Source organism: Manacus vitellinus, unplaced genomic scaffold, assembly GCF_001715985.3.
Source record: "Manacus vitellinus isolate BGI_N305 unplaced genomic scaffold, ASM171598v3 scaffold_54_pilon, whole genome shotgun sequence".
Taxonomy (NCBI): domain Eukaryota; kingdom Metazoa; phylum Chordata; class Aves; order Passeriformes; family Pipridae; genus Manacus; species Manacus vitellinus.
The window spans coordinates 2,267,291-2,329,146 of record NW_021940645.1 but is presented as its reverse complement, the minus strand read 5'-3'; the positions used below and the strand labels follow the sequence as shown (position 1 = coordinate 2,329,146).

General features: G+C 42.7%; 2 protein-coding genes across 2 annotated transcripts in view; one reads left to right on the top strand and one right to left on the bottom strand.

Moving 5' to 3' along the window:
• Window positions 1-175, top strand: part of LRIT2 (leucine rich repeat, Ig-like and transmembrane domains 2) — a 3,755-nt gene extending 3,580 nt beyond the window's left edge. The window contains 1 exon segment of the mRNA XM_029963175.1: window positions 1-175. This exon segment is cut by the window's left edge and continues 139 nt beyond it. Within this exon segment, the coding sequence (XP_029819035.1) occupies window positions 1-90 (90 nt within the window). The 3' untranslated portion in view covers window positions 91-175.
• Window positions 176-4,584: 4,409 nt separating this feature from the next.
• Window positions 4,585-48,117, bottom strand: CDHR1 (cadherin related family member 1). Its single transcript, XM_018081568.2, has 17 exons — window positions 47,954-48,117; window positions 47,083-47,178; window positions 38,681-38,826; window positions 37,762-37,812; window positions 36,330-36,419; window positions 35,785-35,871; window positions 33,972-34,088; window positions 32,236-32,379; window positions 29,739-29,817; window positions 26,801-26,901; window positions 24,983-25,186; window positions 21,765-21,917; window positions 17,657-17,821; window positions 15,441-15,508; window positions 12,659-12,887; window positions 11,513-11,767; window positions 4,585-5,450 (listed from the first exon to the last, which is right to left on the bottom strand). Exons 1-17 carry the CDS (start codon window positions 48,012-48,014, stop codon window positions 4,893-4,895), a joined length of 2,604 nt encoding a protein of 867 aa, XP_017937057.1. The 5' UTR covers window positions 48,015-48,117; the 3' UTR covers window positions 4,585-4,892.
• Between the last annotated feature and the right edge of the window lie 13,739 nt (window positions 48,118-61,856).

The following is a 61,856-nucleotide window of genomic DNA, read 5'->3' as shown; positions in this document are numbered from 1 at the left end:
GAGGACATCCGCGGCACTCGGCGGCCCCCAGCCCGTGAGGAGCCTGGCAAGACCCGGCCGCCCCACAGGAACAGCGCCGACCTCTACTAGCACAGCCCTGCCCGCCCTGCGAGCGCGGCCACTGCAGCACCTTCACAGACCACCTCGAGCCACGGCATGTGCTGGTTTTCTCGAAGGACCATGCGAGGGCGGCTCTGTGCTGCAAGGACTCGGGGCACGGTGGGACACATGACTGTTGTTTGCAGCAGGCCTGGGGAGCCCTGGGAATGGAGGTGCCCGGCGTGTCCGGCTGCAGGTGTGGAGGTGTGCCTCCACAGCCCTGGGCTGCCCCTGCAGCACTGTCATGGAGCAACGCACACTGACACACCAAGAAAACCGGCATTGACAAAAAAACAACCCCCAAACCAGTATCAATGCTTCTGGACAAAGGTCAAAGGTCTCCCCTCACTCACTCACACAGGCACGTCTTTAATTATTTGTTCTTCTTGCTCGCAGCTCTGCCCAGCGCCAGGTGCCAGCTTCTCCTGTGTGCCACCTCCTGGGAATGGACAGGGGAGCTGAGCAGGGCTGTGGCCGTAGCCAGCAGTGAGTGGTGGGGAGGACTGGGTGAACACGATGGAGAAATTTTTTTTTTACTTGGAGAAAAATTTTTTTATTTTGAACAGAGGTGTTGGGTTTGGGGGTGGGTTTTTTTGTTCTGCTTTGTTTTGTGGTCTTTTTTCTTACTCCTCCTTAAGGTTTATGCAGCCCTAGGAGATTCACAGCTTTGGTTGTACCACAAACAGGAAAACTGCAAGTGCTTACCGAACACCCCAGTGTAATACAGCCACAGCACAAGATTTCGTGGTTTTTGAGTTATTTTGGTTTTGAGGTTTTTTTGTACTAGAGAGAAGGGGCAGGCTTTTTACTTGTGTCCAAACATATATTAGAGGACTGTTTTATTTTCAGACTAACTAGTGCGCACACACACACACACACACACACACACACACACATGCATGCACACTCTAACACACACTTGTGCCTATTGCTACACAAGTGTTGTTAATATATTCTTTAAAGTTAGGAACCAGAGCCGGTGAAAAATGAACAATTTGTCTTTCAGAGGCAAACACTGAACTGCTGTTTCCCCTCCCACGCTCCCCATCACTTGCACCCCTTTTCCCAGGATGGTGCTGTGGCTGCAGGGGGTGATGGGGATGCTCAGCCTGAACAGGCTGGTGAGGCAAGTGGACAGAGGCAGAGAACATGGTGGAGCAGGGGTTTGGGAGCTGGAGGTGCAAGCCAGGCACTTTCCCTAAATGCAGACAGGTGCCTGCCCATCCCGCTGCTTTGAAGCCAAAGCTTGCTTCCTTGGTAGAGGCAAAAAAGCCCTAATAAGCACCTAAAAGAAACGGCTTCCTGCTTGCAGAGCAGCTCACCGCTGTGATTCTCAGGAGTCTGAGGACATGTGACCTATTATTTTTCTTGGTTTGACCTCACGCTTTCCAGCACAACCAAAGCATGTGGCCCACAGACCCACAGCCATTGTCACATGTGTTGTTATAGATTGTCTAAAAAATAAAAATCTACAGTAGGCACCCCAGCTGTAAGCAGCGATAGAACCTAATGTGAGCTTCATGCTGTGGTAGTTTGGATTTCTAGTTGTATTTTGTTTTTTGGTGTGTGTTTTCCATGCTGTGTCTCCTCAGGCCCCATGTTTCCTCTCCCAGCACCTCCCTCTGCTGTAACATGCTGCACAGCTTTTGAACAGAGACCTGTTTTGTCACTGCGGACTCTTGGTGTGAATACTTCACAGGACTTCCTAGTCTTGTCAGTCTTTTAGTGTCAAAGCAATAAACACGACAGATTTTCAGAATACACAGATGTCCTCTGCTTCCTCTCTAGCCTTTTACAGTTACAAGTTGCAAAGAAACCCGAATGCCAAGGAGCTCTGGGGTTTGGCTGCAGGGATGGAGGAGACCAGGCAGTTGCAGCACATGTCACAGGGGGTCTGGAGTGGTGAGGAAGGGGCAGAAGCAGCCAGCCAGGCAGGGAAACCTTGACCTGGAAAAGCTATCTGTGTAGACAGTGCATACAGAGTAAGGCATGAGCTGATGCTGGTTGAAGACCAGCGTGGGGCTGTGGATGAAGGGGAGTGAAAAACAAAGCACTGTCTGTAATGACTGGCCTTCCATCACAGTCGACACAGAGAAACACTAGTACACACTAGAGATTGGAGAGAGCTGCTGAATCACAGCAAGGGAACAGCCAAAGACAAAACAACCCATCACCAAATGTAGAAAGTTCGTAACAAATCACATACCCACTGGCATCAGGCTGAATCTGCTGCCTTGTGAGGAGCCTTCCTACCCCCAGGGCCATGCTGCAGTGGGCTGCAGAACACTATGGGATCCTGCCCACCCCCTGTGCCACTTGGCATCCTGCTTCTCATCTGCTCTCCTTCCAGCCTGGTGTTGTCCAAAAACCACATAGCCCTTCTCTTGACTTGCAGCCCACAAAAGGGTCCATTTGCCCATCCTAGAAAGCTGCCTGGCTGCCCGTGCCCTTTTGGTCATGCAACAGGCAATGACAAGGCATTGTTGCAAGCAGAAGCACACTATGCACAGAAGCACCTTTTGCAGTTTTTTTTTTTAAATTTATTAACAAAAACCTTTGAAGTTGAAATACAGAGTAACTTGGAAAGAGTCTTACAACATAGTAATAAAACATCTTTATTGCCTCTTAAATATAATCTCTAAGACTATAAGCCTGTAATTCCTATTAAATCTCACTTAATTGAATGGTCTTTATAGGCTTTCCTCATTAGAGAATGCACACTGAATACTGGCTTTAAAACAACATCAGGAAGACAGTAGTATGGAGAATAAACAACAAACTTTTGGAACCTCAGGAAACATTGCAGACCCTGGCAGAGACACAACCAGCAGAAGGCGTGTGCTTGCACAGGGCAGCAAGAGAGGGGTTAGGGGGCTGCATGTCCCCTCCCTCTGACCAGCTCACAGTCAGGGGATGAGGACAAGGTGACTGCACACAACACCAGAGCCTTGGCCTTAGGCCACACTGCCCCAGGGGTGAGGGATAAGCAAGAAAACAGTGGAGAAAAGGAGAGACATGACAGGAGAGGTTCTGGGTGCAGTGCTGCTCTCATGGCCCCCAGCTGGGACCCTGCTGTACCTCTTGGCTACAGCTGCTGGCTCAGCCCACGGGTAACATGAGCCACGGTCACCCTCTGGCTTCTAGGTGGATTGAAATTAAAAAATACAGGATTTTCCCTGTAAGTGGGTAACTTCTTATTCAACCATCTATCCCCTAAACTGATGAAGTCCTACTGCAAAAAAAGGGAATTTTTCCAGCTAGTGGAGTAAGAGGAGATCTGGAGTGCCAGGTCTGCTGGTTCAACTGAAATGACAGCTGGAGAACTCTCAGGAACCCTTTGAATTAACACAGTGTCCTGTCCTGTAGACTTTGTTCCCCATCTTGATGTTCCCAGTGTCAATCCATGACAGCACAGCTTCTCTGCAGGGCCAGGGCTCAGGCAGAAGGTGCAGGGTGCCCAGCTCAGGCAGAGGGTGCAGGGTGCCCAGCCAGCCCAGTCCATTCTGCCTTCTTCCCAGCCTGATGCCCAGCTGAAAAACATCTCCTCAGAAACAAACATGAGGGAGAAACTGTGGGGTAGATCCAGTGAAAAAAGTGCTCTGCCCTCAGGGGCTTTTTACTGTCACATAACAGAAAAAAGGTGTCAGCTACCTTCCCACCTTCCCCCCCTTCCCATTAACTATTGCATAATTCACTCAAAAATACTGATAGGACAAACCAGAATATTTTATGGAAACCTCATTTTGCACTCACCAGTCCCTGGAACAAGCCAGGAGAGGTGATGAAATATATTCCTTGACGCCTTCTGCTAGCAGTGTACAACACCACATGATCTTTCCAGACACTTCCCTGACCAACATATGTGACTTTGCAGCACTTGTCTATGTTTTTCACTTATCATTTGACTCTCAGTTTTACCTTGTCTTCCCTGTGGATTTATCCGTGTCCTTCTCCTGCTGGGCTCCTCCTTTTTTGGGGCTCAGTGTCAGAAGGAGGTAGTACTGAGAGTGCTGCTACTGAGCTTCTGTGCTCCAATCTTGCCCCAGCTGGTCTAGGGAAGGCTGAAAAGCCCCTCCTGTCTCCTCCTCAGCAGCCAAGTCCGGGGCAGAAGCAAAGTGCAGCATCATGTCAATGCACTCTGGCAAAACCCAGCATAAGCTGCAGGAAAATGAAGATCTTCTCCAAGTCTGCCCGCTTACCTTTTGGGAATGAAGGTACTCAGGCCGTGAGCACATCACTCCGCCAGCTGTTGCAAAGCTTGTTACACCCTGAGGACAGGGCAGTGTCACTGCTGTAGGAGACCTGTGCATTGACTTGGTGCTCATGCTTTCAAAAGGGGGTTTGGGATTTGAAGTGATGGGATTTTGGGCACCTCAAACCCACCTGCCAGACCAGCTCAGAAGCAGCATCTTCCAGGGCCTTGGCTGCAGAGCATCTTGTTTGAAAGACCAGGCTCTGGGTAAAGATCTCCAAACTGGGGGCAACCTGAATCCCTGTTCACTTGGGGAGACTGTGGTTGGTGTACTCAGCACCGTAGTCAGACAGCTGCAGGGAGGGAGCAGCAGTGGGACACGGGCTGAAGGAATTGCAGTTGCGACTGGACACAGACCACAGCACTTCTGTGGGTGGGGTGACTCTGTAGCATGTGGTCCTGGTGGAAGGTGAGGGGTGGCTATCACAGTGAGGAGCTGCTCTCGGTTCACAGGGTGCTGACAGACAGGGGGAGGAGCACAGCACGTAAATACATCCATGCACAGCCACAGTCTGCAGTCTCTGGGGGCTGCTGAGAGCACCTAGATGTGGGGATCCCCGGTAGCTGCGTTCCTCTTCTCAAACCTCATTTTGAGCTCTGACACGAGGGCATTGTGGGTGCTGCTATGACCTTTCTTCTTTGGTGGCTTGACTATATGCTTGGGAGTGAGGGAGCCGGACACGGTTGGCACCCGCCACCCTGGGGTATCGCTCCTGGGAGCCAGGGCAGGGGGTGGCGGGGGCAAGGGGGCTGATGGTGGCACGGGGGTAACTTGGATGTTGTTGTTGCTGTTCTCATTGTTCTCAGGTAGGCTCTTGACATCATCCTCAACGACAAACTTCTCCGCAGCATTGCTGGGCCTCTTGAACTTCAGCCACTCCATCCTGACTGTCCGGGATGGCGGGATCTGTCTCTTTTTTATGATCCTTCTTACCGGCATGATTTTGCTGGATCGCTTGTTGCGCCAGAACATGGCAGTAGAGATCATGATAGTTATCAGCACCATTATGCCCATGACACCAGCTAGCACTCCTAAGGCTTTCATGGGGTTATCTTTAGTTTGCATCAAAAAGGCGGCCATAGGCCCTTTGTGAAGAGTCTGTAAAGGAGTACAAAGAAAACACATGACTTACTCTAGGGGACAGACAATGACCCAGAAATTTCATTTGTCCAAAATATGTAACAAGCAGGGCTGATTGAAGTTGTCTCTAAGAAACATGAGAGTCAAAGAGCCAGTCCAAGGGTGGAGAATTTAGACAGGGCTGGAGACTGGGCAAATTAATACTGTGAGGTAGATGACTGTTGAACACAAAAGCTTACAGAAGTATTGCCACTAAATTAGAACAGATTCCTGCATGTCACCACAGTGCTTGTTTAACTTGCAAGAACAGAGCACAAAAATAATTGGCTCAATTACTGAGCATGGCATTGAAAAGAATATGAGAAAACTTCATTTTATAAAACGGCAGTGTACAAATGAATAGTTAGCAGGTATGTGCTGCATTCTGTTTTCACGTACTCTTTTACAGACATAACAAAACTCTTTGAGGTAGGGGAGATGAGTAGAGCTAAAGAGCTTTGTTTTCAGAAAGAAAAGAAATAAGAAATGACATACACTACATATGGCATATTAAGGACAAATGAATGGCCAGTTCACTTCCCAGGTTAGCACACTGTACGTCTCGGAGGTCCCCGTATAATTTTGCGGATTTTGCCCTGCGGGTGGAGCCTGGATCTTTTCACACTTTTCCAGTACATGATGGTGGAGATCACCATTGTAACAGAAATGGTGGAAAGGACGCCACTCATGCATATTCCAAATATTGTCCATGGACGCTTCTTGAGGCCTAAAATATAGGATTTTACCCTGGACTTGATCTGGAAATATCAAAAATAAGAGAAATGGTCAACCCTCACATGGTTATATATGAAAGAGGCCAGTATCTATTATAAATACAGCTGGGGAACTAGACTGAAATGTGTATAGGATTGAGAGCCCATAAAATAAAGAGAGCTAAGTGTTGAACTAGGCACAGGAGAAGAGGCAGTTGCAAAGATGTCGAACTGAATCCAGAAATACCAAAAGAAGTTAGGAAGCACATATAAACACCTGGCTGATTGGGGAATAAAGGGTAGCAGCATGGCACATAGATTAGGAATGGACCTGACCTAGAAACCAAAAGCAGAGCAGCCCATGACTTTGGTGGAGCTTAGATTCACATCAGCTTTGTGGATCTGCATTTCACGGATTTTTTTGTACTTAAATCCCATCAGATGACAGAAATTCTACCCTGGTTTACTTAACTTCACATGAAAGTCAGATGAATTAAGTGTCAGATAAAACCTTGTTAAGTACATGGCCTCAAATCAGTCCACTTGTTATGAGTGTTGTCAAGATTTATTTTGTAGCGAGGCACTGATGGCTGAAAAGCATAGGACCAACACAAGGAGAAAGATGACATATATTTAAGAAGATGCTGTATCTCACTGATAATTATTCACTAGGTATTTGAAACCCTTGAATAAATGGTATGAGACAGAAGTACGTGTTGCTAGTGTACTACAGTTGCAGGGGTAAAAACTGATGAAACTTGTAGGGGTAGTTTCAGCATTTGGCTTCTTTCAACCCCCTGGTCTCAGCAAGTTTGTCACCTGTTCAGAGCTTCCAGTGATGAAGAGATAATTAATACCAAAACTAAAACTATTAAGAGTTAGCTGGTTCAGCCTCTCTTCTAGTTACTGGACCTGTACTATACAAAGCTTTGTCTAGAATTATCCTTGAATAACAACTCTTTTGTAATGTCTGCATAAAAACATCAGGCATTTTGTAAGCACACAGTGGGAGAATTCCTACTTGTCACGGCTGTGACACTCACAGGAAAAATAGGAGGAATAACCCAGGAATTTCATCATCTTAGCCAGCCTTCAGAGAGGCTTATGGGAAGTGCATTTGTCACCAAAAAAACTGCGTTCTTGTCTGTGCCATCACTGTGGCCCAGTCAGTTAATACCCAGAACAGCTCTGAGAAAGGTCTGAGCACATTCTAATAGTGAAAGTCTGAGAGCATTTGGACAAGTCAGTTGAAGCAGGTTGGCCCTGAGCACTACCCTGGACATTTAAAACACCTTCAGATCCTTTTGTCAATCACCAGCAGTTCCACCGGGCTGGGTCAACAAATAGTGTCACTTTGTAATTGCTGAAGCTGTTGTTTTTTCATGAGAGGCATGCTGTATTTTGAAGAGTGTATACAAAAGAGCACATATAAAACAAAAGCAGATACGTAATGAAATGAAAGCTGCCATATCTCTGTTGGCCAGAAGCTGAAAGAAACATTTTCTTTCTTAACAGGCATCACAAGAGTTAAAATACCACTGCTCACTGCTGTTTTTTTGCTGTGGCAGTTTCTCCAGAACCTTTCCTAATGCATGGGTGGCAGTGAGCAGAGCAAGTGGGCCATGTATCCAAAAGCTGGACCCAACAGGAGTGCGTGGTTGAGCTGTTCAGTCACAAGACCAGCTAAGGCTCACCAGCTATATTTAAAAGTCTAAGCAAGTAGACAAAGCTGTTAAGAGATCAAGCTATTGCAGATTATTGAACATGTGGCACTTAGGGACATGGTTTAGTGGTGGACTTGGTAGAGTTGGGTTAACAGTTGGACTTGATGATCTTAAAGGCCTTTACGAACCTAAACATGTCTATGATTCTATTACTGACAACTCAGGCTGCGTGGACTTGAGCAAGTGGGTCTGTACAATGAACCAGCTGGTTCTGAGGACCCCACATCCACATATTCAGCATTTCTGGGGTTTTGCTCCAGCCTTGTTGCAGGAATGGACTGCCTATTAGCGCCAAGGCACACTAAGTGTGTCCCCAAATACATTTTCATCTGAAAGAAGTCCACTTTGTGTGCTTGGAGCTATGTGAGACACAGGCCATCCCACAGCATGTAGGGATGATGAGGAGATTTGCTTCAGAAGTGACTCCTGATCCGAGGTAGAACACAGGCTGCCCCTACAGTGCTTATCCCAAAGTGCAGTGCTATCACCGTATATGAAAGCTGTGTTTACATCACTTTGTAATACAAACACCAGCATGGGGCAAGACTTCTCAAACCAAAGCAATCTTTTTTCAAGTCCATGGAACCGTGGAAAGAAGAGTCTAACAGCTCTGCAAATGTGGCAAAGGCTGTTTAGTGTCATCAACCATAGTCCCCATGGTTGCAGAGTCAGGATTAGAGGAGGACATCTCCATGTTAACTCACAGAAGATTTTTGTTGAACCTTTCAATTAGGACAATCTAAAACTGAGACTCACCAGCTATATTTAGAAGTCTAAATGAGTGGCCAAAGCTATTAAGAACTACAGATTATGTTGTCTAAATATGGACTTAATCCTCAGTCCATGAACAGGTGTAAATAAACGCCCCCCTATATTTGCAGAACCTCAGTGGAGTCAAGAGGCAGAGGGATGCCCTCATGAGGCCAACCTTCAGGATCAGGAGCGGGAATCAGCTCCAGGTTTCTGAGTAAGACATAAGGATGAAAAGAGAGTGGTTTTTCCAGCAGATGTTTTTTAATCTGTTGAGAAAGAATAGAAAATAACCAGATGCCACTCAATACCAATTTCCATGAAATCAGACTCAGTTAAATTAAAAGGCCCCTGGATTTTTTTATCACTGCATTATTCCAGGAGAAAAAGGTCCTTTTGGTGTGCATTACTGCTGAACTTAGCCACAAGGCATCCATCTCAAAGGGCACGGTCTTGTGCTAATTGCAATGGTAAACGTTAATTAGAAAATATGCCCATTTAATTACTTACTGTGATTAACACTTCAGGAAACCTCTAGAGGGTGCATTCAAAAATACCCTCCTTATCCAAAATCAGTAATATATAAATGTCCACCAAAGAGCAAAATAAGAGCCTTTGTACAGCTAGAGCACAGAGGGATGAAATGTACATTTGTAAGAGCCTCAGAGAAAGAGTGTGTGTGTGTGTGTGTGCAATATCCCTATACTAACAGATTGTTTTCTTCACAAAGTGTTAGCAGTGACTGGGACACACTGTCCCTGGGACACAGGGAATGAGCAAGGGTTTTGTACACTGGCACTGCATCTCACACACATGAAAACTGAAACCTGTTTCTGCAAAAGGATGTGATGCTGTTGGATAAAACCAAACCAAACTAAGCAAAACCAACACAAATAATTGCAAGCAATGGAAGAAGTAATGGAGACATGTACAAAAGCTTAAGGAGGATGTGACATCAGATTAGTAGTCCAGATCCTGCTGAGGAGACCTACTCAAAGAAAGAAGATGCTGTTGCTATCTCAGGCTCTGTGTTGGGACTTGGCATTGAGAAGAACATGGGAAGAAAGGAAAAACTGAAAAGAATCCATGTCTTCCCAGTCCTCCCTGCTTCCCTTTAGACTTTATCAGGAGAGGCACTCCCTCACTTCCTGCCAAAACTGTACCTCTGGAGGAGAGAAGAGGAAGCACAGAGGGGGCTTCATATGAGACACATTCTTTCATCAGGTGCTGCTGTTGCTTCAAGCGCTAGAAGGAAATCCAGGAAGCTCTTTATCCCAAAGTATCAGCTTTGCCGCCCTCTCCCCCAGCAGAGGAGGCGTGGGGCACCCTCTCTGCACTCCACACCCATCAGCTCTGTACCTTAGCCCCACATGTTAATGGAGAGGTTACCAGCTCATCCAGGAGGGCAGGGAAGGCTGAAGGTCAACAGCAGAGACAGTGCCTGGGTCCACCTGGTGCCACGCACTCCTGGAATGTGCACCCTGAGAAGCCTGGAAGCAAGGCAGGGAGGGCAAGTGCTCCCACTGCTGGCTGCGGGCGGCAGTTCTTATTTGTTATATAAACCCCACCACAACTTATGTTTCCGTGAGAAATCAAAGTGTTAAGCAGTTTTTTTCCTTTACATACGTAGGAATGGCTAAATGTCTAGACTTGTCACAGAGACCCAGCATGCACAGCCCCCCAGCTCCACGTGGCAGAGCCTTGCAGTGACATGCTCTGCCCATGCCGAGCTCTGTCACCTGCAACAGGGCTGGCTGGCCCCAACAGGCAGCCCCTGCTAGGGCAGACCCAAGTCCTCTGGCGGTCCTGGTGGGACAGGCACTGACATCAGGGACCAGGAGATACTCCTGTGTTGCTGGTGGCCAAGTTTATCTTGCTGATGGGTTCAAGGGATCTCTGAGGACACCTTTTACCTTGCAGCAGGCTCTGAACTGTGTACAAGAACAATCACATGAATGTGGTTCATAAGGAATAACAGCAGAATAAGAGGAGATGGAGAAAACAGAAGAAGATTGTAACAGAGAAAGGAGCAGTGGGAGCACTGTGACCAAACAAAGAGATGGCCAGCTGCTATCTGTAGGATGAGATTAGCATCTTTGCCCAGTATGTGTGTGGTCCAGAGACTGTCAGGCTAATGATGTGTTTCTCATCTACTTTAAAGCCCATTTCCTCCCTGCTGGTACCTACTTAAAGGCATGGCAAGGCGGTTACAATAACTAAGAATCATGCAAGCATGCGCTGCACACCATAAATCGCTGCTCCTTCTTTGGCTGACACAAAAGTTGGACTAAAAGGAGACTCTCAACCTACACGGTCTATCTTTTAGAGTCTTCTTTTTTCATCTGCTAATAATACTTCAGTTATTAAACTCACATCCGAAATTCTAAGTACTTTAAAGCATTTCTATAAAGTTTTTTTTACTTCTTCCTATGTCATTTATGTTGACTTGCACAACTACTCTGATTTATTTCATTCTGGTCCCAGCTACTTTCCACTCATTTTTGTAAGGAAAATGATTTTTTTCTTCTCCTGAATGAAAAAAACACCCCAAAAATTTAGCAGTTAGGATTTACCTTTACTCTCAGGAGTCTATAGTCCTTAATTTACATCTATCTCTAACAAGAAATTCATCTTCCAATCACGTTATGCTCCTACCTTTGTACCTTTACAATATTTCTGATCAAAATATCTTTTACATTTGTGGCCGTAGAATCCAAATTCACCACAAGGTTCTAGAAACACTCTACAAAACAGAGCTAGCAACAAAGTCTCAGACAGGGAGCAAGCAATGCCTGCCCTTTGGTGCCTCTCAAGGATGGTCTCACCTGAGGATTTTTCTAAAACATTTGCTTACCTCTTCTGTGATATCAATCTTCAGAACTGCCGTGGTACTGAAGGACGGGGAGCCTCGGTCTTTGGCCTGTACCACCAATGACCATATGCAGTCTTTGTTTTTTGTGATGTTGTGGATGATGTCTAGGGAACGAATATAGGATTTCAGCTTGATTTCCCCAGTGCTTTGGTCTATGTCAAACACGTTGGCTGGGTCTGCTTGCATGATGGAATAATCCACGATATTGTTGGGTTCTTCTGCATCTTGATCTATAGCCTGGGAGGGGAAGTGTGAAAAACAAAGGTGTTATTATTTATATCTTTGCCTGAGGACAAAAAGCTCCTGAGCATTCACTTCTGATAATATCTGTGCCATGACTGGGCTGCTTTTATTTTATCTTGGAAGCTATGCTACATTTTCTAGTGCAAAACAGCAGGTCTAGAGTTCTTTTTGTATAAGTGATTTCTATGTGAGATTAAATATAATCAGAGGAAAAACTGAACTATAACCTATCTGTAGAATGCAAATGGTCCACTGTGGGGGAACTTCTTACACAGCGTGGAGGACAAATGTGAAGTGATAGAGAACAATGGAATTAGCTCCATGCCATAAACTATAGCTGCCTTAATTTTTGTGCTGTGTTATTTATTCTACTAACATTATATGTTGTGCAATCAGGCTTCACGATACGCATTCAAATATGTGTAACATAGGATGTTCTGCTCCTTTGCCTGTGAATTGTTATTGCATTTTTTTACCTTCTGTTCCACACTGGATCAATGAATACATTTCTACAAAGCAAAGGGAAATAAGTTGTGTGGTTGAGCACAAAGGGTGTCAGGAAGGTTAAGTATTCAAAACCCTGTACTTTCATTCACTCATCTTATTTGGACTTCTTATGATGACTATATAGTCCTCCACCAGCTGATGGTTCAAATACTGTAAAAGCATTTTATATTTTGCCTATGGAATTTATTTCTCCTTCTCAGCAGCCTGTAAATACTATAATTCACACTTTAATCCATTTGTTACATCCAAATGGATGTGCAAAATAAAGCTGCAGGAAAAGCCAGCTTTCAGACATTCATCATGACCCCTCAGAATAAACAGCAGAGCTGGGGCTTTTCCAGAGAGCTCTGCTCAGTGACACATAGTGCTGTCCCTCACCTCTATCTTCACCGGTGACCCAATGATCATAGTCTTTTCCTGGATGTTTTCATTGAACTCTGGAGAGTGGTCATTGACATCTAGCACGGTGATAAACACTTCAGCCAAGCTGTATTTTCCATCTGTGTCCTCTGCTTTCACATAGAAATTATACTTGGAGTTCACTTCAGCATCTAACACAGCCCAGGGTTGGGTGTAAATTATGCCTGTTGATGGGTGGATTAGGAACCTGGAAAAGAAGCAAGAAAAGACTTTTGGGTTTTTTGGTCACTTAATGCATGCTTAGAGCCCAACTTTGCCTCAGGCTGTAAACACTGAAATGCTGTGCCCAAAGAGTGGTTCTCTTCACCTAACTCCTGTCTGGCTGATGTTTCCAAATCCTTTGCTCTACCTATTTTTTGTCTAGTTCCTTTGGGTTTGAAAATCAGAGAACTATCAGTGTCTTGTGTGTTTCTATCTGTTGTGCATTAGCCATTTTAGCTGCATTTTCTGTTAAAAGTCTTTGTCCTCGGTAAATGCTCGGTGTGATGGCCTTCTCCCAGAGTGATTTCCTTGCATTAAAACATTAAGCCTGTTTTTGCCTTTTTTTTTCCCCAGTTTAACAGTACAATGTATTAGATCACGTCCTGCATAAATTAAGATTTATTATATCACCTGGATAGTTAAGGGAAGTGTGCTGCATATCATAGTTAAGCTCTTCTCAGAATGGGTAAGAAAAATGTCTGCTGTCAAATCTCCCAAACTGCAGGGCAAATTATCTTCTCCAAAAACAATCACTTTTCCATAGACTGGCACTGGGATGGAGTGGGTGTTCAGATTTATCTGTTTCAAGTTCAATTCTACACATTTGTAATTACTGAGACACTGTCAAAAGTGTCAGCCCAAAGCTTGGATTTATAGAGAGGATACCAATGCAGTACCTTTTTAAAATGGACTGCTGATGTAGACTCCAAGCAGTAGGGCTTTTAACAGATGAAAGCTTTTATATACCCTTTGATTAATGTACAGGATAACAAAATATTTTCTGTATTCCCACTGTGAATGCAATTGAAAGTGATTATAAAAGGGGCACTTAGTAATCCAGAATCTTCAGTTATTCTCATTACCCTATTAAATAAAGACACAAATTTTGATGAGAGCCAAGACCTGGAGGTGGAAATAGCTGTGCAAACTCTAGGTAGGAGACAGTGCCTGTGCTAAGTGCCTCCTTAGCACCCGACCCAGTCTAACCATGCAGAGAGTACTCTCATCACTCCCATTTTAGTGGAAAAATAGAAACACTCCCACTGGCAGCTTGGATTACCAAAATAAAATTATCAGCATAATGTTTTTATCTTCAACAGTTAACACTATTTATCTTACTCTAGTACAATTCATTTTTCTGCCTGTGTAACTGCACATCCACTGATGTAACACCCAAGACATAAAACATCATACCTCTAACTGAAATTCTCAAATTTGCATCAAACTGTGTGTTCAGCAGATCTGGAGATGCTAGAACTAGAAAATCAATCCAGCCTTTCACAGCTATGCCATTCTGGCACAAGAGAATTAAAGAATACTTTAGAAGGAAGAAAAAAAGTCTTCACATTATGATTTCCTCATTCAACAGCATAAGAACAGCAAGTCTGAGCATCCCCATAATGCCAATCAAAATAAAGTTGCACTTATATTTTGTCTCCTAAATCCTTTGTCAACAACCTTCACAAGCTTCTTTGCACCAGCTGCTACATTCTAAACCTAAGAGGTCTGCCTGCATGACATGACCTTTTCTTGCTTGTCTCTCTGCAGTTAGCAGCTAGCTTAAAGACTTAGTGAGGAGGCTGAAAATAATCCATCGTGGAAATGCTCCTATATGTGTATCCTTCTGGCTACAGAAGAGATTCACCCTTAACATCTTGGATTTTGGACTTTGATTGTGTCCCCTAAACAGCTTTCACCTTTACAAGAAGAGTTCAGCTTTAGCTCCACGTGGATAACGTGCAGAGAAAAACGGATTCTGGGGATGAGTGCCTGAAAAGCTCATTCATTTCCAGTGTTCTGCCCTGCAGCCCCACCACGTCCAGGAGCTGCAGGATCCATCAGTAATATCTGTGACAGCCATGTCACTGATGCCAGCCACGTCTGGGAGCCCCAGCCAATGGGCCAGATGCTGGGATGGGCCACGCTGGGATGGACACAGTGACAGAGATGTTCTCCCCCAGCACTGTGCCCCCAAAGACAGTGAGAGAGCGGTAGGCATCATTACCAAATCATGTAGGCATCAGATTTTTTTCTTCCCTGATGCAGGACTATTAGGTTTAAATATAACATCCAAAACAGCTGATCTCCAAAGTTGAAGTTTATATTCTTGAATGTCTTGTCTTCTTTGATTTATTTTGACAAGAGTTGAAACTGAACTATTTGTACAGCCATATGGACAGGCAAGAGGAAAGAACAAGGGATTTTTTTTTTCCAGAACTGACTTTTCACAATCAGGCCAAACCCTCCTCTTTCTCTTACAGGCGTTTTTCAAATAGTGATTGAAAAATCCTGTATGTAGATACTTCAGCTGTCTTATGTGTCTTTGGGGGTTTGTGGATAAAATTCCTTGGGTTCATGAAGCAGATGTTTAATGATCACATTAGTTCTTTCGTTGTTGTTTTCAGAGAACTCACAAAGAACATGGCATAAACGTCCTTGGAAATGAGCAGGTCGAGAATAAGCATGTTAGTTTTTTCTAAAATTCCTTAAAACCTCTGCTTAGAGATTATATATTTTCATTTATTTACGTATTACTTACAGATCTGCTCCTGTTCCATAGATAGAGTACTTGATTTCTCCCCAAAGCCCTGAATCTGGATCTGTAGCCTGAAGAAAAGGAAAACAGAGTCATCCTTTACTGAAATGCAAAACCAAATGTTTCATTTCCCTTTTAACAACAGGCCGTGAAAAACCCAAATGCGTTTCCCTCTTTTTGTCATCACACTTTTAGTGGGAAATCGCATGAGCAAATCTGCACAATCTAACACCGGGAAATGTCACTGCCAGTCCCAGGAATGCTGTTCAGATGCCGCCTGTCCTCGGTGCCTGGGGACTCTGGCAGGGAGAGCAACGCTAGATGGCCCCATCCATCCACAGTTACCTCATTCTCCTTCGACAGAGATGGAGATAATCTCAATGATGTGAACACACTGTCCGCTCTCAAGCCTCCCTAATTATCAGTTAAACATTAATGAATATTCCCTAGGCAAAATTATTTACTTTATATAGAGTATTTTTAAGCTTCTGCTTGTTTAATTGATTCAATTTAAAGTAATGCATAACAAATGTTTCAATCTATACACAATATTTCAGCTTTGTTTATGTTTTAATCACTCTTGTGCCTGTGTGACTTTTAGTAACGCAAATACTATGCCAGATGATATCTTTGTTTCATACTCTTGTTGGCTTCCTCTCTTAGCTCAGGATTAGGAAAGCTATTGATTTGGTAGCAGCTATTTCCATAAGCTCTTGCCTCTCTGATAGCTCTGAGGAGGTGTTATATTATACTGTTGTATCTGGCCATCAAAACTCATGGTGGCAGTGGCTGATTCATTCATCTTCCTGTTTGAATATTTGAAAACTGGAACAATGTCTTTGCTTCCTGCATGGTTAACATAACACACCTGCATCCCTACTGACAGGGGTTGTTTTGTTCTTTGGCACGAGCTTGTCAGATTCTCTCACCTCACCATTTTGACCGCAGCTGACTTTAGTACTGTCTAGCTTTTCCTAAAACATTTGCACACTTGGGGCTTCTTCCAGAATTGCCATTCTGCGTACTTGGAGCATCTTAGTTTTTCAAGTATATTTGTGAATCTGGGTCAGGTTGACAGCACATGACTAAATTTTACACAGACTCCTCAGCTACGTTGTCCTGTGAACTTTGGCTCAGAATGGCTAGTTTTGTTGTTTCTGCAAACATTTTTTAAATTGCCTTTTTTTTGCTGCCCACCTCCTAGAATTTTTTATTCCCCTTACCTCTAAGATAGTGATGTTTAGGAGTCTCTGTTTTCTAAAGCTTTCTTATTAGCTTCCTCTAATAATATTTTCTGCACTGTTTATGTCCAACTTATTTTTGATTCTTCCATCCCTAAAATTTGACTTCAGCACTTTGTTATTCCAATTATTTAATTTTCTTTCTTACTTGTAGCCAGCCTGTGCTGGAGATCTCTGGCAACCTGCCTCCACCATCCTTACCCATGAGACCTGTTCAAGGTGACTTGCATCACCCATTGAGCCCCAAGTGGCCAGCAGCTTTTTTGGCTGTGTGACATGAGGTCTGCTTCCAGTCCCAGCAGCTGCAATAAAGAGATACAGCTCACACTGACAGCTGGAAATGTTCCTCCACCACACAGGGCCCATGTAACACCCTGACTTTCTTCCTATGAAAATGTGAGATAACTGGAAAATCTATAGGCATATTTTTCCCACTATGAGAAGATACTTACATACGTATCATATGTTTGTCCCAGCCCTAAACATTTTAATGTTATGTCCCTGCCTTCATTAACTGTTTAATTATGCATTTAGCAGTCAGATTCCTCCCAGGAGGAGGAGACTAATACCTACTAAGCAGCCATGTTGTTTTCTTTTTACTCCTACTTAAGCAAGCAAATCCAGTAAATCCAATTCTGCTTAGCCATAACTGAATCTTCCCACTGGACACTGATTTGGCTGGGGCTTTCTTAGTACTCACAGGCCATGTGATTTGTCTTAAAAGCAGATGGCCTTTAATTAAAAACCAAAGTAAATTTGTTGTTCTGGAAAACGTTTGCCTAAAACCTTATTTTTTCCAGAAGTGGGTTTTTTTTTTTGTGTGTGTGTGTATTCTGGAAGGGAATTGGAGTTCAGTCTGGAAGCTGAATAGCGAGTAGGATTTACTACTTGCCTCTGTCCACTATTTTTAAGGTACTTGAACAGTCTTCACAGAAACACAGAAGAGAGAGCATTTCTTAAGAGGTGAATGAAACTTACTGTAACAGCAACCACGTTTGAGCCCCCTGGGGAGTTCTCAGGGATCCTGGCAATGTAGTAGTCAGAGGAGAACTTAGGGACGTTGTCGTTGGTGTCCAGCAAGCGAATCACTATGTCAGCCGTCGAGCTGAATTTCTCCGGCGTGTTCACCTCTATCGCAAGAAGCTAAGGAGAGAAGTTAGGACAATAAACCACACCAAACAGGGTAAAGAGATGAGAGAACCAGTGCTCTGGGATGTCTGGAAGCAGCATTACCCCTACCCCAAATGCTGGATGGTCAAGCATCAGGCACGCACAGCAGAATCCCATTTCCCAAGGTTTGTGAGAATTCCTACTTATCAGACTTCTTGGGACTTCTACCCTTGCTCATACAGATTAGGACTGTATCAGATACCCACAGGGGCTTTTGAATTGCTTCTCTATCTCTGAGGAGAACAGAGAACTCTGGCACCCCACATTCTCCTAACTCTGCTCATCTGACTGGACAGGCAACCACATACAGCTAAACGAGGGATGGGGAGAAGCCAGCAGCATGGATGTTCTGGCTGGCTGTTAGCAGAGCTTAATGCTAGTGACAGGCCTAACTGATCCTCAGCTGAGGGTAGCTGGCACTGTTTGGTTAGCAAGTTGGGTTCTCACATTGCCCCTTAACGCACGGCTAATTGATGCAGGGAAGAGCAGCCATCAGAGAGAAGGAAGAGGATAACCCAGGCATCTGGCATGTGGTAGTTCTCAGTAGGTCGAGTTCTCACATCCCCTCTTGGGAAGAGACCCAAGCAAGTGTTTGGTGAGTCACTTCCAAAACCACAGATAAGCATAGGACTTCAGCTACTTAGCACAGAATGTTTTGTCTCCTGTTCTTAGTTTAACACAAAAAGTTCAGTAAGACACCTGATCTGGTAGAGCATCAAGCTCAGGCGGTGTGTGGCTGAGCAAGGAAGAGCAGCTTCAGCAACAGAAAGGCACCAGGACCTTCACAGCCTCTGCCCCAGCTGTCTGTCCTTGTTGGGTGTGTGCATCACACAGAGTCAGCACCAGGACATCAGTCCTGGGCTCTGCCCTGGCTGCATCCAAATGACTAACACCATGAACCATGGTCTAATGTTTGGTTTCCATGACTGGGCAGAGACCTAGTTAACACAAAGCATGTGGGCTCTAGGACCCTACTGGGGACAGCACACCAGTAACAGACTGGTGAGCAGGACACTAATTGAGACATGACAGGCTCAGCTGAAAAATCTGGCTGCACAGGTTTTAATCACTCGCTGGGCCCTCAGACTCTCTCACCATGGCACAGCTCCATATGATGCTCAACAGCAGTGGCACTGCTGACTGGCCTGGGGGTACACACTGTGCTCCAGCCCCTGCTCTGCCAGACTCGAATGCCTCTATCATCTCGAGGTGACAGGGAGGGTGGGGAGCAGTTTAAGTAGACAGGGAAAAGGCTATCTCAGTATCATCTCCTAGGGCTGTTCCTGCTGTGTGAACATTTATAGTGGTTGGAAATAAAGTGTGAAAGGGTACTTGAAGAAATTAATCTCGAAGGATTGCTTGCGATTACTCAGGACACATCTGCTCTAAAAGGCGAGCCTGGTCACTGCATCTCTGTGCTAACTTTTGTGTTTAGCAGTCTCAGGTGGTGCCACAGCAAAAGAAATCTTTGAAGGGACAGTTATACACACATCAGCAAAAATCTCCCCATGAGCAATCTCAGCTCCTTGAGCAGGACAGAGATAAAATCTTAGTGCTTATCATGCATGTGGAGCTATATCTAAATTATAATATCTGCAGTGAAATAATCTTTGCTGCTGGGATCAGCCCATCTTAGAATACCTTATGAGAGCTTAGTATTTTTACTTTGTTTTCTACACTAATTTTTATTTCCTCTCCTTTTAGCAGCCACAGTCCAGCTATGTCAACATGCTGAAAACATCTTCCTTCAGGGAGGAATTTTTGTCAGCTTACTTGCCTGCAGTATCTTATGCAGATCTGTGTTGTTTGTTTTATGCAGAGAGAAAAAAATTAGCATAGAACTATTACTCTGCAGGACTACATATCAACTTTTAACTCAATATCCAGAAGAGCAAACTGACATGCAATCTTAAAAGTGACAGGTAAATTTTTAAATAGAGTTTGATTTGGCAATTGGAGATAACAGCAGCCTCATCTGGTCCCTCTCTGCAGGAGATGTGAGTGTCTGCAGAATGTCCAGGCTCCTACCAAGGCACAGTGTACTCTAAGCTGAAGGAGGTGGAGGCAGGAGGTCTGGCCCACAAAGCATGTCAGCTCATGACAAGATGGGACAGCAATATCTGGCCCCCATGACAGAGGAACTTGAGATCTAAGAGGCCAGGCTGGAGGCACATGAATTACCATAGCTGCCATACTGCTTGAGCCCTTAGACAGCTGAAAATGAAGGAAGTCCTGACTACTAATTACATGTAAGAGCAAATGGAAGATAGATTTCTCTAGTAGCCTTTGCTTAGGAAGTTTTTCAGTGCATCTCCCAGTTGAATTAGCTTTAATTCCACTCTGGCATTTTACTCTTCAGAAACAAACCAGAGGAGAGGGATCATTGCTTACAGGAAAAAAAAACCCTGAAAATAACTTCTCAAAGCTGCTGTAAGATACACATTAAATAGAAACATTAAAATATTTCATCCAAAATTCTAACCAGAATTAGTACATTAGCAGCTGAAACTGGGTAGGAAGTGATTTGAACTTTTCAGGAAAATGAAGACAGCAATGAGGTCTTTATAAAGTATTTGCTACCATATATTGCTACCATATCATCCAACTGCACCTTCTCCATTTGGAATTGAGACAAAGGCTGCACTTTTGAAGCAATGCCTTATGGTCTCCACTAGAAATATTTTCTGAAAATCTTTCTCCAGTGGAAATAATTTCATTTAAAAAAAAAGTTAGCAACTGTTTAAGCTACAAGAATATATATATACTTTTTCCTGGTAATTAATTCTTTTGGTATTCATGGAAATCACATTAACTACTTTGATTTCTATTAGTATTCACGAGGAGGCCATGTGTAACTCCTTTGCTGGTCTTTCGGTAGTTTAACCTGAATAAATGTGCACTTATTGTAATTAGTTTTGGTAGCACTTTATGGCCCTTTCAGAATCTTTCACTTTAGTACAGTAATGACGCCTCATATTTTTGTAGCATCTGTAACCTATGAAGCTCAAAATGGCTAAGAAACATTACAAGAGGAGATGTGAAACGTACTGCAGTGAAACTTGCTAAGGACACAAAGCAAATCATACAGGAAGGGGGAAAACAACATTCAGGAATTTTGGCTTCTGGACCGTGCAAAAAATTCCACTTTCTGTACATTACAAAACTAGCATATTTTAATACTCAACTTGATAATTTTGGCATTTTTTTTTAAACTGATTTTCTATGCAATTCTTTGCGATTAGAACTGAACCATCTACACTGATGTTCAGAGGCAGCTGACACAAAACCAGACTACTTAGTTATCTTGTTGACGAGCCAGAGAATCCATCAGGGAAGGTGATAATGGAAGGTTTCAGTTTTTGGATGAAAGCTGGTTCTTGCATGGCTGGTTTAGAGCATGGGTGAGCCTCAGGTCAGCCTGCAAAAGGCCATAACATAGATAGATTCTGACAAAGGCAGTGAGCAATTTTGGGAAATTATCTTCCAGTCAGCTGGGGTCTTCAGCCTGCCAACATTCAAAAGTATGATCATGCATCAAATTACTTAGCACTAAGCAGGTAAAGTTCTGGCTCCAGAGAAATCAGGATTTCATCCTGTGAATTTATTATTGTGAGAGCAGAAATAACACCCTCAGGGTTCAGCCTAGAATGACTCAGAGCCACCAACATGTACAGTTTCCAGAGAGAGATAAAAATCAACACTGTGCACTGACCAGGCTAAATCAGTCCACAGATGCATCCATTAAACCTTGGGAAGGTGATGAACCAGAGGCAGAAATGAGTTTCCCTTACATGTAATATCATGTCACTGACAATGCATCAGACAGCTCCAGATGGATTAAGAAGCTAAATAACCTCAGATACAGAAGCCATCATACCCGCAATGTATACACTGACAAAGAGGACCTGAAAAGTACCTTGAAGGTTAACACCTTGAAACTTTCAAAGTCAATAGCAGCAGAATTTTCCACTATTATTGTAACCTGAGCCTCATTCAGGACAGTTTGGGGAACCACTCGGAAGATGCCACCAGGTCCAACAAGACGGAGGTTGAATTTAGCATTGGCTCCCTGTGAACAAAAGCAGATACAGCATGGTTTTCAGTGAATGATGCATTTCTTACAACCTAGATTGCTCTGATTCTTCAAACTGTACAAAATAAGAATGGGTCTTACTGCTTAGAGCCCTCTGCTCTCCATCCCTTGGGGAAGAGACTGCTAAGAAGCTTAGTTGTATAATCCCTCCAGCCCTGGTCACAAGACAGACACAGCTTTTCTTAAAATAGATTGACAAGCTTGGTTATTCTTTCAATCATAATGGAAAAACCTGCAGCAGGATTGGCTGAGAGGGATCTTGTGGCAAGCAGCCTTGGGCTTCGTGCCACACACTGTGAGCTACTGCAGGTGACAGAGATGACAGCACATGCACATCAGCAGGCAAGTCCTGCCTCTTCCTCGTTCCTGCTAAGGAAAGACAACTGAAGTACTTGAGCAAGGACAATGGAACCCTAAAAAACCCAGTCTTACAGAATGGTTTGGGCTGAAAGGGACCTTATAGTTCACCATGTTCCAACCCCCCTGCCACAAATAGGGACACCTTCCACTAGATCAGGTTGCTCAGAGCCCCATCCACCAGGCCTTGCACACTTCCAGTGTTTGGTCTCTGTCTAAGAACTCACAACTTGGGAGTTTTTAGGGATGATCAAGATGCAGAGTCACAAAGACATGCAATTTCCAAACAGAGGTGATGCTCCACATTTTGCACTGACTGGATTAAGCTAGCCCAGAGTTGCAGGCACTAAACCTTCTGGAAGTTGATGCACCTGGGGGTTGGAAAGGACCTCCACTTGTGCAGAATAAAATCTTACACACACACTTGTCAGCTCCAGGTGAAGTGAGAAGCCAAATCCCATGACAGAGATAAACTTTCTAGCTGGAAAGAATATGGGAAGCAGCAGTATCCAAAAGGTTACCACCACTTGTGTGCAAGTTGGGGAGAATGAGCCAGAGCCAGATGGTCAGACTGATTCTCTTAAACCAAACTGGAACATGAAAGAAGATGAAATGGGGATTCTTATATTTCTGCCTTACAGAGAAGACGAGAAAATGAGCTGAGCCCACCACACCAAACTCAAAGTTCACCAGTTTCTCAAACAATGTCATGTTTACACTGTGACAGACAGATTCACTGCCTGGCTGGTGTCATGTTCTCCCCCTAGCATGAATCTTGAGATGAAAAATTTCTAATAATAACTTGCAAACAGGACAACTCTACTTTCAGCTGTATCCCTGGAGGGCTTGTTACAAGCAGCTCTGGATGCAGCCCGAGTTCATGTCAAGAGAAAAAGCATTCAGCAGCTGTCCCTTAAGGGAAACAAAATGACCTTGGATCCAAACTCAGTGGTCTGCATTGTTTGGTCACACAAACCCAGTCTCCAGCTACAGAGATGACGACAGGGTCTCTTTTGCTGGACACTAAAGCCAAACACACAACGCCAGAGCTCCTGAACTATGGAAAACAGTGCTGATGGCAAGAGTGGACAGTCTGACCACACAAAGTCCTCTGCACTTGGGACTGTACATGACTAGAAGAAGGGTGGCATGGCATGGGAAGAGAACTGCCTCCCTCCAATAACTGAGTGATTTCTGCCAGTGATGTCCACTGAACCCAGGTCTGCTCAGAGCAAGACAATGTCTCCAAGCAGACAGCCATGGGACACAGGAAGGACTGAAGGAACAGCAGCACTGAGCCCTAAGCTCTACCTGTTGAAAAGGTCTGGGGGAGAAATTTCTGCCTGATTTTCTTGCATGTAAAGATGGCACTTCCATCTGGCCTACACCAGACTTTGCCCACAGCTTCCTCCTCCTCCCCTGTACCATCCACTCCCCCAAAAGGAAGAGTCACTAATGGCTGTGACAGAAACAGACATGTTTAATTTTTTTCCTCTCTACACACTCATCTTATGTGGAAGGGAAAACATTGCATTCTCTGCCTTAAAAGAAAAGCAACCCATCCCCTCTAGAGCAATGCCTTACACTGCACTAGGAAGCTTCTTGAAGAAATCTATACAGTGTATTTATCAATGTTTTCCGCTTATTTTACAGCCTAACTTGCAGCCTGAATATTTTGTCAGCCTAGATATATGTTTTGTCTCTAAATAAAAGAGATGGGTTTCGTTTCTTTCCTTCTGCAGCAGCAGCCCCTGTGACAATAGCAGGATAGACATAGCACTGCTTTGAAAGCAGTCATTTATCTGCTTGCTGCAGAGCAGCAGAAGGGAAGGGGAAGAAGCCAGTGGGTTTGATAAAGCACAATACCATCAAACCAGCACAATACTGAGCACAGTTACAGAAGAGAGCCCTTTCCAATAGTAATATAGTTCTCAGAAGCATTAAGCTTTTTTTCTTGTCACTACCTAACCTCAGGCTAACTCAGATGGATGTCATTCATACAGTATTTAGGGATCCCTATAGCAACCATCACCATAGTATCTACCGGCATCACAGGTCAGTAGACTGCAGGCTGAGATGGATGGAGTCTTCTTTCCTTTTCCTTTACCTGGATAGAGTTAGTTTGGCTCTGGCATAATTTTTAAGACAACCTAAAAATATCAGTCCAGTGGGAATGATTTATCAAAGCATGCACTGCAGACCTTGACTGTAACATAAGGGCCAGAAGGACAACATATTGTAATAAAAACAATGTAAGGGTACAGACTACTGTTTCCTGCAGGGGCTGGAGATGATACAAACAGCATCTTCCCTTTAGTGAAGTTACTAAAGGGATTGGAACCTCTAAGTAAATCGCCAAAGGGAGTACGTTGTTGGATATTACACTGGCAACAATTGAATGTAACCAATACTTAGGGGAAGTTCATAAGGACTGTTCAACTTCAGTTGCCACAAGAACTGGGCTGCAGGTTTAGGACCAGCCTTGTCATCAACAGTATATGACAGACTAACTATACTTCTTGGTCCAGGCTATCTGTGGTATTGGACCCTACAACTACTGTGTCTGTCCTAGGCTTTTGGGGAATGCAGGTGAAGTAGCTGAATTCCTAAAATGACATTTCCCCATCTGACAGCTCTTTCTAGTCTTTGAGAAAATAAGACAGGAAAAGTGAAAGTCCATTTACCTGATCTGAATCATTGACTGTGATCTTCAATCCCCTTAGGATTTCACCCTCTGGGGGGTGCTCATACATGGTCAGTTCAAATCTGTTCTGGGGACCATTTTCTCCGTAGAACGTTGGTGGGTGGTTGTTGAGGTCGACCACACGTATAGTCACCATGGCAAAAGTGTGCTCGGAGGTGTCACCTTCCTGGCTGACTTCTGATGCCTGCAGCAGGCAGGAGAAAGAAAGGAATTATGAGGGTATTTTCTCTTTCCTCAGATTCACGTTCAGGCATTTTTCCACATGTACAAATCACCTTAACACACTAGCTTGTACAAAGATTCACAGATTTATTTTCCTCTAAAACCTCAGTCCATTTCACACTAAAGCTTATGATGATTAGAAGATTATGGTAATAAACCAGTCCCAACAAAGCCCCAGTGAAAAAAAATCTCCTAGTTTAGTGAGCTTAGTAACTCACCCTAGGTGAAAACAGTTCTTTTAAAACAAATAATCCAATAGAGGCAAGGTAATGGCTTGCCTAAAGTGTTGACAGAATAGAAAAGGAAGACAATGTTTAAATTTACTATAGTACCACAAGTAGTTCATTGTCACGTTGCTGCAAGGACTGCAGTCTTGAATACTTTGAGAAAAACTGTACTTGGGCTATTTAGGTAAATATTTGAAAAAAGAAAAAAATACATACTTTTTTTAGACTTATAATTCTAGATGAGTTTAATTTAAACTGGATATAGTATGGACAGACAGGCAAACCTAGCTGTTTTTCTGAACCAAAATATCAAACCTATCTGGGTTTCAACAACTCCAACATGCAGCCTGATTCACTGGATTGAACCTAAGACATTTCTTCTGCCAGGACAGAAACTCTGGCTGATGTTTTTAAAGCAAAGGCTACCTCTAACATGCCTTTTTACTGGGTAACACAACACCCTTTTTGTTCCTCAGGTAGATTTTGTAGCCTGCAAAAGCTCTGGGTCACCACATAGATAATTAGGAGATCAGAAAAGCTTGCAAGGGCTTAACCCATCCTGCCTCTGAGAAGCACTAGCAGACTGCAGTGAAGCAGTGTGAATAGAGGAAGAAATGGTGCCCCAGTTTAACTGAGACCATGAGAACTCTGTGATCTCCCAGGTACAACATGCTGCTTGAGCCCACTAGCAAGCAAGGGCCCCTGGGGATGCTACAGTGGTCCTGGCAATGTGCAAAGCCTCAAAGCTGCCTTTAGACAATATTGTTCTTACCATGACAATAATATGCATTTGCTGAAGAAAACTGATTATAATTTAACTCTAAACATTACTCTACTCTCTACACTCTAGTCTTCACAATTTAACTCTACACTTTCAAATACTTTGTCTTTAGAAATTACTTAAAATAATGCAGCCTGTCACAGGGATACCAACTCATCAAGGTGTTAGTTCACTGAGGTGTCAACATGTACATGGCTGATCAGTGCCTCAGGAATGGATGCTGATATGATATTGAATGATCTGTCCCAGTCCTATTAATAATCACAGATTTGACTGTTACCTATCTTATCATACAGAGGTTACAAGACATTAATTCCCAGTTTAGCAATAAAATCTGGAAACACAGAGAACAGGTATCCACAGATGGTAAAGGACGTTGATTTTCTAGACTTAGAGATGAAATTAGGACAAGATGACTTCATTTGAAAGAAGTAATTTGAGATACTAAATAGGCCAAGGAACAAAAGCAATTTGTTCTGTTTTATACTACCTGGCATTCTGTTCAAATACAGGAGGTAGTTTCTAAAACAGGAAAAGTCAGCTGCCTGAAAGTGGTCACAGAACATACCTGAACTTTTAGTTCATACACTTCTTTCTTGAGCTGATTTGGGCTTTTTATCACAGAAATGGCTCCAGTTGTGTTGTTGATTTCAAATGAACCTTCACTTCCTGCAATAAAACCATGATGCTCTAGTTACATGCCACACTCTTTCTCTGAAACAAGCATGAGCAATCAACTGTACACTTCATTAAGCATATCTTTTCCACTTTTGAAAAATGAAGCATTTCTATGACTGGTCACAGCGAGATGAAAACACAGATGAGGGCCAAAAAGAGTTTCCTCTCCTAGGAATGGCTCACTGGAGTTCTGCCCCTATGGGTAGCTGTGATCACTTTTCTCTCCCCACCCTGGTAAGGTTCCCTTCAAGCCTCAGCAAACAGGCATGCAAATTTTTTATTTATTTCTATTATGCTGTCTTTTTTTATATGCTGGTTTAGACAAAAATAGACATTTGTCATTGTAATTAGCAAATGCATAATTAAGTCTGAGAAACAAGAACATTTCTCTCACTAATATCAGCTAAGGTGAGAAGTCTGACAATCTGTTACTCTTTCTGCAGACAGCATCTCTGGAGAAGCATCTTCTGGTCTTAAACATTTAGTTGTTAAAAAAACCTCTCAACCTGTTGCAAGGCTGTCCTGAACAAAAAGGGTTTTTTGGAGTATCTGGGTAAACCCCAAGGTTTCTGCATTGAGGCAGAGTCTGACAGGCAGGATAGGGCTGCAGGCTGACTTTGCTACCACCACCCAGCTTGCATCGATCTGAAGAGCAGATCAGTCCCAGGCTGCAGTCCCTAGAGACTTCCTAAATTTGTGCTGAAGCAAATGCCAGCTTGAAGAGAGGCGGCAGTGTCTCATCATGATATCAGGACCCATCCTGCCATCCCAGCCAAAAGCAGGCTGGTGCCCAGGAAGGGGACTGGCTGGCAGCTCAGGGGGCTCTGTCCTGCTTTGCTGAGGGGCTGTGGCCATCCCTGCACACTGCCTCACATACAGTACTGACCACAACCAAGTGTTGCAGCAGAGTCTACCTTCGAGAGGAAAAGGGAGGAAATCCCTTCAAATGAAGGTGATCAAGACTTCAGAAATAAAGGATGATGACCTGAAGGCTCAGTCATTTTTCTTTTTCTCAGTCTTAATTCCAATGCTGATTTTTAAACCATCCAATAGTATCCTGTTTTTGCTAATACCTGCAATAACTGTAACTTCATTAAAGCTCACTAGATACAACACTGAACAGATATCGACTCACACAGTGGCCAATTATTAAGATACATTGGACTGGAAAGCGTATTCTGACTGAGAAGAAGCTTAAGTCAATAGTGGTTTCAAGCCACCATACTTCATGTTATTGTCTAGGTATCTCAGGGAAATTGGTAACTCAGAGTACGTAGCACTATATGTGTTCCTTTGTACAGCATGTTCAGAGGAAAGGAGCATTTTCCATTATTATCCCACACTCCCTGGACATGAAATGCTTATTAAGAACAAATAATTTCCTATTTGCTGTTAGTATTTTCTTGCCCTTTGACAACCCAGCCTGCAGATATTGGAATAATGACTTGTAACAAATAATGTCAGTGTCTGAGGTGCAGGGCTAGAAACCTGTTGAGATCTTTTGTTCTCTTCTTCTTCAACCTTCTGTGCACTAAAGACATATTCCCTTTCCCTCTTTTCCATTTAGCACAAAAAAAATCCTTCATTAATGTGCATAAGGAAATCCAGCTCCCCATGAAGTCGTATTTTCTGCTACTTATCTGTCATCCCCTTCCATCTTCGTTTTCCACTCTTTCTTGAATACTTTTTTTTTATCCCAGAGAACCCTTTTGGTCCTTTTCTGTTTTCTTTGGAAATCTAATATCTCTTCACATTAAACTTGTTTTCCTTTGACTTTTTCCCATTTTTTACACCTTCATTTATTCTCCTTAATTAATTTCCCCCTTGTTTATCATATTTTCATCCTATTTGTTTGTTTTTACTGCTCATTCTACACCTTTCTTTTCACCTTTTCTCATTTTCCATCTTCTGCAATCTACAACCTTTTCTTTCTAAGTGTTTTCTTCCTTTTACCTATCTATTCCCTTGCATTAAAGAGAAACCTCAGCATGGGTCCCATCTCACAGCCCTCTCTGTTCTGTCTAGACCTGGCTGTTTAGGTCATGTAACACAACGAAGCACTTACTCCATAGCTCTGCAACTACACCTCAGATTTGTCTTACAAAGTTCTGGGATCCCTCACACTTGGGAACTGGGGTCCCTAGTTGCTAATGGAAGTCTTGTTTTGGAGGAAGAGGGAACAAACAAAACTGAAGTTGTAGCCTGGTATTTAGTTGAGCTAAGTTGTTGACTTCACCAGCTAATGAATCATCAATTCAGCTAAGTTTCACATTTATGCTATTAAAAGACATGTGGCAGACACTTTCAGAATAGCTGATGGAAAGCATTAATCTTCTGATAACACTGCTTTCTTCCACTGCAGTGTACGCCAGTGTCACTTCACCAGCAAATATAATTTCTTCCAAGGAATCAGAGGCTTCACTGTTTAGCCACCTTAATCACAGTATTAATAAAAATGTGCCTCTAAATTCCATGTCTGGGTCTCCCAGTAAGGTCTCTCTCTTCCCAGATTAAATGATAGAGATGCTCAGTAGCAGTGAATGCATTTCCCTTTATGCTTTCTGAAATGACAAGCAGACTACTGATGCCTAACAAATCAGCAACATTAACAGCTCCAAGCACAGTTCTGTGAAGCAGATATTAAAAGTCACTGAGTTGTATCTTAGCTATTCTCTGGTAGACAGGGCCGTGGAGTTGTTTGAGGTACCTGACATTACTTCATGAAACTTTGTCTCAGTTTTATTAAGCTCTAGCATATCCTATTCTAATTTAATGTCAGATCTAGTTTTGAGTGCCCTTCAAATTTCATACATGACAAGCCTACTCACCGTTCACGATGCAGTAATGAATACTGTTAGGCTTTCCTCTGTCTCCATCAAGAGCAACAACAGTGAGGACCTCAGAGCCCTGGGGAGAAATGGGAGATCAGAGTCTGTGTGCCAAGAACAGAGCAGTGAAATTGCAATTGCATGTTAATAAACTGAACTTCTCTAAGTCTTTCTGCAGTGAGATGCTGGGGGCAGAGTGGGTGCTTGTGCTGTATGGGGAACCCAAAAAGGGCCATTGACTCCCACCCAAGTGCTTGGCTTTGCAGAATGCTGTTTTTTGGACTAACTCTGCCTTGTTCCTACATCAACAGTTTAAATTGTTTCCAGTGACTACCCCAGCTGTGACACAGCTGCAGACCCCATGTGGCCACAGGGCTGGCTGGTCGCAGGAGCAGTTGGAAGCCACAGCCAGGGACACCTGACTTGAGCCACAGACTTGGACAGGGGATTTGGAGTAACCCATCTGAAACCCAAGGTTTAGTTTGGGTCCATACCAAGATTCACTCTGGTCCCTACTCTGCAGGCTCCTGCATGACTGTATGCCCCGTGGCCACACAGTCTGCTGAGACACAGCAGCTGCCAAGGAGTCATCAGGTCACTTTGGTTCTACTTAGTTAAGTTCAGACAGGCAGCAAAAGTAAACAGAGATCACAAAGCAACTTGGCCCACAGAACATTTAGGGCATAAAATTGTGATGAAAATGATGGTGATTTAACTGCCCTTAAACCTTCATTGCCATTCTCTCTGCACAAGTAATGTGGCCATGGGCCATACATACAGAACTTGTGTACTGGGGACTGTTTGCTCATATGACTATTCCTATCAGCTCAGAGTGATGATGACTGTTACACTAAAATGCTCACCCAACTGGCAATGAGCTGTGCAATTCAGGCCTGTGAACTAAAGTGTTACTGTTTGGGGCTGCAAAAACAGGGGACATTGAAGTAACTGTCAGTTAATCACAAATGGCAACAAGGAACATTTTCATGACAACCCTTGAGTGAATTTTTCAAACGAGAGCAAGGTTTTGTTAGACCAACTGGAAATACAGAACTGTATTTATTATCATTTATGCTGGAAGCAGCAATAAAATCTGCCTACTGGGCAAAATACAGTGCAATTCCTTTGAAGGTGACAGAGTACTTGTAAATCCTAACAACTTCACCAAGGAGAAAAGAAGCAAGTTTACAAAATTAACACCAAATGTGCAAACACCACTAAAATCAGCTATTGCCTTTCTCTCTGTGGAGTTCATTCTAATAGCAAAACCCACACTGGGAAGGACCGATTCGTGCTCCCATCATTATATCATAATGGTGTAAGTTATGAGCTCAAGCTGGATGTAATTAACATTTATTGACTCCCATTTCCACAGTAAACAGTAACTCCTGTGTGCACCTGATAGTTATTTCAAGATCTATATGTAACTATGCAGAATAAATCGATATACATAATATCATTGATTCTAAACACCTGCAAAGTACACAAGCATTACTTCTCTGCCCTGCTGAAACGTAACAGCCTCTGCAGTGAACTGCAGTATATTGTCATGCAAGGGCTGCAGTATACATTGGAGCCAAGGACAGAAAATAAAGACATGATCATTCCTGAAACTCAAGGGAAGATCAGCTGAACAGTGTGCAATCACATTGTTAAACAGATCAATAGCCTAATGTTGGGTAATTTCATGGGTAGATACTGTTTCTTGTCCTATGTATGAGGAAAGTTTTAATTAAATCTTATGTATCAGGGCAAAAGCTGATCCATACACAGCATCATATCACTGCTTAGATACAGAGAAAACTCATTAGTTTGCAGCTCCAAGCATAACATGTGGCTTAAAGTCCCCAGTTGTAACTGGTTCTCCTAAGTATATCCTTGCTTGCTTGATAGTCTGGTGGGTTTTAGGCCTGGGAAGACTTCCTGGCCCGTTCTGCCTAGCCAACCATCACTGATCAGAAAGCATCCTGCATTTTGGAGGTGTCAGGGTTGCTTCTCCCCAGGTGATGCCCATGGGACAACACAGAGAGTCTGGGGTATTTGGTCATATATTCTCCCCACATCTTACACAACCAATTGTTGGTAGCAGAGTGATCACAGACAGAAAATATGAGCACTGTGAGACCACACAACACACAAAGGCTTCTAGCATGATGTGTTCAGGTGAGGTAACTGGCAACCTGCTTAAGCCTTCAGCCAAGTGCCTCTGGAGGTCTGAGCTATGGAAGAGCTCTTAGTCATTGCCTGTGCTTAGACCAACATAAATGGGCAGAATCCTTTCTGATGTTAATGAGAGCAGAGGAAAGCCTTGCATGGCAAATTCACAATAGATGTAAATAAGAACAAGTCTGAGATTTGGTCAGCTCATTTCACTCAGGAGTCAAATCAGAGTTAAGGTCCCATTTCTAATAAAACCTGTGCTAGAAACCATAGGGCCATCCTGACTGAGATGGGAAAGGCCACACTTGTTCTCCCACAGATGAAAACCAGCACTTACTGCGAGCGTATCCTCATAGACATATCCATAGTAGGGAGTCCCGATGAACATGGGAGGAGTGTCCTGAACATCCTCCACATTGATAGTAACTGTTGTTGTGGCTGAAAACACTTTGTTGTCTCCCCTGAGCTTCCCACCACCATCCTAGAAGAGAAGTCATCATCAGGTGCCTCTGCAAATGTCTGCAAATCAGCTTATGGCATTGCATGGACCTCACGACCCTTCAGAAGCAGAGTTCCAGGAATCTTTCTCTCAACACATCAATTAATCTGTGCTGCCCTATTCCCTTCTCTCTCCTCTTTGTCCTGCTCCTTCTCTGATTAGGGAGACAGCTTGCAGTGTCTCATAAGTAATTTGTTATATTAAAAGTGGTTGGGCCAAAATATACAGTCATCCATGATATTTTATTAACAAAACAGGGGATAGGGAATTCAAATTTTTTGATGGGAAAAAAAGAATGCCAGAAACCGACACTAAAGGTTAGCAACTAAGGTCTACAGCTTTTCATCCCATATATTGTCTTGTCATAAGCACAGGACAATGCACAGTAGCAAGGTAGTGCATTTCTTGGGGGAAATAAACCGTGCACATGCTCAAAGTCTCTTAGGGATTCTCATGTGATAAAGTGAAAGAACAGAGGAGTTGTGCAGCCGAGAACTGTGAGACAGCCACGGTGTATAAACAGTCTGTGGGGACTTGGCTACAGTCAACTCTGCATGACTGATACAGCAGAGCCAATTAGGAAGATGACTCGCAATTTCAGAAGCTTGTAACACCCTCAGTCTCAGAGCACCAGCCGGAGGTCAGTGGTCATGCTGGTGTGTGAGGGTGAGAATTGTTCAACCTGTCTACTGTACCAATTCTAAAAATTCCATTTTTTGGAAAAGACACGCTCTTTTTTTTCTTCCTTACTGCCCCAAAGGCAGCATTTAAGGCAAATTTTGTTACTTCTCCTCAAACAAACCTTGGCTAAATAAATACATAAAAAGGTTCATACATTTTTCATAAAATATGAGAAACTTGTAAGTAACAGCAAAATTGTCCTCTTTGAACCCATGTGAGTCTGTCTGTATGACAGGTCCCCACAGGATCCTGAAAGACTTTACTTCAGAATCTATAAACTTTTAATGCCTGTTATGAATCCTCTGTCACAGGCACAGCATTGCTGGGAATGACAGTGGCAAGGGGGGATGTGCAGCAATATTTGCAGGATTTGAATAAGCTGCTGCCATGAGGTAAAAGAGAAGTGAAAGAAATAAACACCCACAGATCATTCCAGAAAAGAAGTCCATAATTTGTGCTGTGCTGGGTCCAGCTGTGCCCTGTGTCTTACTGTGGGTGATGACTGTGACCTGCACTGTCTGCCTGCTGGGACTTTGTCCTTGTGATGGTAGGGCTGTGCCCTGGCAGCATGAGGGAGCCCTGAGCCTGCACTCAAAGCCTGCTGCTTCTTAAAGCCAGGGCTGCTCACACCAACCCCTCACTTCTGAGTGACTCTCCAAACACAGACGACATGAATGATATATGGGAAACCCAATCCCAAATCCTCCAGACATTGTTCAGCAGCAGACACCGGTTACCTTTCCTCCCTCACTTTTCCATGTTACCCCCCACACCTCCGGGCGTTACAGAGGGAGTAACTGCTGCCTGCATGTACAACTCTTGCATTTGAACTAATCAGTCCTACTCAAACACAACACCCCACCCTCCTCCAGTTTCAGATAAAAGCCTTATACCTTGGCTACGACGACAACAAAATGCGTTCTTGATTTCTCGTAGTCCAGGGTGACCCCTGTTTTGATGCGCAGCACTCCACTGTGACGGTCTATTGTAAACTTGTTAGAGTGGATGTTCTAGAAGAAAAGGAAAGAAGAAACAGCAAGAGATTACAGGTATGGAAATAAGATTGCCATAGGGATTCATCTTTTATTTCATCTGCTAAGGGAGAAGACTAGAATAATGATACGGTTTGGGTGAATAATGTATTCGATGAATTTCACCTCTGTGTTTATGAACAATTCATGAACCGACCACGAGCCTCTCATTATTCAGAATAAATCAGTTACCTCAAATGTAGATATTTTTAATCTTTTAGTGTTTCACTGTGAAATTTTAAACTTTGGTTAAAAGCGTTCATTGCATGGAGAGAGGTAAGGAGGCTGAACAGAAAAAAAGATGAGGGGAAAAGGAAGAAGAACAAAAGGTGTTACCCCTTAGTGTTTCAAAGTCCTACAATATTAAAAAATAAGCAGAAAGGTTGCATGTATAGATTATTGTCAATATAGTGGTGGTTTGGTGGTTTTTTTTGCGATATACAAGCAAAGTCTAAAAGACATCTGATGTTCAAAGAGGCCTAAAAAATACCTCCCTCCTTTCTTCTGAACTGGAGGTATCCATACAAACACCTCTGTTCTGGTATCCATACACAGTGGCCACTGTCAGATAATCTTGGCTGTTTCAGTAGACACCACCCACCCACACCAAACTTGGGGAGAGGTTTTTTTCTGTGCAACTTGAGAATTCTCAGAGACTGTGCCAAAAGACATTTTTTTCAACAAATACACATATTTAGTATCCTTTTCACCACACAAATATGTAAACTAGACACGGAAGTTTGAAATTGCTGTTCCTTGGTTTGTAGTATATCAGCCCACTGGAAAAAGCTCTATGTGAAACTGAATCCTGCACAGACTGTATTTTAAATGGATCATAATTTGTGAAATCAAAGCTAAATTTCAATAAAGTACTTAAGCTGTTCTCTCACAGTATACCCAAGCTCTTAACAGGATTAGCTTTAGTGCTATGTAAATATCTTCTAACTTGCTTCTGTATTTGTGTCCAAATTAAATATTAAAACAAATTTACTTTTGGTTTGTTGTTGGTTTTCTTTTTTTTTTGTTGTTGCCTCTTGAATAAGGGGAACTGCAGCTAATTTGATTGAAGCTTGTAGGAAGAAGGAATATTAAGGATATAATGCAAAAAGTTGCCCTTTTGGAATTCAGATCTGTAACACAAAAATTCAGCTTTAAATACAGAGCCCTTTCAATTCTTCAGCAGTGGGCAATAACTTAAAGCTGGTGTCAAGCAGTCCCAGCTTTGTCAGTGAGAACACTTAGTACCTCATATTTCACACTGGGACCCAGGTATCAATTATGCACCAGACTGCTACACTAAAGGGCATATTTGGGTTTCCAGTGCATTTTGCTTTCTAAAGAAAGCCATTTCGTGCTTTAGAAATCCCATAAGCATACAAAATTACTTGCTGAACTTGTTCTCCTTGTCACTCCAAAGGAAGGGCCTTGCCATGAGAAGTCCTGCTGGCAAGCACAGGAGTATCAGTGACAAATCCAACTCCCCCTCCTGCCTGCTGGACTGCCCTTGGCCGCTTGCAGTCAAACCACATACGTTTTGTCAATGCTTGTTTTCTTATGCACAGTACAAAATCGGTCCAATAGGCACTAGGACAGGCCCCACCCTCAAAATCCATTTTTAATCTGCTTTCTGAGATCTCAGTAAATAAGATTTTTGAAGGTACAGACAATACCTTACCTGCAAGAAGTAGGTGATACTTCCTCCAGAACCCGTGTCTTTGTCTATTGCCTCAATCTTAAAGATACTGCTGCTGGAGGGAGTGTTCTGTGACCAGAAAGAGTTACCAGTGACACAGAAGCAGAAAACCAGGTGAGTTAGAAGAAGTCAAAAATGAGCATGTAAGGAGGCAGAAAAAGAGAGTGATGGTAGAAGGAACGTAAGAGCACTGAGGGGAACAAAGAGCAGAAAGGAAAGAGGGAAGAGGTGGAGAAGTAGAAGGAAGAAATATTTTGTAGAATAAAAATAACAGAAAATCTTATCTAAGAGAGTGTATCCTATTCCCATTGTGACTCATATCTTGGACCTTACTCCAAAACCAGCACACCTTAAGTACCTACAGACTTATTCCCTAAGTTTGAAGTGAATATTAAATATCTACCCTAACCCTAAACCAAAAGAATGCAAGTTAGTCCTGCACATCTTGTTGTTTTGCTGAAAACATACTAGCCCCTCTTTATATCCTATAGAAATACACTTCCATTATGCAAAGGAACTTCACCAACCTCTGGGACTCCGACTATGTAAGGTGTATTGATGAACTCTGGGCTCTCATCATTAGCATCCATTACAAGGATCCTGACTTTTTCAGAAACCTGGAGTAGAATATAAAGAACACATTTATGACTCAAGCTGTTTTTCAACATGTACCCATTTATTTGCCTGCTAAGCTGTAGTCAAAGGCAATGACAAACTGTGTTGCAATAGAACATCTGTGCACTACCAAGACTGAGCACATGCAAAAGAATACAGAAAATCCTCTAATCCAGAAGAATTTCCTTTGTGGAGAACACTCAGATACCTCAAAACTAAAGAATAAGCCTCAGAGTATTTTATGAATTACAGATTGGGTCTGATTTTCAAGGATTTTTTTATTTCTTTATGGTATTCAAGATACCATGACACATTTTATGGTATACATAAAAGTTGGTACTTGAAAGCCATGAGCATTCATTTATGCCTTGTTTGATATCATGATATTAGGTTAATAGCATGCATAATCTGGATGTACAAATACATGCTACTAATATGTAACAATCCACTTTAAACAAAACCTGTGTTTTCCTGTAAAAAATTCAGAAGCAAATGTATTTGACCAACAAAGCCTCCTAGTTATTTGCAAGCAGACATGTGGATGCAATTCCATTATTTCCTATTCACAGAGGTTGCCAGGGCAGTTTTGCCTGTAAGATGCTGGAACCTCCCAAACATTTCTAGCAGTTATCTCAATTAATTTGTTTGAGATGAGGAGGAGTTCTAATGTTATCCAGTCTTGTGGATAGTAAGAAGGTCCTGCTTTTGTGGTACCTCTAGTACTGAAGCTCATGTCCTCCTATTGGCAGACTACTATCCTGACTGTAACAGCATCAGTCCACAAATTGAAAATGCCAAAAAAATTCGTGGAAGTAGGAATGGATGCTTGTGCAACGCCTCAGATAAGTCCCTAATGATTAGACATGATCAAAGCTTTATCCAGCAGTAGACAAGAAAACTCCCACCACCTGAGCCAAAGCAAATCTTCTTAATGTCATGCTAGAGAAACACTGTGGAGGTGGAGGGACAGTCAGTTCTTGGGTCCCCAACACTAGTTCCTATAATATCATGCATTTCTCCAAAAAGCCTACGTATCTTTCTTAGGCATGAATCCTACTGCAGTGGCAGGGAGACCTCATAGGAAGCTGCTGCAATTCTGCAGTAATTCTGCAGGCCACTAAGTTCATCTTTCAGCTCACACCACATTGTAATTATCCTCAAATAGCTGAGCAAGGAGATGGAGTGACACTTGAGTTACTGTGAGTTCAGTGGCTCTTGGAACAGGAAGTAAAACTCTAATGACATTATGTTTTCTGATAAAATGAGATAGTCCCTGCAAGGTAATTTAATAAGAGGAGGTATGTGGGGACAGAGAGTTTGACAAGCTACAGCATAAATACTTACTGTACTCAGGCCATCTGAAATACTGACAATAACTTCAATCTCATCTTCCTTCTGTAAATCAAGAAAGTTCCTTTGTTAGAGAGATGGTGTTTGCCCTGATTGTAAAAGGGACTGCAGATTTAAATGTGTCTAGGCAAGTAGATGATAGTAGCAACTAATCCCACAAAGCAATCACAGCACAGGCTAGGAAGACCCCTCAGAAACTCCACCTCTGGGCTCCTTGGACTTTCTGTGGCTACTGTCCCAGAATGTGACCTGTTGTCACACAACAGATTTGGGAATCCCTGTTGTTCTGTAAAGTGCTAATGAAAATCTTTCATCTTTTCCAAGAAACATTCCCTTAAAAAGGCATGGTTGGTTCAAAATTTTTCTGTCCCAGCATGCAGTATTTTGAAGGGTTTACCAAGTACTGTATACTTTTCTCTGTGAAGGAGATGTGAAGGATTCAGTGCCTGTGTTCCCAGAATAAGGCTGCCTTTAGGCCACTATTGCTGGGAACATCTTTAACCCACATAGTTACATAGATTAAAGGGCTGTGATAAACTAGAGAAGTGTCCTGGAACACTGCTTACACAAATCTCTACTTACTCCAAATGACAGGAAAGTCCCCTGTCTGAGGATTTGAGGACTGTAACTGCCCCTAAGCTCTTGATGGGGTGTGGGTGGGAGAAGATAGAAATAAAGAATAAACTTCTCTTTTGACAAAAGCTGGACAGATAGCAGCTGAAAAATTTGATAGCAGTGTTAGTGGTACAAGTCAACTGGAAAACTATGGGATGAGTGAAGTATCATGTCTTAGAAATGCAAAGTGTATTAAATGATTCAAGTGAAATAAGCTGGCATTGTCCCTCAAAGCCACAGATCAAATTAAACTGAGGAAAACTCTACAAAAACCTAGAGTGGTGCCATTTGACTGTACCTCTCTGTCAAGCTCCTCGATCAGTGTAACATTTCCAAGGTTCTTGTCAACAGAAAAGTAGCGTCTTGATCCAGCTTCATAGGTCAGGTCATATGTCACAGGATCCCCTTCTGGATCAGTTCCATTCAGAGTGTACACATGGGTACCTGAAAAATTGACATTCAACAGCATTTCCCTGTGGTTACTTCAATCAGTGAATATTTCACTAGTCTGTTCCTTAGGAATTTATCTACCCCATGACAGGCAAAGGTTTTGCAAATCAAACCCACCTACTGGGAAGTATGGATAAGCAGACAGTTCAATAGTCCTGATGACCACCTTTTAGCCAACTGGTTAAATCAAATTTATGAGTGCTGGTTTCTGTCCCTTCAGGCCCTTTCCTGTGGAACTGAACCTACATCAATACTGCTCACATACAGGTGTTTACATAGGTGACAAGCTCTCGACTAACTCTTGGCCCAAGTGAGCCAAAGTGATGCTAATGTACAACTGGGTGACAATCTCAGCAGTACCAAAAGGCCATCATAGATCTCTGCTCTGTGGGAACAAGAGAACTGCAAACTAGCAGGCAGAGAATCTGGCAAATGAAGGGAGTGCTCCTGCAGGACTGGACCCAGCTCTGGACCCTTGCACCAGGAGGCGCAAGGACATTTTTAGACTTTCCCACTTTCAGAACTAATAGATGTAAAACTCTTCTTTCCTACTTTACTCCCCCTCATTAGCTTTCTCTTATTAAATTCTCTACTTGATACACCCACTCATGCTCATACCAATGAAAAAGTTTTTCAACTCATCAATGTACTTCCTTCACAACCAGGGGGTAGAGATTGCTATTTCTATTTCTAAACATTTGAGAAGCTGGTGCCAGTTTTTCCAGTAAACTGACTTTGTGTATCATAAATGATACTTCCCGGGGGAGTTATAACACTCATGTTTTCAAAATATGGTAAGAGTGTTTATTAGTATTATTTTTTTTAAATTCCATGTCTGTCATCCTCCTGTGCATTAATACCTTCATTCAAATAACTTCAAGCACTTTACAAATACCAGTTAACTAAACCTGAAATATAAACCACTGTTGTTGTTTCCTTTCAATCCACTGTGCCTTGGGTAAATTACCTGAGATATTCAAGTGGTAGAGGTTAAGCACAGAAACTGTGCTTTACATCTAATGAAGTCCTCTGCACTGGAAATACTGTAGCCAAGTGAGTCACTGGTTAATAGTGGGTTTTGTTCATGCATGCAAATCAAATATAAGATGGAAAGATCCCTGCTAAGAAAATCAGCACAAAGCTAAGGAAGAACACTTTAAAGGAACCCAGAAGACCCTAGTTTTAAACTGCTCTGGCCCTGAGTTTCAGAGATTTTTAATTCTATACTCAAAAATCACAATCTTTTTCTCGTCTCCTCTCTGCAGTGGCAGTGGGGTTTTCCCCTGACCTGATCCACAAGCTTCTGTTTAACTCTAAGGCTTTGGCTGATGTCGTGCCCATAGCACTCACAGGTCAGCTTCTCAAATGTTTCTTCAGTTTTGCAAGGCAACCTTTCAGATCTCATTTGCTTACTCCTTGGCATGCAAACTGTGAAGCTGCTTGGTGCTTAATGGACATGCAACATCCAGGAATGAGTGGTGATATTTAGAAAACATGGTCGTCTTCTTGGCATAGCAAGAGATTATGCCAAGCCATGTGGAATCTGTTCTCACTTATGAGCAAACTCTCTTATGATAATTACCAGGGCAATATTTGGGCAACTTTGTACAGAAAAGTGTTCACATTGCAAAAATCAGTGAGCCTACAGGAGCACAAACAACAGATCCTGTTACGAGCTGGTTCAGTTGGCCAACAAATAGTCAAGACTTGCAAAAGAAGTTCACAAAACTACAAAACACTTTCTACATTTTTCTTTCACTTTTCCCACAAAACAGAGTAGAAAATAACAACACACTGTAAGTGTGATCTCTGAAAATTATTAGGGAAACACAATGAGCAGTATGATGAGGCTTCTCTGACTGCAACAGCTGAACTGTGTAAGTACAAGGAAATGCAAAGAGAGGAATAAACCGGGGCTAATTTAAAATAGTGTCCTGAAAGGACACCTACCTCCTGATATTGCTGTCTACACACGAGACAGATATTTGAAGACTTCTGAAGGTTCTGCAACACCAGTATTGACTCATTTATTCTTGTTTTCCAAAAGCTTTGTCTTAATATCTCAGCTGGGGGCCAAAGGGAGAATTCAGGTGTCAACTGTCAGCATCTGAGTGACACTGTTATTAACACACTGCTTTTCTGCAGCCTTTTTTTGGTCATTAGTTGTTTCTACTTCTTACTTGCTTTTCTGCCCTTCTTATTAGCTTTTCCTGTGCCTTTCATTCTACATACCTCTGCCTATCCTGCCTGTTTCTAGCTCACACAATTGTCTTTGGTAGCTGCTGACCAGTGTTGTGCAGTGGAAAACCAGGATGGACATCACATCTGAGGTCTCTTGGAGCCTGTGAGCAATGTCCAGGCACAAAGTCTAGTGCTGTGGCTGCCCTGAAATACCCATGCTGGCAGTTCACCAACTATAGACCACTCCTCAGGGATTGCAGGGCTGGAGAAAAACAGACTCTGAAAGTTTATGTGAACACATTTGAACCAGAGCTTGTTCTTCCAATATCACAGTTTTCTTTCCTACATTTTCTATGAATTGTCTTATAAGCAAGACAGAATTTTTCTTGTTGTTAAATGTGAGAAAAAACATTAATATTGATACAGACTGAGATTACTGAGGTTTTTGAGCAAGTAATGATGGACATCATTGATCTTTAAACTGGACCATTTGCTTTTTAGCTAAAGCTGATACTTCATTTTTCATAGTACAGAACACTTCTGTGCCTTTTCATTGTAGATCAAAATTTATTTCTAACTCATTATAATTCCTTATTTTTTCCAATTTGTAATTTCACTGCACAGTACTCTCCATATCATTAACACCCCCGGGAACACTTCTCAGCACAGTGTTAATGCCAATTAAAAATCTCTTCTCAGTGTGCTGCCTCTACTTGCTGAAAAGGAAATAAATGAAAAAGACAGATAAAATCTAATCAGTGAATACCATGTAAACAGCCTCTCCCTGTCAGAAACATATGGGAACAGAAGAGTCTTTATTGGGGATATGGCAAATGCCATGTAAGGGCCCCAGCTGGAAGAGCAGGATGGTCTGAGTACCTAGGGGATGGTGCAGCAGGCTGAGAGAGGGGAGTCCTGGGGAGCTACTCACTGCTTGCTGCTATGGCTGCTTCCCAGGAGCAATGCCAGGCTTTCACTCTGTTTTCCTATTCCATCTTAAAAAGTCATTTGCTCTCTGCTCCTGCCACTCGGGCTAAATGGCTGTCCCATGATGCCATTGCTCCATTTTACTTCAGTTCTGACTCAAATTTAATCACAGCCAGCCTCTGCCCACAAGCTCTGGGGCTGGTTTTACCCTCTCACTGAATACACATTCTCCCTTTCTTGCTGTGCAACACTCAGCAATCAAATCCCCCTCATCAGTTAAACAAGCCAAGCACATTTTGGACTCATGCTTAGTCCTGCCATTGTCCTTGCCACCACAGCTGACATCTGTTAACAAGATGCTGAGAGGGATATCCATGGCCACGTTCCCAGGACAGGATACCTCTGTTCCCAGTGTCACAGTAAACACCATCTTGCCTGGGGTTACATGCCTGCTCTCCACCTGTCCTAGCCAAGGGTCATTTCCCCATCAGGAAAGGAAGTGGACAGTTAACACAAAGCCTACAGATGGCTATTTTACACTCTAAGCTCACCCCAAGCAAAGAGGAGCACAGGTTCCTGGAGGACATGGACTACACACCAGGGGTACCTCAAAAATGTCTCCTTTCTCATTCACTGCCAGCTACCACTCCTTCCAGAGCATACCCAGGCAACTCCTGCTCCCTCCCTGCACCCTGGTGCACCAGGTGGCTGGCAAAGCGGGGATATGGCCAGGATCAGCAGCTCAAAAGCCACAGCTGCTATAGCAGCAGTTGAAACAGGCCTTGCAGCTGCAAATGCCTGCCCTAGGGAGAGGGGATATTGCAGCAAACACTCAGCATGGGGCCTGAAACTTCACCCTACAGACAACATGCCCCTGCAGCACCCACAGCAACCAACTCCAAGGGGAAGTCATTTGAGGGCGATTTTCTGATGTATCTGCAGGTTCTCTCACAAGACTTAGAACAACATTGGAGGCTGTAACACCTGCAAGTCCTCATCACATCTCTGAGCAGTGTCCAGCTTTGTGAGGGGCTTTGCTCTGTGCACTGCTTGCTTTGCCACACTGGTGCAGAAGGCAGGCTGTGCCTAACACTTCTGTTCTGGTAGCCTCCCAGCTTTCCTAGGAGTGGATCAGGGGGATAAAAACAAGGAAGGAATGGCAGATACCCGAGGGGACAAGGGGACCTCTACACAGTGAGCTGTGACTGATGTGAAGAAATGAGATCAGGAGCATGTAGGAACAGGGTAAGTTTGAAGGATGGATGGAACTGAGGGGGTCAGTCAGCCAGTGATAGGTGGCTGGCAGCTGTAGCTTTGATCAAAGAACTGCCACTGCAAACTGGCTTTTAATAGGGGGGGGGCAGTGCTCACTTTGGGGGCAAGGGTAAAAACAGAAAGGAAAATTCAAGGATAAGAGGCATGCAGAAATCTCCAGAGCACTGATGATGGTTGGGCTTTGAGAGAGTAATGAACTTAGGCCTTCTGAGCATGCTTCAATCCCCTGCCCTGCAGCTGTTCCCAGCCCCACTCTGTCCCCACAATGAGGTCTTACAGGGATTAAGAGGTAAGATGAAACAAACAACCTGAAATAGCATCCCACTCATGGCTTAAGACTTTGATTAGGAGCACACACATTTTGCATGTACACAGGCAACTCTCCACAAAGAGCTAATTACCCACCTGCCCTGCCAAACAGCCACAAACTACAACTGCTATTGCAGTTCATAACTTTTCCAATTCTTCTTAAGCCTGGCACTGGAGGGGGCTGCTGTCCTGGCTCTTCTTACCTTAAGGGGTCTCATGCTCTGCAGCAATAAATAGCACCTGGAAATCTGCAGATACTTTCAAGCATTCACACAGAAATAGTATTTGCTGGTTTTATGATAACATGGTACAATGTATGCAACTTGGTAGACTTGATAGTATCAACTATCTGTAAATAAGCAAAATTGGACAAGGGAAAAAAAGGTCAAGTTAGGGATGATATGAGCATGGGAATGAATTTGATGTGTCCATGCAGCTGCAGCACTGCAATTTCTTTTTCTACAGTCACACAGAGAACCCATTGTCTCCTTTCAGTGTTCCAAAATGTTGCATGTCCCTTGCCTGCACATGCCTGGGAATATAACTAACACATACCACTTTGTAAACTGCTTGCAATCTCAGCAGGGCCAAAGACTGTAAAATTTCTGGAGGTTCATTAAAGCTGCTGTCCATGGCATTGCTCAGATCAGACACCAGCTGCTGCCAAGAAAAGCATCCTGCCCATAACTCCAATTTTTATGTAAGGACAGAGAAGACCTAATAGCAACCTGCCCATTTTTGCAGAACATAAGCCCGAGTGAAGCCATCCAGAATCAAACATATGGAAGTTTTAATTCCCCTGTTTTGTCACTGATCATCCTGCTCAAAATGAAAAGATGACTCCTGGAGTGTGGATGCCTGGGGCTACACATGGGCATGGGAGCCCAGATTCCTTCTCCTGCTTCTGGAGGAGATTGGAGCAGAGTGATGAAGAACAACAGCCTCCTCTTCAGTGTGATACCCTTCACTGGGGCCACAGAAAAGGGCCAGCCTGGTAGACATTTAGCAGGGGCAATGTGTGAGCCTTCCCTGAGCCCTGGCACAAAGCTGACTGTGGCCTCATGTGAGCACTGGACTGTTGCCCTGTACAAAGCTGAATGCACACCCAGCACTGCAGCACTGAACTGTCAGCTCCATTTGTGCCCTCCTCTGGGAGCCTCTCTGCCAAAGCATTCCCGAGGAGTGGCTGTGCTGGCATGGGCAGCAGGTGCCAGCAGCAGTTTACATTAAGCAAACCCCGAGCAACCACACTTTCATGGAATATCCAAAAGTGCTTTCAAAAGAGAGGACTTTGCAGTACTCATAGCTGTTTGGCAAGGTGTTCTGGGAATTAGCCCAAAGAAGCACTGGCATCTGCGTGGCAAAGCAACCACACTTGAACTTCTCTAAAGTAAGGCCTTATCTCCCTTTTCCAAGGGTTTCTACAGGCCCTTTGGAGCTTTCAGCAAGAAGCCGCTTCTCTCTTGTTTTTTAAAGCACACTTATGCATCAAATTAGAAGTACAAGCCAGCCAATTTAAACACATGTAAACACATTCTGGATGAAGCCAGCAGGCATGATGCACAGCAGGACTGAAGACAGAGCAGCTTGAGCTTTATCACTGCTGCAACCAAAGCACAAACTCTTCAGGGACATCTGTACACCATCTAGTTGCTAACGTTACAAAAGCACATGCAGAAGCCCATCGGGTATTCCTCATTATTCTTACTCTGGCTAGTTACAGGAGCACTAACACAGCTCTGATCTCTCACTCTGCTGTTTTCTATTGAGGCATGCACCCTCTCCTTTTTTGGCTGATGGAGCCCCAGTCAAAAGCAGTGGGTGGAAATTAGTGCTGTACTTCACTGCTGCAGGGAGTGCTGTCATCTGAGAGACCGTGTGGCACTGCAGTCCTGACAGCAAGGACGTTTTGACTGTGTTGTGGCTCTGAGCCATCTTTAGCTCCCCATCCCCATGCAGGTGGCTGAAGGCTCCCAGTGGTGGCAGGGAGAGGCTGATGCTCTGTAAATGTCTGTGAGCTGGCACCACATCAGGGAGTGGGAGTTTGATGGCAAGCAAGTTGCACTGCCTGCGGTTTCAGCGGTGGAGTTGGCAAGCACCACCCCAAACAAACTGAGCTGGGGTCCCATTTTCTGGCTGTCTGGCATTACAAGCCTCAGCTATGCTTAGACAAGTGATTCCACTGGCTAATCTTACTCCAGAAATCAGCAGAACTGTAGGGATTGCCAAGACTGAGCAAGTGCAGTTTCCACGTGAATCCAGGCAGAAGTACAGCAAAAAATGCAGCTCCTTGGTCTGCCTTTGGCTCTTACAAGTGCCACTACATTACTCTTGGCCTTCAGCTGAGGTTTCCACTTGAGCCTGACTAAGCAATAGCAAATTCCTGCTGCATCATAAGCAAGCTCTTTTTAAGTTCATCAGCAAGATGTGTCACTTCTATGCTACATGCTGCCTTCTCTCCCTCCTCTTCTCAAGCTGAGCAGGTAAAGGAGAATTCCCAATCACCCTCTCCCCATGCTGTAGAAGGCCCAGCACGATTCTTGTCTGGCATTAACACCACTGGGTCAGAAATGGAGACTTTGAGCAAACCCAGGCAGCTGCTTCCCAAAGCAATGAGTGACCTTGGTTTTGTTTAGAAAGGTGTGGGTGGCAGTGTCAGGCTTCCACAGGAGGCTGTGCCCTCTGATCCCTCCTTCATCCTCACCTCTCTCAGCTGCCTAAGCCCTGGGAACACTCACTACAGAGCCATCTCTCTCCTCTGTGCATGAGGCAGCTAGTAAAGGGGTCCTCTGGTACTCAATTTGCAATAAGTAAATATTTTTCTGATTTAGCCTGTAAAAGCCACAAACAAACAGAAGAAAATTCTAAACAAAACCTCAATGCAAAGTTGGAAGAAAAGGTGGTGCTCATCACTGTAATAAATTTTACCTGTAATTTTTTAGATGTTAGGAAATTATTCTTCTCCCATGCAAAATAGGGATTATAAATCATCTTTTGTTCTTATTTTTTCTTAATGCAACTACAGTTTAAAGAAGATAGACCTGCATCAAAATGCTGAAATCTGAAAGCTGTATCAATTTTTGAATTTTCTCTAAACCAAAACTAAACCTTTTTGAAACCCATCAGTTGTTTAGACAAAGCAATTTTCACTGCAAGTGGAAACATTTTCTACCATTTGTACTGTAAACATGAAAAATTTGATAACTGTTTAAAGAAAATCGTGGCTCTTACTTTTCAGTGTACAGATTCAATGTACAGAAGCATTTACAGGATTGGTAAGAAGCCTCTCACCACTGTGAATTTATTTCTTTCCACAAAGGTTCTGTGCTGTGAAGTTATGAATAGATTGATGGACAAAAAAAAGGGAGCTAAAATTCGTGTTTTAAATTGCAGCTACAATTCAAACATGTCATTTTAAATTGAGGCCAATTAGAATCTAGAAAGAAAACCATGTAGGATCACAGATTATAAAAACAATCTACAACAAAATATATATGTTAATCATAAGAGCAAGCAACTCCAGTTTCACAGTTTAAACATACTAATTTTAATACTGACCAACAGGTGTGTCCTCTGAAAGGCTGAGAAGTGCCATGTTCCCGTTCGTGCTTCTGGCTCCATTATCAAAGAAATAGGGGGCATAATTTGCCTGAACTGCAATTAAAACAAAACAGAAGCCAAAGAAAAGCATTTTATAGGTGGCAGTTATTTGGCTGTCTCAGTTAATTACTTGACTCTCAGTAAACATGAGCTGTTTTGGGAATACTATGAGTGCATAACACACCAAGTTGCTGCAATGGACTCTCAGAACTGTATCTGTATGGATATTTTTACTTCTACATGCCACTGTACCAGTATTCACATAGCAGGAAATCGAGAGCGTACGTTAAAAAAAACCCCAAACAAACAGAAATAAAACAAGTAGCAAGATCTCTCTAAAAAGTCTCAACCACTTCCAGACAGCTTCACTGAAAAATGAACCTTTTCAGCTTGTCATGACTGCACACCTCTCTCCTACTCTACACATACAAGTCTGAAACTCTCCGGTGCTTTGGTACCTTAGCCAGTATTCTTACCCAGTGTTCTAAGCACATTCTGTCTTAAAATTATGCCTACTATTGCATGAGCAATTAGCCATAATTAAACAGTTACTTACTTGCTGCCAGACAACAGCAAAGTTAAAAAAAAAAAAAACAAGAAACAACAAATTAGTTGTCATTCTACTGACTGACTGTTAGAGATTCAAAATAGCCCATTTGAAACAAAACTCCAAATATATAAACACAGAGGGTAACATTTGCACAGGGATCAGTTGCCAAGGAAAATATTTCAGGACAACGTTACCACATCAGTAAGGATTACTACAGGATTTAAGGTTATGTTTGTATTCTCCTATATTTTTACTTAGCAAACTGATTATTGTACTCACCCAGGCAAACATGCACCAAACTGAGAAATAAGGAGGGGTTGAAATGCCTTACATGCTTCATCCCAATGAAAAAAGAGCCAATTTCTTCTCTGTTATAGGGGCTTGGGGTTTTTTTCTCTCTGAAATGTCCAGGAAAGTGTCCTTCAGGCTGATGTAGTGCAGAAATGTGCAAGAGGCAGTAACAGATGCTAAGATGTTAAGCGGATGACACGTCTTAATTTCTGAGGAATTTAAAGAAGCTCCTTCCTACCACCTAATTAGACCAATTACTTTGCAGGGAGCTGTGGGACTCATCTCTGAGACAAGATTTGGAGGAATCAGTGTAACTCTCATAGGTTCTGCTGTTAGTACTGTATTTGTGCTGACCAAACACAGAAGTCAGGGAGAAGGTAAAGTAGAAATTTGTTTTCTTTCTAAACTCCGTCTTTAATTGTCTAAGCCAGTCCTCTATTTTTGAGAGCTAAAAGAGGATTCTTTTTATTTTAGCTTTGGCAATCTTGAGAAACCACAAAAAAAGAAAATCTAATATTAGCAACAAACAGTAGACATGATTGTTACCATTTTAAAGAAAACAATTACATTTATGATAGCAAAAAACCTCCAAACACAACATTGTATAAATTGCAATATTCTTCTCCTGAGCTGGCCTGATCATTTAATTCTTAAACTGCACGAATTGCTGAAAGCACCTCTTACTTTCAGCAGCCAATTTTTAACCAATATACTGAAAAGTGCTTTTAAGTATAACACATCAGAAAAGTTAACAAGGTAGCTTTTTTTCATTGCTTGTTTTGGCATATAAAAGGTGTTTGCACTAACTTAAAGTATATATCATCCAATATATTATAGGGCTAAAAATCAACCAGTTTGGGAAGGTGTTCACAGATAAAAGTTGCTTAAAAGGAGCTCCATTGTGGAAATACATAGCTTCTGAGCAAGTATATGTTTACATCATGGCTTAGCTGTTTAAACTTGACCTGCAGTAAAGCACTTGCCCTTTAAGGATGTGTTAATGGAGTTTTCTGGTTTTTTTAATTAACAGCCAGCGTGGTAGAAACGTCTAAGAAATTAATTAGCCACAGAGTTCCCCATTGCAATGCTTTGGAACGTGGCAGAAGCTGCACACCCTGCCTGGCAGTGGCCCTTGGCACTGGAGTGGTGCCCCGCAGCCTGTCCCCACACCTTGGGAGATAACCCCACACAGAGTATCCCCTCCCAGCCCCTGCCTGTGGGGTGCAGAGGGCAAGGTGGGCAGCACTGCAGGGAAAGCTTTCATCACACAGGGAGGGGAGGAACAGGCTGGGCAGTTCCCATATATCTGTCCTACAGAGGGAGCTGGCAGTCAGATCCTGTCACACATTCCCCCTTGACCTTTGCAGGGGGAACAAATGGTGGAGGAGGCCATGGGAGAGGCCTTTGTGTAGTGCTGTGATGCTCCTGTGCTGTGGGCAGGGCATGTCTGCTCCTGCAGATCCCCATGGATCTACAGTGCTGCTGGAAGGACACCTCTGCCTGCAGAACAAATCAGCTGTAAGGCTCCTGCAAGGGGAAAAGTGAAACGCTTGAGCCAACATCAAAAAAACTTGCCACCCATAACAGAACTTACCAGAGGATAGTACAGAGAGCAAAAGACCAAATAGGCTCCAAATGAATCAGACAAAATAATGAAGGTTGTGTTCATTGATAACTAGCAAATGTGATGATACAGATGCAAACCCTGGCTCAGCAAGGCATTACATTACCCCCTGCCAGAAGCTCTTTGTCATCGTGAATGAGACTGGACCTTTGGTGTGACTCTGTATGACTCTTCCTGTAGAGCAGTATTTGCAAAAGCTCTGTGTTGAACCAATGTGTGACTGAAGCAGAGGCCTGTAAAGCTGAGGGAAACCCGCAGCAGGCAACTAAGAAAAACAAATGTATTTTTAGTGCATTTAAATTCATGATATGGGGATCCAAAGCTGAAGACTGTGTGGGAGCAGATACACATTTAGAAGATGGATATAAGTTTAGTCCCTGTTACAGATTTAATCACGCCACCTCTGTCAAAAGTAGTATTAAACCACTGATAAAATCACAGAAATGTACCTGCATGGTGCCCAAAAGAAAACATAAATAGGACTGAATGTCCTCTCAGCTGCCTCCTCAATCCACAGCTAACAACATGCTGTTTTTCTACAGAGTATTTTCCTAGAATAAGTGATGGAGAGCTCTTGTCAAAGTTAATAGCTGTCTGTTCCCCTGGTTGCATCCCCCGGGGATCTAAATCTCTTGGGCCTGTATCTCCAAGGAAGCAAAACATCTCACTCCTGAATTTCAATGAGTTTGAGCTCTTAATCCACTTACAGTTTGGAAACCCAGCTAATATGCATCTATGCACAGTCAGATACATACCTAACACAGCAACATTAGATAGAAATATATATGTGTCAGAAAATAAACTTTGACTGCAGCCAACACAGCTCATGGATCCAGGCTTATTTCGATGAATTTTCTCCTTTGGAAGAAGAGGGGCAGCAGAGGGTTTCAGGAGGGCAATATTTTCTGTTCCAACGTTTTTGGGAATGGAAGGATCCCTCTCTCTGTGTAGAAGAAATTTCTATTTCATATCTTTCTAGCATATCAAGTAGGAAGAAACATAAAAGAAGAATGAAATATACCCATCTGATATGAACAAAATAGTTTCCCAGAGTGCTGTGCGTTTACTATTCAGTACAAAAAAAATTCAGGAAGATCCAATATATTCAGAACACAGGTTTTGGGTTTGGGTCACTGATCAGCAATATCTACAGGAATCTTTTAGACAGCCTGCACTTTTATGCAATAAACCTTTAAATGTTGAAGGATGCTACAATAACTCAGTGAAGGTTTTTGCAGACTTCTCCCATTCTGACAGCAGCTGGGGTGTACTGGGGCCAGTGCAGCACAGTTGTAACTGCTGGATGTGCATTGTAAAACCCTGGGGATGCCCTGAGCTATGGGATTTTCCCCCAGCAAAAACCCACTCCCTAAACCAAAATTAGAAACTTCTTGGACACAGGGCCCAGACATAAAACCAGCCACACACAGTCCTCTGCCAGCTCCCACCCTCTTATCTCTCTGAGCCTTTGAGAATCTTGGAAAAACCTGGGTCCCAACATGTTCACTTTTCTTAGCCCTAAACCCCACCTTGAGCCCAAGACCAGTAGTATTCCTCAACCAAGTCTGGCTGACAAGAAATGGCTTCCACCAGTACTGAGAGCTGCACTTTTTCTGTTTCCACATTCCCTGACCAGGGGAATCGTGGCCCCCACCCAAGACAGCTGTTCTTGAGCCCAGCCTCAAAGCACAGCCTAAAATGTTGGCCAGACTAGAACTGGCAACAGATGCAAACACTTTTAGCACCTAAACCTCCCCAGGAGCACAGCAATGCTGCCATGGGCTCAGGATTCCCCCTGCAGGGATGGGGGTGGGAGAAGGCCTGTTCACAGCATAGCCAGTGAGTGCCCTGCTGTGTCACTGCCATCCCAGATGGCACTCGCTGCCACCCGTGCTGAGCACAGAGGGCACAGGCTGAGCTGGCACAGACATAAATTACTCTTTCCACATCGCGGGTGGTCCTTCCACCTCAGGGGGATCACATTAGAGCTGCCCACCTGGGGAATGCCTGCTCAGCATATCAATGTGAGGTTTGCATGAATTGCATTTCGGTCAGTTTTCTTCTGCTTACATTGCATTTGTGATTTAAAAATAATGAGAAAAATAAAATTAAAGAAATAACGATATTATTTTCCACTGTCCTGCTTTGCTTTATAATAACCATGTACCATCTTCAGATTTTATGTCTGTTTCTAGTCTCTGGACAATATGGATAAGTAATAAAGTTCTCACTCATATAACAACAGCTCAAGCTACTTCTTTTACTACGCTCATCCTCCAGTTCTGGGTGCATATGACATAAAGTATTACCTTGGAGAGGAATGGTCAGCGCTTTTTGTGTGTGTAAATAAATTCAACATAAAAAGTGCTGTGCACTTTACATAAGCCTCGGCATGTACAGAAAAATCCAAATTACACTTTGGCCTTCCTGTTGTAAATCACATACTTAGGGGGGGCCGTGGAATTTACCATTGATACCTGGAGGTGTGATGCACAGCACATTTCAGTCAGAATTGTTTGATGCAATACCATGAAGGAGAGAAGTGGAGCCTTGGTCATTTTCAAGACCCTCTTAAAACTCTCCCTATTCTCACATCTTTGAATGGGATGGAGAAGTTCTTATTTATCCTTGAAAGCAAAGGAATGGGAGCAGGATGGGGCTGTGATGTACACTGTAGGTGAGACAGACATTCTAACAACATCACACAGCTGTAACCACAGCTGGGCTGTTCCTTGCACACCAAAGGGTCAGTTCAGTAGCAAGTCCCACAGAGTGGTGTGAGCAAGAATTGTCAAAGGTGATCTCCAAACACCTTGACAGCAGCAGGACATGCTGAGGTAACATAAATGTAACAACCACACTTGTCTGGGTGTTTGCTCTCTGACTGGGACCTGGGAGGGGTCATAGAGCTCTTAGTCTCAGCAGAGCTGAGACATAGTTAAACATGAAGTTTCCATCACAAACCAAACAAAATTCTCTTGCCTGCCCAAACTACATCGTTCCTCCCCACCAAAATCTCCCTGCAAAGGACTGCGAGATGACTTATACTGGGGCATGTCATTTCCATTACTACAGACCAAAAATGATGCTGAAAATTTAGGAACAACTGTTGGTGACCATGTCAGATGACTGATTTTGGTGGCGAAGAATTTTACAGGACCTATCTTTTGCATTTTCCTAGCACAGCACCATACCTTCTGTCTGTCTGCTGAAAGAAACTATACAAAGTGCTGGGGAATCTGCAGAAACCTGGGCTAGTCTGATGGCAGGACAGAAAAGACTGAAGTCCCTCAGAAGTCTTCACTGTCCATCTCTGTGTTTTGAATTACCAGCTATGGGAGAGAAACAGATTTGCAGTACCATTGCACAGTAGGAATGGCAAAAGAGAAACAGTTCTGTGTTTCGGTGGTTAAATCTAATCAGAGATGTGTGCTTGGCCATGATCACCAAACTCTGATCCTCCCTGTTGCCAGAACAAAAATGCCACCTCCTATATGAGAGTTTATGCATCCCATCATTTGGAATATGCAAATTTGCTAAAATGACTTTGAATTTTTTGTAGTCACAACAGATTAAAATGCAAACCAGTAAACACCTCCTTCTCCCTCTCACTGGTATTCTCTTGTTATTAATTAAATAACTTCTACATCTAAAAGGAAAATGAGCTGCTTGTTACAATTCTGATTCGTAGGGGTCTAAGTTCAGTTTTCATATCTATCACAAAGAGCTGTAAATAATCAGCACAAGATCATTAAGTTCACATAAAAGTAATCGAAAGATAGTGATGTGATCATTAATGCTCTTGGTCAATATTTATAAATGTCAGCTCAGTAATACAAAGCTGAAAGTGATACTGTACTGTTTGTTTTGAAGAGTTTTAAGGAACAACATGAGTTATAACTCAGCTGTCTACACATAATTTTTCATATTGCAGCCCCACTGAGCAGCTCCATTAAACCCCAGCAGTCTGCAGGAGAATCACAGAATGGTTTGTGTTGGAAGGGACCTTTAAAGCTCATCTAGTCCAAACCCCCTGCAGTAAGATAGATCTCCAACCAGGTCAGGTTGCTCAGAGCCCTGTTCAACCTGAATGTTTCCAAGGATGGGGCATCTAGAGCTTCTTTGCACAGACTGTTCCAGTGTTTCACCACCCTCATCATAAAAAATGTCTTCCTTATATCTAGTCTGATAAAACAGAGCATGAAGAAGACTTTTTAACTCAACTGATTCAGGAAGATATGCCCCACAAAACAGAAGAAGAAAAACACACCTCATTCATGGAAAGGATAACCAAGATTTAGAGGGGTGACTACAAGTGTTACATCAATTTGAACCCCTTGGAGTGTCCTCGTTTGGATAACAAGAATGGAAGCACCCAGTCACGATGTCCTTATCTCCAGAGGAATTAAGAAATTACAGTGGCACAAAACCAGGGAGAACAGACACCAAATACCCACTAATTTCAGCACTTCCACAGTGACTTCAAAACACACAACAAAGTGCTCTCCAAACAAACTGGTGGACATTTTTTCCACACAGGTAAAGAGGTGGCACTTTCATCCCATCAGAAATACTCATCTACAAAACAAAAATCTCAGAGCACTTGCCTAAATGATTTATCATGAGTTATTGTCATTTACTGTGGGTGGCAGCAGAGGTTTGGGGAATTCCTGGGGAAAAGAAGTAACTTCATCTCAGATACGGCTTCTCCTGGTTTTAGTCTGCCAAAGAGTGCTTTATAGCATTTGCAAAAAAGATGCTGCAGGTAATTGGGGAAAGGGGAATATTTTCTGCAGCTGCTAAGTAATTAAAGTTCCTGCTATCCATTTTACTAGCTTAGAGGCTTTTAAAGACCACTGCAAAATCCATTACAATTCAGTAAATTTACTTCTTTGGAAGTTACAAATCACTCTCCTCATTTTCTTTTGACAGGGATAGAAAATGAACAAATATTCTCTAGAATATCCAGGTATATTTAGATAGCCTACATTCACTTCAGCAGCGTGATCTGTGATGCATGTGGTGCCGTGGAGCATGACAGAGATCTGTGTGAAGGATGCCATTTAGCAGCAGCCAGACAGTCCAAGTTATTTATGAAAGAACTAGTATTGTTCATTGTTTTGCCTGTAAAAATTATACATATAACTCAAGAGTTGGGGTGTGAATAACGAATAAATCAAGATTTTATAGTTTATTCAGTGTGGCTGAGAAAAATAACAAGACTTGTCTAGGCAGAGCAAAGCAACACTTGTGTTCTCCCCATAAATCTCCTGACTGCTGTATGTGCCGTGGACATCCCTATATGGATGCCCTGCTTACAAGAGAGTAAAATGGCTTGTTGAATCAGGGAAGGTATGAAAATTAAACATACTCCTTTTGCTGCCATGTATAACCAAACTCAGCTGTCCAGGAATGCACAGGAATGGGATGAATGCAAAGACTACAGGTGAACTAAAGCCCTCGACAGTGATCAGCTCCAGACCACAGCAGCACTTTGGCCACAGGGGCTGGATTTTACTCAGGTAAATGAATGACACTGTGGTTGCAGATGGAACTTCCTACCACCCCTCTCTTGGAAATGCAGGGGTGTACCTTAACCATTTCAGAAGGGAATCCCACAACTCAGCAGCTCAGACTGGACTAAGTGCCGAGGTAATTACCTTTTTAGGATATGGCATATCCAACTGGTCAGGGCATAGCTCAGCCTTTCCCTCTGATTGCTGTATCAAGAGGAAACCTGAGTTTTCAGGCAGCCCTAAACCAAAGTGGTGCTAGAAACCTAGAAAACAACATACATTTCAACAAATTTTCTATTGTAAGAGTATTAAATATGCAGCTCTGAGGTAATTTATTTTACCTACGAAACATGCAGAACTATAATTCTATTCCCACTTTCAATTTTCTATCAACTATCTAGTCTTTGCCTGGAGAGAATTTTACAGTCAATAGTCCTGCACATATGCTGGTTCTCCAAACAAGTAGTTTAACCTGGCTAGACCCCAAAGATCAGCTCTATGAACACTCTGCTCTTATTGTCTCCTTCCACACTTTTTAGTACTTATCTCAAAATACTATATTTATTTGCCCTTTTTTTTAACAACAATCTATCAATAAAAGGAATCAATAGAACTATATAGCAAGAATCTAAACAATAGATATTAATTTGAAGAATTAATAAGATATTTGAGACTTCCACATCTGCTAACTGAGATTACACGATCCAAAGTTATTGCAGTGAGATACAAATTAAATGACTGAAAAGTCCCTTCTCATGCCCTGGCTTCAGGATGGTTATATGGTGCCTTGAAACAGAGGTGCTCCAATCCTGTAACTGTCCTTGGTACAAAAATGATGTCTGAAAACAACAAATGCAATGCAGCACCATTTCATACCATATCTTTTTTATAATGTAGACTCCAGTCAGACTCATGGACAGAAATTCATGGAGACAAAATTGTTCAGCACAAAGAGAAAATCTTGAGGGAATTCAGACAGCAGAATTTCTCTGAGATAATATCCCACATAGACAAAGAATAGTTGGGGGACCGTCAAGCCAAGAGACAAAAGGTTACTTTTCTATTCAGTGAAGCAGACAAGGAGGAAGACTTGGCATGGAAAACTGTAAAATCATGCCTACTAACAAAAGAAAGTACTGAAAGAATGTTGAGGATGGAAGGGGAAAGTTCTGTTCAATGGACAGGAAAAAGTGCAAAGCACATTTTTAAATAAAATTACAAAAAGCAGGTCAACTTCACTTCTGAGACTTAGGGATCTGTTTTCAAAAATGCTGAGTCTTGACTTAAATGTAAATTTAAGGGCAGTTCCTTTCAAAGACTATCAAAGGTGGGGCTTATGAGGTTAAGGTCAATGACACACATAGGGCTTTGGCAGACAAATCTTCAGCTCAGATTTTTTTTTTCATCTCTCCTTTCTTCAGTCACACACCTGAAGATGTTTGCAGAATAAAGCAGCAGTATTGGTATATATTTAACTAAGTAAAAGGAAAACACTGAATTGTTTAACCTTAGTACATTCAAACAACTTCAAGATAAGAGCTCAGTGACAATTGCTATCATTTATTGCTTCCCAAGAAATGAAAATGAACAACTGGAAAGCCATTAAGAGAACACTTTAAAGAGGGACTTGCAGACACTGCTGCATTATCTCAGCTCAAACAGAATCTTGTTTTCAACCATCTCACTGTTTCTCTGATAGCATTCGTAAACAGATGGACTTCTTCACACTTTTTTCTGTATGAAAACATCTTTCTTCACAGGCATATTGATCTCTTGGGGAAAATTCTGGGATGCAAATAGGTTTTAGCATTGCTTGGTGAACATGCCACAAAACTGGCACTGACTGTGCCACAGGGCTCTGTGACAATGCAAACAGGAAGTTTTGTGTGGAGAACTCACCTACCAAAGACAGTGTTTTCCAGTGCACTTCAGTCTTGGGAGGCAATTGTAAGAGGGTGCCACAGAGACGTGATTTTCAGAGACCAGGCAAGCACCAAGTGGTGCCTCAGGAACATGGCTTTTCCCCCCTGTGGTTGGCATCAGTGCTGAAGACTAAACAACACGACAGCAGAAAACCACTTTTCTTCACTGATCTAAACGACATCTTGCTTGTCAGGTGAGGGAAACCCTGTGGCTGTTTATCTTTTGCACTAGGACACCCTATTAGCCAGGACATAGTAGTTGCTCTGACTGCACTACACTTCTCACAAATGCACGTGCACAACAATAGAGGTAAACAATTGCACAAGTGCCTATCAGGCAGTTAATGGACAGGCATTTTTGTGTGCATGGAACTTCTGAATGCTTGGGCTTGAGTGCCTCCCAGACCAGGTTTAAATCATCACCTGTGATTGTCTGTGCTGTACTGCCAGCTGGGAGGGACCAGCTCTCGAGCCAACATCCTGGATGCAGCCTGAGTGTCTGGCAGTAACTGGGCTTGGTATGACAGCTTCCTGCTAGAACAGAGACTGCTGTGATTGGGTCAGGCTGCAGAAGTCAGACAAGACATGTCCAGTTGAGGATCACTCATAGGCACATATTGACCTGATTTCTCTGATCATGTTCAGAAGCTGACCAGATGGCATTGGGAGTGTAAGGTGCTTATCCTACAGCAAATCTCTATCCTTAGCTCCCTTGTGGAGCATCAGCCTGAAAGTGTGGAATTAAATCCCCCCCTCCACTTGAAGATGTTCAGAGCCAGTGCATCTGAAACACACAAACAAATGTTGGCACAAAGGTTGAATGACAACTTGAACACATCCATATCCAGATACCAAACTTTTCTAGCAGAGACCCCCATCATTAAGATGTTGAAAACAGAAGTAATTTTTGGGGATTCCTTCTGTACCAATAGCCCTGCTCTAAGATCAAAAGACAAAGCATGATGGGATAGTTATGTGTTCAAAACCAAAGTAGGTTACCCAGTGGCTGCCAAAATAATACTGAAGGGCTACTGGGAACCCCAAACGTACATGGGTTGGAACCAACACCCTTGCCCACACCATTTGATGTAGCACAAGGGAGCTCTCTTTGCTCCCCAACAGCAATTAAAAAAAATGAATCCTTCAGAGAAATTAGCTATGGTGCAGACGATTGCTTACATCCCATAGGAACTGGTTGATCTGAGGCAAAAAAAGGCTGATGTGTAAGAGGGTTTTCCCCTAACCTTCAATCTACAAGAGGAAAAAGTGCCAGACTTTGGATAAATTCTTTTCAGAACAAACTTGAGGGAAAATCTGATCTGCCTCCACTGTCTGACAATATTTTCCTAAAGCTGCTCATGAGATAGTAATTAGCAACAACTTTGGACAAAACAGGATCAGGCAGTAGGTCTTCAGACTTGATCCAATGGATACCAAAGCCACCCACTCAGCTTGGGCAAGAGTTAGCTCTGTATCTACAACAGGAAGTATCTATCCTTCTGCTTTTATATTTCAATCGAGTTTGTTATTTAAGATGACATTGTCCATGCAGCATTTTAGTTTTTCTCAGCAAACAGAATCACAAGAAATTGCCTCTGTTGTCCATACTTTGGATAAACAGAACTTCTACATAGTCAAAATCCTGAATTTTTAGAGGATGCCCAGGCCCTTGCATCAGTTGTGGGCCACACAGTCTAAAGGGCTGAAAAGCCAACATGAAGAGCCCCCATCACACCTTTTGGGATCATGTTTTGTATGAAGAATACATATTTTTATTTCTTCTACTACCCACTTAGAAAAAAAAGAGATCCCCAAACCTGCCTCTATAGCAACAGTCCCTATCAGCAGGGATCATTTCTCCTGTGCTCCTGACAACTCACAGTCACAGTGCCAAATAAGACAGACTGATTTAGTGTGTTAGCTGGTGGTATTAAGCTGTAAACAAAGTGAGGAGCCACCTGGCTCACTTAATTGACAAGGTCAGACCAGGATTCAACATCTGTTCTGGCAGGCATAGAGATACTTCAGAAACATCTTTATTGGAACTTAAGGGCTGTGCAATTTTGTTGCCTGACAGCCAAATGCATGCAAAAACACAAGATACAAAAAATGCATTTGTCAGCTCGGATAAGCTAAATTTACTACTTTATATAAGCATACAGCTTGTGTACTTTGAAAAGCCACTGAGCAAATATGTTTTTCCTCTGGTAATGCCAAACAAATATGCATAGCACTGAAAGGAAAACAAAAGGAGGAATAGATACCTATAAGTGAAACCATGATCAGATGTACCTCTGTTCTACCACATAGGGAAATGACCTGGTACATAAGAGTCAAACTGCTGAGGAATTACTTCACACAGGATCCTGATACCTCTAGATGAAGTGAAAAAGCATTTGGGCAGCAGTCACAATCCACGCTGAAATAATTTGGAGATCCCTGCTTTAGTTTGTTCAGCCAAGACTAGGACCTCACACAAGTGGCATCTTTAACTTGAATAGCCCTCAGCCTGGGGTTGAGGCCAATCTGGTAACTTAGAGAAATACTTAAGTGCATTAAATTATGTACTGGGACCTCTCCAGAGGCCCAGAGTATTTCTGTAATTGTGTTAATGGTCTTTGTAGCTTACGTTTCTGTTATCAAAGGGAACATTTTGCCTGAGGGAGGATTGGAGAGTGTGAAACACACTGGCTGGAGGGTGCAGGGCAGAGAGGAAAATCATACAGCATTTTCAGATATAAAAGGGCTTAAGTTCACACCGGAGAACAAAATCTTCAGACCTGTTAACAATGCTTTATACAGAGCTGTAAACACATAGCCATATTTTACAGAGTAAAACCCTACTGCAACCACATTAAATACCAAAAAAGCTTTTACATTTACTTGTCATTTATATTCTACAGATTCCTTCTGCAAGCTATAGAAGACAATAGAAATAAAATATGTTGGCCCCATGACCAGCAATAGAAAATGAAACAGTTCCTTCACCAACCTCCTGATTCAGAGATCTTGTGAGGAGGACTGGCAGCTCCTTTATCCTTGATATAAAAATGCTATGCACGGTCAGCTCTTCAAAAATAGGAAGCTGAATGTCAGATCTATCTAATCTCAAAACCAATACAAAAATAAAGTAATAACAGGCACACAGAAGACCCAGAAATAGGCTCAATTGCTCAGTACAATAGAAACATTGCCAATGAGAGCAGGACCATGAGTAAGGGCCCATAAACTTGACCCATGGGAACTACATTTGTCTGTGTGCACGGCTCTGACTGTTCCCATTCAACTCCCCCAAATTGTGAAGGGCACTCAGACCATTTCTATCATACTGGCAATTATGTTAAAAGAAAGAGTAGTACTATGAGTACTGAGGGAAAAATTACTATTTGCAATTTGCCCAGCAGCAGAAAAGCTTTCTACTCCTCCTCATATTCACTAGAAGGAAAACCAGATTTATGAACAACCAAGTAATTCTGTTTTAAGGACTCTCCCCCGGGCAGAGAAATAGCAGCACATGCAGAGAACAGTTAGGAAAGGACAGAAGATACATGAGAGAAGTGTCAGAGGATGCTTCAGTTTCTCTATTATTCAGCCCTTTGGTATTATTATTAGCACTTATTTCATGCTCCAGTAAGTTTTGTTTATTGAGCTGATCACACAACTCAGGTGTCTTAAAAGAACAGCTGCCTTCTGGCTTCAGAAGAGATGAAATCTGTTTAGCTTTAACACCTTTTCAGGATGCTGTTTAATAACCACCTGATGACACTCCATAGCAAGATAAAGAACAAGCCACTTTGATTTTCAAGTCAGATTTAGCCTCAGAAGACATACTGAACAGCTTACTTGAATCTGGTCTGTTACCATTATTTTAGCAACCTGCTTATCAATTTCTCAGCCCTTTCTAAATGATGAGATCTTTCTCATTTGTAGAAATCTGCTTCTAAGTGGATTGCAAACACCATGTGCAAAGGCTGGATGAAAAACCATCATGTGCTTACATACAAGCAAACCCCTTGGTTAATACAAAATAAATAATTCATAGAAAAGGTTAAATATGCATGTATACTGATAACTAGAAACAATAGCATCAGCCCTTTACCACCTTTTAGGTAACCCAGAAATGCAAACCAACATGATTTAGCCACCTCTTCAACCAGTTCTTCTCCTCCTGGTACTCGAGGAGCTAAATTCCTGTTTGGTGTGGAGGAATATGCAACTGATACAAAGTCTGGTGGCAGCCAGACAACTTTGTTGGCTCTTTAACTGCCAGGTTAGTATTAATAAAACAAAGGTGCCTGAGTGAAGGAATAAACAGTACTGAAGCCTTTCCCAAAGAAAAAGCAATATACACGCATGTGCTGTCTGTGAAAGGAGGGCCCTCAATCAAGTGAAGCACTGTGAGATGTGCTGATGGGCAGATGCCTTTCCCTCTCCTCTCAGTCTTCTCATTTTAGCTGTGGAAGGGGTCCAGGAGGCACCAGAAACTGGGGACAAGGCCTGCAGTATTTCTTTATTTTCTTTGGAGTAATTTTGGAACTTACACCTAAAAAACAAAGATGGAAAAGAGAGAAAATGGAGAGATTTTTTTAATTGGGGGTGTGGAAAATGGCACAAAACTTTAATACATGAAGCTCAGCCATGTTTGTATGGGCAAACTTAGATTAGCAGTGATCTGAAATAAAAAGGGATGTGACAAAGATTTGTTTTCCTTTCATTAGGTTGCTGAGGATACACAATCACTGAAAGTTAGGCTGCTGCTGGATGTTTCCACAGTCAGACAGAGGTCTTCATAAACACAGAGATGGTACTACTGTCTCTTTTGAGCTCAA

Excerpts from the sequence above, each read along its gene's own strand:
- CDHR1 (XM_018081568.2), bottom strand. The coding sequence starts at position 48,014 with ATGAAGCATGTAAGGCATTTCAACCCCTCCTTATTTCTCAGTTTGGTG. Across the intron at positions 37,813-38,680 it reads TCGAGGAGCTTGACAGAGAG|AAGGAAGATGAGATTGAAGT; the intron begins GTACAGTCAAAT and ends CTTGATTTACAG. Across the intron at positions 32,380-33,971 it reads TTGTTGTCGTCGTAGCCAAG|GATGGTGGTGGGAAGCTCAG; the intron begins GTATAAGGCTTT and ends CTTCTCTTCTAG.